The 72089-nt window shown below is 41.4% G+C and overlaps 2 protein-coding genes across 2 annotated transcripts in view; both read left to right on the top strand.

Annotated features, from left to right (window-relative positions):
• Positions 1-6500: 6500 nt before the first annotated feature.
• LOC124596636 (locustin) lies at positions 6501-17128 on the top strand. The gene is made up of 3 exons (XM_047135864.1): positions 6501-6568; positions 14747-14902; positions 16998-17128. The coding sequence occupies exons 1-3, from the start codon at positions 6535-6537 to the stop codon at positions 17033-17035; spliced, it is 228 nt and encodes a 75-aa protein (XP_046991820.1). The 5' UTR covers positions 6501-6534; the 3' UTR covers positions 17036-17128.
• A 54427-nt stretch (positions 17129-71555) lies between these two features.
• The window catches only part of LOC124594569, a 5699-nt gene continuing 5165 nt past the window's right edge, over positions 71556-72089 (top strand). Inside the window, exon 1 of the mRNA XM_047132940.1 lies at positions 71556-71742. Within this exon, the coding sequence (XP_046988896.1) occupies positions 71556-71742 (187 nt within the window). The remainder of the gene's footprint in view (positions 71743-72089) is intronic.

The raw sequence follows: 72089 nt of genomic DNA on the forward strand, positions 1-72089 counted from the left end.
CCGATGAAAACAGCTGCCGTTTCCTCGGTATTTTCATATACGGGAGATCGACTACGTCATCCGAGGTATGTCCTGTAGTTGTGACGTTCTCTCAGCAACTGCAAGGCGGTCGTGTTCTGGTTCCGCGCACGTCTTGACGCTCATAGTGAATAGTGTGCAGAATGCGACACTACATCCTCGAACGCCGTACTAATTCCCGAATCTTTCTGGGCTTGCTAAACGTACTACGTGTCTTGGACGAAGAAGCCCTGCGGAAAACTCCGGACTCTGGTAGGAATAGAGTTCGGTAGTTTCGTCTCTACTGACTTACCTCTTCCGAAGTTTCCCTAATAAGACACGTTCATAGTATTTGTTCACCTAGAAAATACATTACAGAGTCAGTTAAAAAGTAATACCTCCAATGTTTTCTCCTCACATAAAGTTTTTAGAGGAAAGTTGGTATTTTTCGCTATTACAAAAAGCTTATTCTCCAATCCACTGTAGTAGTAACTTCCTGGGTCAAAATGCTAGTAGTGTAGTAGCTTGCAAAATGGTCGTCATCGATGTCCGTCTTAGGCAACGCTCTGTGAAGGAATTCTTGAATGCAGAAGGTAAGTGGCTCATTCGCTTTCATAAAAGACTGAACATTGTTGACGATGTTGGAACGGAGAATATCAGCAGTTAGACGACGGGTTCGTCGCTGTAGCGAAGCTGAAAGGCAAAACCGTTGACTGACAAAACGCGGATCGGTAGGCCGGCGCAGAGGATGTGACTATATTAGATTTTTTTGTGTACGAATGCACAATAAATTCTGTCTAATACGTGATAACCCACAAACAGCTTAAAGCACCTCTTCAACGACTTCACCCAACAAAAGGCATGGTGGATGGTCTTCTTTTGCATGACACTGCAAGACCACACGCCAGTCTTCACACCACTGAAGAGACTGTGAAAACTGTATGGGAAGTTTTGCTTCATCCCCTATACAGCCCTGATCTGGCACTATCAGACTTCCATCTGTTCGGACCGCTAAAAGAAGCTCATCGTAGGATTCAATTTGAAGCTGTTGGGACCGTGAAATCTTCCGCGCGTCAGTGGCTTCAGAAGCAGAACCGTGTGTTTTACCACACTGAAACACATGTCCTTCTTAAAATACGGACCAAAACCGTGTAAATGGATGGAGGGTATATTGGAAACTCATAAATTAATCACCAATGTTGTAGTTTCCAGTCCATGTTGTCCATTTGAAGGTTGTAACAAATAAAAAAAAGGAGGAATTATTTTTTAGCGGACCCCCGTAAAATGGTGCAAGATGTTTTAAATTGTCGGGAAAACAAGTGTAAGCTGTTGGGAAAGACAAGTAATATACAATACGTAGAAGACCCAAGAGACAGCAATAAGAACAGAAGACCAGGACCGAAGAACTCGGATTAAAAGGGATGGGTTGCAGGTTCAGGAGTGGAATTAAAATTCGGGATGTCAGTGACAGGATCCGCTGATGACATTGGTATCCTCATAAGAAAGTAATTACAAGTATCCGAGATGAGATTAGCGATAAACTTAACATCAGAGTTGGCCGGCCGGTGTGGCCAAGCGGTTCTGGGCGCTTCAGTCTGGAACCGCGCGACCGCTGCGGTCGCAGGTTCGAATCCTGCCTCGGGCGTGGATGTGTGTGATGTCCTTAGGTTGGTTAGGTTTAAGTAGCTCTAAGTTCTAGGGGACTGATGACCATAGATGTTAAGTCCCATAGTGCTCAGAGCCATTTTTTTGTACTTCGGTCCAAGGAATACGCCACTGCACCTCAGACACACAGAGCAAAATGCTAACTACTAGGAAATTAAAGGATTCTAGCTCATGCAAAGGTGTATAGGTAATGTTCTAAACTGGCATCTTCGCGAGTTGCTTAAAACGCTGAAAGATCAATATGCATCCTTCGCACACATTTACGTTGACTTCTGGAGCATGTACGAGCAATGATGGTGCAGTCAAGAGAAGCTGTGTATGCGAACAGGTTTCGCTAGTTACAGCTAATAAAGATTAAATACCAGTCGCAGAAGAGTCGCAACACGCTGACACGCTGACAAACTGGTCTCTCTAGCGACCCAGACGTCTGGCGGACTACCGCTACCGTGAGAGCTGTTGACGCACAGCAAATAGAAGACGGCTTCCTGACTGATAGAGCGTTGGGGCAGCATTTTGAAACCAGTGCATCCAAGTGTCAGCATTTCGTAGATCCAATCACAGAACTGCGTAAATCTCTTCAGATCGATATGTTTGAATTGTCGGCGTAGGTGGAAACAGGATATGGTAACATTGAGCTTGAGATTCGAGCACTCTTTCAGAAAACAATCGATACGCAACTTGGGAGCAAACACATTTCTTAAAATTGTATCTGTCTCACAGGTTAATATAAAAACAGTTACGGAATATCCGGTAGGCACTGTTATCGTCCCAGGAAATAATCTGAAGCTTTGATTGAAAAAACCCGGATAAGTGATAGTACGACTTGCGCACAAAGAATCTCGCGAAACGACCACGCCAAGAAAACTCGAGAAATTAGCGCTGATACAGAAGTTAACTAAAGATCATTCTTTCTACGCGCCATTCGCGAATGGAACGGGTATGAAGAGATCAGCTAGCTGTACTAGATGTAACCGCTGCCACACACCAACAGGTAGTTTCCGCGGTATGGATGTAAGTGTAGATGTAGGTGGAGATGGAGCTGAACATTAAAAAGAAATTGAGGACAAACTTTTTTTAACGGATCAATCACTAGTTTTAAAGGCAGTGATAATACAAATTGTCACCCTTGAACTTAATGTTTCCATAAGCTCGTATAACAAAGAATTTTCGATCTTAAATTAAGCATGCCCCCCCCCCTCCCTCAACCCCGTTCTTGCCCCACTGGCTACACCCAAACTAAAGGAGAGAGTCTTTATGAAGCGTCAGTTTAGTAAGTCATGGCTGCAAAATACTGACTCGTATTATCTATAGAAAAATGCTACGAGTAATGGAAGCAAAACTCTGTAAATGTCACAGAGCTACGAATAAGTCGGATTAAATAATCGGAAAAGTTCGCTATTCGTATCTCAATTGAGCAATGAGTAATGATGCTGAGGTGGAGAATTAATTCTTCCTGATATGGCGGTAATCTTTATCTGTATACACCATGTTGTTGCAGTTGCTGTAGTTGAAGATGATTGTTGTGGTCATAGCCCAGACTGTGCTATGTCTTACACGTGAGATAACGGGAGCGGATAGCATGTGATCATTGAGTTGTTTGAGGAGGGGGATGACTCTTGTAGTGATGTGTGGATTAGTACTTTGCCGGTGGATTTCACAGACGTTATTGCTGTGATATGTGTGATGGAAGTGCGATAAAGTAATAGGGCCCGAATCTATCGATGTAGGGAAATACATTTTCTAAGGGGATATTTGTTATTGTGCAAGCTTCGCACAGTTAGTTGTGGACTTGTGGTTTGAACTGGCAGCTGTCGTCGATTGAATTTAAGGTGGGATTGTTTTCTGGGATTAAAATGAAAGTTATTTCGATTGCTGAGACAACGGATAATCTAATTAAATAATACGAGTACGGACATAATGAAATGAACGGATATTTGGCTGCACTGTAGTCACAAACCGAACATCTTGTGCAGCGGGAGCAGGTCATAGCAAGCTCTTGGGGACCAGACGCGTACCAGTGACATTGACGGATATAGTTCGTTGTCGTTTGTAAAGGGATCATTTTGCCTTAGAATATGCGGAAAAGTTGTAACAAATAATGACATGTATTGAAACGAATGTTCGATGGGGATAAAATGAGTGAAGATGAAATGACGTGAATTTTTTAGTACAAACTGTCCGGGTGTGCTGAATCTGTGTTGTAAACTACGTACAGTGGGAACTGAAGATCGTGTCACAACAGGAGTCTAACCTAGATTTCATATGCCCCTATAGCAGGAAATCCGGTTTCGAATCGCAGTATGGCACAATTTTGAACTGTCACTAAAAATTTTCTAGAATTTTTTGACCAGTATTAAATCTATGTCGCTAGGGCCTCATGAATGGGTCATTACTTGCTCAATTATTTGGATTTTTAAAAGGTCTGAAGAAGGGAAATTTTTCGTAACCTTCATTTAAATGATTAAAAGAATTTCAACGAAGTATGCATTCTTTGGAATATGATTATTATTCCTTATCGGTGTCACTGTTGTGTTCTGTGAAAGTGAACTAGAATTACAGTATCTGTGGAATGTTATGAACAGTCTAATGAGTACAAAATATGGATTGAAAGTAAATCGAAGAAAGATGAAAGTAATGAGAAGTAGCACACATGAGAACAGCGAGAAACTTAACACCTGATTTGGAGATAACGAAGGAATTTGGCTACCTAGGCAGCAAAATAACCAATGCTGGCCGGAGCAAGGAGGTCATAAAAATCAGACTAGCATTTGCAAAAAGGGCTTTCCTGGCCAAGAGAAGTCCATTAGTATCGAACATAGACCTTACTTTGAGGAAGGAACGTCTGAGAATGTGCATCTGGAACACAGTATTGTTTGGTAGTGAAACATGGACTGTGGGAAAACCGAAACAGAAGAGAGTCAAAGCATTTGAGATGTGGTGCTACAGACAAATGTTGAAAATTAGATGGAGTGATAAGGTAAAGTACGGATTATATGGGGGTAACACTGACAAGAAGAAAGGAGTGGATTACAGCACACGTCTTAAGACATCAGCGGCTAACTTTCCACGTAGTAGAGGGATCAATAGAGAGAAAAAACTGTAGACGAAGACAGAGATTGGAACACATTCAGCAAATAGCTGAAGATGTAGGGTGTAAGTGCTACTCTGAGACGAAGAGGTTGGTACAGGGGAGGAATTCGTTAATGCTTCACATAAAACCAATCAGAAGACTGAGGACTCAAAATAAATTGATTCATTGATACATAAAAATAAAAAAAAATAGAAAAATCGATCTCTCACAAAAGGAGGTACATGTGTGTTCACGAAGTTCTTTTGTAAGGTGGGCATATCATTTTAATTTTACTAAGTTATCGATGTGCACGTCAGGGAGAGAGCAAGTTATGTTACTATTAAACAATCTTTGGTCTTTTTGTGGCACAATCTTTGCTTCTGCGCAGTCTGATACGATCTTAGTTGAAATATGGTAGGTGACGAACGTATTCATTAGTGCTGTGCTGAATCGCGATTGTATCTGTAAGATAAAGAAAAATTTATTGTAGACAGCAAGGATGAATACGATGTATATACTGAAAGGCGAAAAATATACAAACTTTGAGTAATGTTATAATTTTTGATGAGAAGAAATTTAAGGTAAGACTGCAGCACAGCGCAGCTAATTTGTTAGAGTAAGTATCGTCAGCTACATAACTTGCTCAGAGCTGAGAGAAAGACCGTTCGACTTCCCTGCATTAAGATATCAACTGATTAAGCTGTTTGATGTTTATAGAAGTTCTCTGTTAACATTGTACCCTTTTCATATCATTGTTCACTTTGTTGAACATAGTATTATTCAGATCAATGTTACGTTGTGAAGATCACGCGAAATTTTACTCTGTCTTTTTGAATACATGTCATTCTAAAATCGTTGTCTTGGAGTATCATTTCACAGGAATAGTTGCTCTCGCCATCCTATTGTTTAAAGAACGTTTATCATTACGCTTTACCACATTGCACCATACAGTATGCAACAGTTTGGATATTGCTTGGAAATTTTATTTGAAAACAGAAATCTAACTTAGCCGCTGCCTGCTTGCTATGTGCTTTCGCGAAATCTGCAACAATGTTGTCAAGATGCGACGTAAGTGTAAAATTTTATTAGGACCAGATAATTGTTTTACTTCAGTTACGTGTTTGGTATAAAGGCAAGTTTTACTCACACCAGTTACAGTTCAGACATTAGGTCCCGTTTAGTCAAAGGTTAGCATACGAGTTTAAGTTGAATAACAGTTTGTGGGTACAAAGTTTTGGTAATACGTTGACTTTTTATGGAATGGGAGCTAATTCTATTCTCTGCTAAATTTCATACAGAAACATATAGTGGGGAGGTTGCAGCTGTAGTTGCAGAAAACGTTTGTACATTGTCGAAAGTGGTTGCTATTACGCAGTAAAACGGTGTAATGGAAGATGTAAACAATCGCGACGCCTTGAAAAACAAATAACTTACTGGGAGAAAGATATCTTGCTCATACCGGAAAGACAACAACACATCAATTCTTGGAACACGCTGCAATAAAGCCTTGGAGCCTTTTTCAGCAGACATCAAACCGTTATGCTGACGTTCCTCGACTAGCATCTGTACACTACTTCCTCCCCCTTGACTCCGCCTCGAATTAACGAGCGTGGCAACACAAACATGGCGTTCCCAGAAGCTGGTGCACCGCGAACGAGGTCAACGGCACAGCGGTGCTTCCCTGCCTCCCGCTTGCAGCGTGTGACGTCACGCATCTGCGTCCTATAAAAGCACCAGTCAGGCGGTTCCACGGCACCAGAAGCTCCTCTCAGACGGTCCGAAAAGTTGCAATCCACATCAAGATGAAGGCCTGCCTACTGGTTATCCTGCTTATCGGTGAGTCTCCCATACTGTTTACGATGGTCGAAACTGTTTCCTGTTGTGAGGTCATTCTTCATAGCTGCGCTCCCAGGAATATTGATTTTGCGGGTGGTAACTGTAGAAGAGGCAACAAAGTTACAGAAATGTGAGATGTTTCTCTTCATGGACACTTGTTTGCAGGATGGGTCTGTAGGGTTTCGCTTACTTAAATTTGGGAAACTTTCCTTTAATATCACTTTTTGTGCGCCTTTATTGTGAATAGTATTAAAATTGTATTTTACATAATTAAATTTTCGATTATTGCGGCGAGTCCTTACGGAGTTTACCGCAGTGGTTTTTTTATTTTTATTTTTGTACAACTATCATTTATTCTTCAGTCTCAGTTGTACATTTTTAACTTCATGACATGTTTCGATCTCTCTGGGTCGTCTTCAGACCTAACTGGTTGCGTCACCAATTCGCTTATGTCAATGATCTTTCCTTCGTGGGCGACCAGTCATGTTGAAGTTTTTGGAAGAAATTTCCTCCTTTCGTCTGTTAACTGTTCATTTATTCTACACTGTGAAAAATAAATGAGCAGTTAACAGCCAAATGGCGGAAATTTCTTTCCAAACATTGCCTGGGTCAAAATGTCATATCAGAGTCCTCTGACATGAGGTTCTGACACAGAAAAGACGGGTTCCTGAAACAACTATTTTCTTAGATCTGAAGATCATCCAAAGACCTCGAAACATGTAATATAATTAAAACTGTGCAACTGGGAATTGTTTGAAATTCCAGTCGCTGAGTCGGTCGGGACGAATATGTCGTCTAAAGCGTACTGCTTTTGTTATTGATGACGGCAGAGAAAGAACTGAAAGTCTGATGAGCCTCCAATTTACAAATAAAGAAAAACTATTTCCATTCTCATTCGCTAACTACTCCAGCTATGACCGTCCGCCCCGATAGCTGAGTGGTCAGCGTGACGGATTGCCGTCCTACGGGCCCGGGTTCGATTCCCTGATGGGTCAGGGATTTTATCCGCTCAGGGACTGGGTGTTGTGTTGTCGTCATCATCATTTCATCCCCATCCGGCGCGCAGGTCGCCCAATGTGGCGTCGAATGTAATAAGACATGCAGCAAGGCGGCCGGACCTGCCCCGCAAGGGGCCTCCCGGCCAATGACGACAAACGCTGATTTCCATTTCACAGCTAAGGCCAGTTTTGCAGAACCACTACTGTTGCGGGCTCAGAACTTGACCGACTGTGTGTACGATTTGCGTAGATGACGCCCCTAGACGGATGAAGAGCCATAATATGACTAACTTGATGACGCCTTGAACATCAGAAATGGCAATGTGTTTAGAATTTTGCGACTGTAACTGAAAACGATGTTACAATAACCGATAAATGTCGATGCTAAGACACCACATAGTTAATTTAAACGCATAAGACAAAGCAGAGGTTTGAGATGAAACCCTGGACATTGAAGCGTAATTTACCAGGTTAGAAGTATAAAACCGGAATTTCCCTATAGATGGTGCTAGCTGACAGTGTCGGACCCGTGAGACAGCGTCTGCAGCGCCATCTGCATCTGCTTCCTGTAACGGTTGACGACGAATGTCAACACACAGTAACTCAAGTTCCATACTTCGTTGTGTGTTTCAGACTCGTAAACATTTCGAGTTTTGTGACTTCGACTTTCGATATGCAGAAAGCATCGATTTTCTGTTACCATTTGAAGAAAACTGCTGCAGAATCGCATCGAATGCTTGTCGAAGCTTTCGGCGAACATGCTCTTGGGAAAACACAGTGTTTTGAGTGGTTCAGAAAATTCAAAAGTGGTGATTTTGACGTGAGAAACGACGAGCGTGGGAAAGCACCGAAAAAGTTCGAAGACTACGAGTTGCAGGCGTTATTAGATGAAGATGATACTCAAACACAACAGGAACTCGCGGAACAAATGAATGTGGCGCAGAAAGCTGTTTCTCTTCTGTTTGAAAGCTAAGGGAAAGGTGCAGAAAGTGGAAAAATTGTTTCCGCATGAACTGAATAAAAGATAGAAAGGAAATCGAAAGATCACCTGTGAAATGTTGCTCGCCAGATACAAAAAGAAGTCGTTTCTCCATCGAATAGTGACAGGTGATGAAAAATAGATGTATTTTGAGAATCCTAAGCGTCGTAAATCATGGGTCAGTCCAGGCAAACCATCGACATCCATTGAAAGACCAAATCGCTTTGGAAAGAAGACAATGTTCTATGTTTGGTAGGATCAAAATGGTGTTATCTATTATGGGCTTATAAAACCTGGCGAAAGTACCAACAGAAAATGATCGATTTAAATAAAGCACTACCTGAAAAATGACCGAAATATAGAGAAAGGCAACACAAAGTCACATTGCTTCATAATAACGCCTCATCACACAAAGCAAAACGGGTCAGGGAAACGATCGAGGCGTTCAGTTGGAAAATACCGGGGCATGCGGCTTATTCTCCAGACTTGGCTCCGTCCGATTATCACCTATTTGCATCACTGGGAAACATTCTCACTGAACAACGCTTCAGTTCGTATGAAAATATGCGAAAATGGCTCGCTGACCGGTTCGCTTCAAAAGAAGAATGTTTTTTTGGCGTAGCATTTTAGCATACCGGAGAGGTGGGAGAAAAATATAAATAGCAATGGAGATTATTTTGAATAAAATATTGTTTATCAGTTTCAAACTACTGACGTGTAATTATTGCAACCAAATGCCGGTTTCGTACTTCTACACTGGTTACCACTGTATTAATGTCAGTTAACTGCCTTCGCTACTGAGTAGCAACCAGCGCGAGGAAGATGCGTGGAAGAAGTATTATTTCAGTAACAATATCATTCGTTTTCAAGTCTTAATGAGTTTTAACTCGTTATTCGCTAACAAAAGACAACAAGCGTTTGCCACTAATGGTAACAGTTGTTGGTAGGAGGACGTCTTTACCGGTTCATCTGTATCAACTATTCCCGCGACTTGGAGTGTGCATAAAGCAAGCTGTGCTTCGAATGAGTTTTTCCCTGGTGACCGGTTTTCTTTCATACGACTGCCGTTCCAGGCCCTGCCGCTTGCGTGGCGAGTACATCACGGTTTTTCCTAATTGTATTCGCAGGCTGTATTTCACTCAAGTGTTATAAAATGCGAAACAATGAAAGTTTAACTCACTTATTGCATGGTGTCATTTGGCAACAAGGAATTACTTTGCATATAAATTTAAGGAAAACACTCGTACACGCCTGATGTTACCGTCTGGCGACACACGTAATTTGGCTGCATCGAGCTAGACTGTATTTAGCATCACTTGGAAGAAACAATTGAAAATCTATAATCTTCGCTGAAGCCCAGATCACGTAAGAAACGTGATCTGGGGCTGAAGGTCGAATGTACGTAATCACACGCGAAAGCGGCTTAAAGAATGAATTATTTCTGCCGTTTAGATTAATTTCAGTTAGATTTTAAGGTGGGTAAATGATGCCTAATGACAGCATAGATTTTTTTCCATGTCTCTGTAACTAAACGCCAACAAACAGAAAATATTGATTAAATCAAAATAAAATCAAAATTTCTATGTTCAACATCTGATAGTGCCGCAAGCCTATCTGGCAAATCATTTGTGTGTATTGAGATATTGCAGGTTTCCTTGAAGCGCACCTATTTTTGCTTTCATCACTATAGAACATCTTCTATCAAGTATAACGTTACGGGTTCCATTATTCAATAACTCACCGAACGTGCAGCATTTCTATGAACATACTCTACCAGAGAGGTCAACGACCAGCAGTCGCACGATCTTTGACAGAATCGAACTCCCATGTCTAGCACAGCTATAAACTCGGAAGGACTTAGAAGCGTTAAAAGTTAGAAATTATTGAACGGTGTCTGTGCGTGCTGGATCTGGTTGAGGATCGGTGTCCATAAAAATGAGGCACGTATTAACGTGGAAAGTGGGAAGACAGTATCTGGGTATACATGAAAGAAAAACCTTTGATGTTTAAACGGACTAAGTTGCCGGATCTGCACATTTATGATCGTTGAATAAATATTAAATAAATAACTTCGCCATATTCATCTTTTGCATAACAGATACTAGTATGACGTAAAAATTAAAGTTTGCAAGGGCAATACGTAAGCATGTGCTCTGGTAAAGATATCACATTTATGCAAGACACAGCCTAGCAAACTAATAAACTAAACAGCTACTAAGCGGCTGATGATTGCTGTTCTTCGTAACACTCACGTCTGAAAAACTACATTTGCAACTGCGCCTTGGAGGCGCCAGCTCAATTTATCATTAATTATGGAAAGATCAGAGGAATCTTTCAATAGCAACATTCACGCACTTATACACATATCACAGAGATTCAGGACAACTATAAGAACTATGCTATAGTATAGGACAACTATAAAAACTCCACCAGTATGCACCTGATTAGCAAACGGTCCATCCCTTCGCTTGAGTGCCCGAAGCAAGTGAACAAGAATTCATCGATAAGTAAACTGTTAATAATTGCACCATAGACGAAATTCTGAAATTAATTTGGAAGTTTTATCCTGAGAACCAGTAAATGTGACATGTAACGACTATCACAATCCGCGAACATGTGATCGTCACAAACAAAAGTTCTGCATAAAATGAGTGTTAAAATTGAGAATAACTAAGCAAATTGGACAGGATACATTACTATGAACATGATCTGCGAGGTTAAGGCTCTCAGGTCTGTACTTAACACGTGCTGGGGCAACAAAGACACGAGGAAACTAGATCATGAATTAAAATTAGCGAAATTTCAGAAATCTATTGAATTATACTATACTCGTGAGATCACCAACGAACTAAATCAGACCGAACTGAGAAGATACATCACACGTCCACGTGTGTGAACAAAGGTAGAGCAGAACAATAGTTTGCAAGCGTGGCTAAGTTCAACTTCTCATATTGTTCCGAAATTAGCAAGAAAAATTCCGTATACCACTCAACGAGCAATGAGTGACGTAATTTTGACTGGAGCTGAAATCTACCAAAATAAGGTATTAAATTAACTATGAATAGGCACATTCACACTTAGTCGATGTCACCGGTCTCGCGTCTCCTAAAACACTGCCGAGCGAACTTTTGGAACCCACGCGTCCCGTTCCGCCGGAAGTGCTCAGGGAGCTCCATATCGTGTGATTCCTGTGGTGTCACCGCCAGACACCACACTTGCTAGGTGGTAGCCTTTAAATCGGCCGCGGCCCGGTAGTATACGTCGGACCCGCGAGTCGCCACTATCAGTGATTGCAGACCGAGCGCCGCCACACGGCAGGTCTAGAGAGGCTTCCTAGAACTCGCCCCAGTTGTACAGCCGACTTTGCTAGCGATGGTTCACTGATAAATTACGCTCTCATTTGCCGAGACGATAGTTAGCATAGGCTTCAGCTACGTCATTTGCTACGACCTAGCAAGGCGCCATGTTCAGTTGCTATTGAAATTGTAAATAATGTACAGACAAGAGCTACGTTCAACATTAATGGATTAAAGTTAAGTATTCTACCAATTACCTCCTTTTTTCTAAGTTCTAATTACCTTGTCCTGTTCCAGACCTCACGCCAGCCTGCGTGAGCTTAAACGTGTGCCTTTCGGCTTCCTCTCAATTTAGTGGGTTGGTCTCCTGCCAATCCACAACAGTTCCAACTTACACAAGAGCTTCGTCCAAGGCGCATAGAAACATCTTTCTTGCCCAGTACGTCCTTAATAGGAGTGGCATTCTACCACAGTTCCAGACTACTTTTGCCGGTCGGGGTGGCCGAGCGGTTCTAGGCGCTACAGTCTGGAACCACGCGACCACTACGGTCGCAGGTTCGAATCCTGCCTCGGGCATGGGTGTGCGTGATGTTAGGTAGGTTAGGTAGGTTTAAGTAGTTCTAAGTTCTAGGGGACTGATGACCTTAGAAGTTAAGTCCCATAGTGCTCAGAGCCATTTGAACCAGACTACTTTTATTCCGACAGATCTACGTGCCGAATTTTTTGAACTCTTTTTTGCACTCTTCACGCTTTTCTTTCATAAGGTGATAGGAGGAAAGGATGTACATACTGACATATGTCACATAAATGTATTTATTATGCGTGTGGGGTTCCGATAATTACCAAAAATCTTAGTGAAATAAAGATGATATACATTTTGTCCACTGTAGGAACACTCAGTTGCTCTGTCTTTTTTTATGTAATTGACAGTTTGAGCCTGGAATTGAGGTGTCAGAGGTAGGAAACTTTAACTTAAATCTTAAGCAAAATCATGAAGAGGCTCATGTAGAGGCCCTTCATTGTTGGAAGTCGCTAAGTGCTCTCATTCTCAAATACTGGATGAATATAATCTGGGTTATTTGCGCGCCGTGAGTTACCGCCGCCCAAGACATATACGCAGTTTCTAACTTTAATCCTTGACTTTTAGTATTCAGATGTTAACATAAGAGCGTACCTTTTAATGAGTTTATTGTGACAGAATTTCACAGTTTTCAATTCCACGACACGGAAGAAGCTTTAAGATTCTAATCCCGGTCGTGGTAAAAATTAAGAAAATTACAAGCAACTGAAGTGGATTTTCATTCTGTAAATAAAACACTGAAAATCAAATTTTTGTTGGCTCTGCAAGTCGCTAGGTAGGCAGCCTGCAGCTGGGACTGGACGAACGTTTTAGCCGTTCAGTAATGTGGTGCACAGTATACGAGGGTGACTCCAAAAGAAATGCACACTATTTTTTTAAAATCCATCTTTTATTCTACATATTTGAAAGTTTTACAGCGTGTAGATACATCCTTTAGGAACAATATTTTCATTTCTCCACATAATTTCCATCCTTCTCAACCGCCTTACGCCATCTTGGAACCAGCGCCTGTGTACCTGCACCGTAAAATTCTGGACCAACCTGTTGGAGCCACTGTTTGGCAGCGTGCAAAAGGGAGTCATCATCTTCAAACCTTGTTCCACGAAGAGAGTCTTTTAGTTTCCCAAAGAGATGATAGTAACATGGAGCCAGGTCAGGACTGTAAGGCGGGTGTTTCAGTGTTGTCCATTCGAGTTTTGTGATCGCTTCCATGGTTTTTTTGACTGACATGTGGCCGTGCATTGTCGTGCAACAGCTAAACATCCTGCTTTTGCCGATGTGGTAGAACACGACTCAGTCGAGCTTGAAGTTCCTTCAGTGTCGTCACATATGTATCAGAATTTATGGTGGTTCCACTTGGCATGATGTCCACAAGCAAGAGTCCTTCGGAATCGAAAAACACCGTAGCCATAACTTTTCCAGCAGAAGGTGTGGATTTGAATTTTTTTTTTTGGTGAATTTGCATGATGCCACTCCATTGATTTCCTCTTCGTCTCTGGTGAAAAATGATGGAGCCATGTTTCATCACCTGTCACAATTCTTCCAAGAAAATCATCTCCACCATCCTCGTACTGTTCCAAAAGTTCGCTGCATACCGTTTATCTTGTTTCTTTGTGAGCCACTGTCAACATCCTGAGAACCCACCTGGCACAAACCTTTTTTAACGCCAACACTTTCAGTATTCTGCAAACACTTCCTTTTCCTATCCCAACGTAGCGTGACAATTCGTTCACTGTGATGCGTCTGTCGGCAGTCACCAATTCGTTAACTCTCTGCACATTGTCTGGAGTGTGCGCAGTACGAGGCCTGCCGCTGCGAGGACAATCCTCAATATTGCCGCGCCCGCTTTCATCACGTAACCTGCTCGTTCACCGACTAACTGTACTGCGATCGACAGCAGCATCTCCATACACCATTTTCAACCTCTTGTGGAACTTTCCCACTGTCTGGTTTTCACAGCACAGGAATTCTATGACAGCACGTTGCTTCTGACGAACGTCAAGTGTAGCAGCCATCTTGAAGACTTGCTGTGACGGCGCCACTCATGGGAACAGGTTGACCTAAGTTTGAAAACAAGTGGGAAGGATGTCTCTACACACTGTAAAACTTTCACACATGCAGAATGAAAACAGTATTTTTACAAAAGTAGTGTGCATGTCTCTTGGAGTAACCCTCGAAATAACTTTCGGAAACCTAGGAAGGTGGTTCTACACGTTACAGTGCATCAACTACTCGCACAGCATCGAGTGTGAGTAAAGCAAGCTGTGTTTCGCATGGGTAGTTTCTCTCTAGTGGTGTGCCTCATACGGCTTGTTCCTTTTACAGGCGCTGTCGCTTGCATGGCGGACGCAGCGACCACGAGCTGCTCGTGCCCGCAGTGCATCATCTTCGACCCCATCTGCGCCAGCAGCTACAAGAACGGACGTCGCGGCTTCAGCAGCGGCTGCCACATGCGTTGCTACAACAAATGTCACGGCACAGGTGAGTCAAGTCGCGGTGTGGTGACTCGCCTATCTGAACGTTGCGCTGCCTTTTCGCTCGAAAGCTCTCTATTCATTACGCCTGTAACAGTGATAAACGAGCGGCTTTCAATAAGTAATGCAACACATTTTTTTCTCTGGCAGTTTTGGTTTAAAAAATTCGGAAATTGTTGTGGGACATCGTGGAATATTCCCGCTTCAGCCGCTATAGATTTGTGAAGTTCCGATTGGTTGTGACACTATACGCAGCCTTTAAAATGGCGGCTGTAACGGTAGTGCGTTCCAAGGAGCAGGCAACTTCATTGTGTACTAAGATAAACAGGTACTGCAAAGATATAGCAACTACCAAAGAAAATCAATTGCTCCTAACCTTTCCTATCCTACCGGATACTGAATCCAAAGACTAAAAAAGGTCACCTGCTTGTAACAGGGCTTTCTTTGACCAAGGCAATTTGACACTTAGCCAACTGTCATTCAGTCAAGATGGTGTACTAATAATGAAACAAAGCAGTAGGCTCTGCCAGAAATATCGACTCTTAGACAATGTGTCTAATATTGTGTTTTAATACGACAGTATGCCATCTTAGGCAATTTATAACACTTGTAAGTAAGCGTTACAAATATGGATTCTTATATGGTTATATCACTTGTTATGTATTTCACTGTTATTGTCTAACCTGCTTTCAGAAAACACTTGATAATGGCACTTTGAAGCCGAAATCATGATTGTGTAAGTGTAAATGTAAAACTATAAATAAACAACAGTCTAATGGCGGTACTGACTTTAAAGAAATAAATATAATGACTTTAATTTTACACTTATGATTAGCAAAGCTATTCATTAACGCAAACAGAAACTTTCTGTGAACTGACTTTATTCACGCATCATTCTAGTTGGATGGTGGTCTGGTGAAAGAGTACTTAACTCCGGTTCTGGAGGTCCGTGTAAGGGCGGGGAGATTTCCTCATTCCATTCCACCCAGTTCGGCTCCAGGAACATTCAGCCTGCATTCTGAGTACGGGCCTTCCCCTCGTAGCGCCTCGGCGGACAGAGGTGCTGCGCTCTACCGGCAGTCAGACCGATAGTCCACTGATTGACTTGTAATATAGACTTTTAGCCTATCATCTTATAGTTGAGTCAGCGTAGGTTGATTCCTGACAGTTGCGGTGGGCATGGCGCGACGGTCGCGCGTGCCTGCCTCAACCATTAACGTAACGCGATTTTGTAAACGTGTCTATGGCAACGCCTCATTATTGTCACAGCTGTATAGACGGCTACTGTTACTGCCTGCATCCGTTAGCGCCTCGCGTTTGAAAACTGGTAACAGCGCTGCAGCAGACTACTTTATTGTGTTCATTTTGTTTCAATTATGATTGGTAGGCTGTAAATTATTACGAGAAGCCACTCTAGACTTTTAGGGATCTGCTAGTTAAGCATTTCTTGACAACAAACTCGTGTCTTCAGAGATCAAACTCAGTAAGGAGAAATATTGTAGTAGGAGTGGACAGATTTCTTAGAGCTTGGCTTAGATGCATATTTATTAGCACATTTCGTGTTCGTTGTAAACTATATTGTACTAACTATTTTGTAATAAGAGTCGATAACATATTCTGTAAGTCAATAGCACAGCTCCTATCAGAAAGTCACTGCGGAATGCCCATTTTCAGGTAATGCATAAGCTTTGATAGCATAGTTTACTGCTAGGCGGCAATATTCATTCAGCCTATTACATCACATGCCAGACTTACTTCATTTCCGCGTACACATTTGGTTGGAACCGTAAGCATTAGAGATGAGCTACCAACCTCAGACCTACGTGTATCAATCTGTGCTGAACAAATCTTCAGTTCTGCGATGGTAACGCCTCTTTTACACCAAAGACGTCCGACTGAACTTACATATATCATAATGAATACAATTAGTTTTAGGGCTCTAATACAAAATTTACAGAAAGATTAATTAACTTTTCTCTCAAAATTTTGAGTTTTCAATCTATTCCTTTAGAATAGAAAGTTTAAGAGCGACTTCGGTTAAATTACTTTACATTATAACAATTTTCTGGAAAGCTACATAATCATTTTTCCTTCTGTTTCAGATTACTTCCAGATCAGTAAGGGAAGCAAATGTATATGAAGCGGCAGTATACTGTAAACCAGCAATTCAACCAAAATACGTTATTTATTATTTGTCTTACGTTTTTAAATTTTAATAAACTTTCTTAAAAAATAATTAAATTTATTTAACCTTTACTGTACACATCAAGATGTCACTGTTATTAATGAAAAGACAAAAGACGCAATAAGAAACAGCAGACTGTGATCAGGGATATACTTTATACACACAACAAACGGTACATGACGTCACAAAATCTGAGTTTATAAAAAAATGAAGGTACACTCAGTTTCTCACAAATTTTTAGCAACAGAAGGTCACAACACATGATACTCATGTGATAAAGTTAACAACAAACAGGCAGCATATCTTGGGAGCGTAAGACAGAACATAACTGTAATTTCTAGTAGAGGCGATAAGGACAGCAGATAATTTAAAATGACTCCTTTACTTTCACCAATACTCATACTGATCTTGCCACTTCGAAGTGTAGGAAATCTTCTAAGTGACATCATGCAGGTGGTGAACGTTAGTCTGGAATCACAGATGTGGTCGGCTGCAAGGGATGAGGACCTTATCTTTTGCTTTCCCATTGAAACATCGCTGAGTTTTCTGTGGGAGATGTGGTTCTTGCAGTTATAAAAGCAACCATACGTTGTGAAAGAAAAAAAGGAAGTTTAGAGCTCTCGAAAGTGCTATGTTTTCCTATTGGCATTTATTCACATACCTTTCCTTAGAAACATTGCCTGCTCTGAAACGACTTATAATGCTGCTCAAACTGACAAAGCAGTTTAAAAGACGAACAGCGCTGTACATGTCGGCAAGATGCATAAAACGTTCTGCTTGCGCCTGCAAAGAGGGTTCGTTATAACATATTCTTATTAGTACTTCATCTGTTCCAGATGCCTTTCCATTATTAAATGATTGTAGTTGCTCGTCCGTTATGCGATCACTTAGCTTAGTATCTTCCATTTTACCATGATTACAATGTCTGAATGAAGGGACCATATGATGACCTTTTGTGTTGTTGTTGTGGTCTTCAGTCCTGAGACTGGTTTGATGCAGCTCTCCATGCTACTCTATCCTGTGCAAGCTTTTTCATCTCCCAGTACCTACTGCAACCTACATCCTTCTGAATCTGCTTAGTGTATTCATCTCTTGGTCTCCCTCTACGATTTTTACCCTCCACGCTGCCCTCCAATACTAAATTGGTGATCCCTTGATGCCTCAGAACATGTCCTACCAACCGATCCCTTCTTCAGGACAAGTTGTGCCACAAACTTCTCTTCTCCCCAATCCTATTCAATACTTCCTCATTAGTTATGTGATCTACCCATCTAATCTTCAGCATTCTTCTGTAGCACCACATTTCGAAAGCTTCTATTCTCTTCTTGTCCAAACTATTTATCGTCCATGTTTCACTTCCATACATGGCTACACTCCATACGAATACTTTCAGAAATGACTTCCTGACACTTAAATCAATACTGGATGTTAACAAATTTCTCTTCTTCAGAAACACTTTCCTTGCCATTGCCAGCCTACATTTTATATCCTCTCTACTTCGACCATCATCAGTTATTTTGCTCCCCAAATAGCAAAACTCCTTTACTACTTTAAGTGCCTCATTTCCTAATCTAATTCCCTCAGCATCACCCGACTTAATTCGACTACATTCCATTATCCTTGTTTTGCTTTTGTTGATGTTCATCTTATATCCTCCTTTCAAGACACTGTCCATTCCATTCAACTGCTCTTCCAAGTCCTTTGCTGTCTCAGACAGAATTACAATGTCATCGGCGAACCTCAAAGTTTTTATTTCTTCTCCCTGAATTTTAATACCCACTCCGAATTTTTCTTTTGTTTCCTTTACTGCTTGCTCAATATACAGATTGAACAACATCTGGGAGAGGCTACAACCCTGTCTTACTCCCTTCCCAACCACTGCTTCCCTTTCATGTCCCTCGACTCTTATAACTGCCATCTGGTTTCTGTACAAATTGTAAATAGCCTTTCGCTCCCTGTATTTTACCCCTGCCACCTTTAGAATTTGAAAGAGAGTATTCCAGTCAACATTGTCAAAAGCTTTCTCTAAGTCTACAAATGCTAGAAACGTAGGTTTGCCTTTCCTTAATCTTTCTTCTAAGATAAGTCGTAAGGTCAGTATTGCCTCACGTGTTCCAGTGTTTCTACGGAATCCAAACTGATCTTCCCCGAGGTTGGCTTCTACTAGTTTTTCCATTCGTCTGTAAAGAATTCGTGTTAGTATTTTGCAGCTGTGACTTACTAAGCTGATAGTTCGGTAATTATCACATCTGTCAACACCTGCTTTCTTTGGGATTGGAATTATTATATTCTTCTTGAAGTCTGAGGGTATTTCGCCTGTTTCATACATCTTGCTCACCAGATGGTAGAGTTTTGTCAGGACTGGCTCTCCCACGGCCGTCAGTAGTTCCAATGGAATATTGTCTACTCCGGGGGCCTTGTTTAGACTCAGGTCTTTCAGTGCTCTGTCAAACTCTTCACGCAGTATCATATCTCCCATTTCATCTTCATCTACATCCTCTTCCACTTCCATAATATTGTCCTCAAGTACATCGCCTTTTTTTTTTTTTTTTTTTTTTGTTTGTGGTTTTAGGGCACAAAACGTCTATGGTCATTAGCGCCCAGCCCGTGACGTAGGAAACAGGAAAAAAACGAAATTTAAAACCAGCAGCAATGGGAACAAAGTCATAAAATTTGAGAAACTAAAGGCAGAAGGAATGCTTAAAAATCCACTATAGAAAGGTGTTGGTTGTCCCCAAAAAAGCTTCAAATGACTGACGTCATTTCACTGTCACTAATAAACTGGAGAACGCGGTCGGCTGAGCGCGTGTCATCTGCTAAAATCGACGATAGATCAGGCGATAGCTGAAGATGGGAGCGTAACGGATTAAAATAGGGGCATTCAATTAAAAGGTGTCTGACCGTCCACAGCTGAGAGCAGTGGGGACAGAGTGGGGGAGGATCACCGCTTAAAAGATGTCGATGGCTAAAAAGACAGTGCCCTATCCGGAGTCTACCTAAAATTACCTCCTCCCGACGACGCGTTCGGGAGGAAGATGTCCAAGTGCAAGGAAGGGCTTTCACTTCCCGCAATTTATTATGGGGAAGTGTTGACCAATGCGCAATCCATAAATGAGCAACTTGGCGACATAAACCGCTCCGTACATCGCCCTTGTATAGACCCTCTATATACTCCTTCCACCTTTCTGCTTTCCCTTCTTTGCTTAGAACTGGGTTTCCATCTGAGCTCTTGATATTCATACAAGTCGTTCTCTTATCTCCAAAGGTCTCTTTAATTTTCCTGTAGGCGGTATCTATCTTACCCCTAGTGAGATAGGCCTCTACATCCTTACATTTGTCCTCTAGCCATACCTGGTTAGCCATTTTGCACTTCCTGTCGATCTCATTTTTGAGACGTTTGTATTCCTTTTTGCCTGTTTCACTTATTGCATTTTTATATTTTCTCCTTTCATCAATTAAATTCAATATTTCTTCTGTTACCCAAGGATTTCTACTAGCCCTCGTCTTTTTACCTACTTGATCCTCTGCTGCCTTCACTACTTCATCCCTCAAAGCTACCCATTCTTCTTCTACTGTATTTATTTCCCCCTTTCCTGTCAATTGCTCCCTTATGCTCTCCCTGTATCTCTGTACAATCTCTGGTTCTTTCAGTTTATCCAGGTCCCATCTCCTTAAATTCCCACCTTTTTGCAGTTTCTTCAGTTTTAATCTACAGGTCATAACCAATAGATTGTGGTCAGAGTCCACATCTGCCCCTGGAAATGTCTTACAATTTAAAACCTGGTTCCTAAATCTCTGTCTTACCATTATATAATCTATCTGATACCTTTTAGTATCTCCAGGGTTCTTCCATGTATACAACCTTCTTTCATGATTCTTAAACCAAGTGTTAGTTATGATTATGTTGTGCTCTGTGCAAAATTCTACCAGGCGGCTTCCTCTTTCATTTCTGTCCCCCAATCCATATTCACCTACTATGTTTCCTTCTCTCCCTTTTCCTACACTCGAATTCCAGTCACCCATGACTATTAAATTTTCGTCTCGCTTCACAATCTGAATAATTTCTTTTATTTCATCATACATTTCTTCAATTTCTTCGTCATCTGCACAGCTAGTTGGCATATAAACTTGTACTACTGTAGTAGGTGTGGGCTTCGTATCTATCTTGGCCACAATAATGCGTTCACTATGCTGTTTGTAGTAGCTTACCCGCATTCCTATTTTCCTATTCATTATTAAACCTACTCCTGCATTACCCCTATTTGATTTTGTGTTTATAACCCTGTAGTCACCTGACCAGAAGTCTTGTTCCTCCTGCCACCGAACTTCACTAATTCCCACTATATCTAACTTCAACCTACCCATTTCCCTTTTTAAATTTTCTAACCTACCTGCCCGATTAAGGGATCTGACATTCCACGCTCCGATCCGTAGAACGCCAGTTTTCTTTCTCCTGATAACGACATCCTCTTGAGTAGTCCCCGCCCGGAGATCCGAATGGGGGACTATTTTACCTCCGGAATATTTTACCCAAGAGGACGCCATCATCATGTAATCATACAGTAAAGCTGCATGCCATAGGGAAAAATTACGGCTGTAGTTTCCCCTTGCTTTCAGCCGTTCGCAGTACCAGCACAGCAAGGCCGTTTTGGTTATTGTTACAAGGCCAGATCAGTGAATCATCCAGACTGTTGCCCTTGCAACTACTGAAAAGGCTGCTGCCCCTCTTCAGGAACCACACGTTTGTCTGGCCTCTCAACAGATACCCCTCCGTTGTGGTTGCACCTACGGTACGGCCATCTGTATCGCTGAGGCACGCAAGCCTCCCCACCAACGGCAAGGTCCATGGCTCAATGATGGTCTTAGACTCATTTTCGCTTCGTCCAACTTTTGTTTGTCAGCTAGGATTCGATTTCGCTGAAATCTGTGACGCTCACTTTGTTTACGTAGCAACTTGCTAACATGATAATTAGATCACGGTGGGTCTTTCCCATCTCTTAAAACCTCTCTCGGAACATACTTGTCCAAAACTTATTCAACGATATTTTTGAATTTCATTTATTTGTACGTCACATCTCGTCCTCAGAAAGGATATTTGATGTTGACTAATTAAATGGCTCTGAGCACTATGGGACTTAACACCTGAGGTCCCCTAGAACTTAGAACTACTTAAACCTAACTAACTTAAGGACATCACACACATCCATGCCCGAGGCAGAATTCGAACCTGCGACTAATCAAATACTCGGCTGTTTGTTTACTGACACTGACACTTTAGCTTATTAAGCAAAAATATTTTCCTCGGGAATTATTAGTATTTTATAACTGTGATGATATGATGAGTCGTTTTTACCTATGGAAACAAATACATAAGATGCAGACATTTAATTTCACCTTTCTCTTTAGTTAGATGTGGAGTAGGTAAGCTCTGTAATTAAATATAAAGGAACAGGAAAGTGATTAAACTGCAACAGTAAAAATTAAGAAATTATTTAACTGAAAGATATTTGTTTTCGTAATTACTGGACGCCCCCCCCCCCCCCCCTTCCCATGAACCATGGACCTTGCCGTTGGTGAGGAGACTTGCGTGCCTTAGCGACACAGATAACCGTGTCATAGGTGCAACCACAACGGAGGGGTATCTCTCGGGAGGCCAGACAAACGTGTTGTTCCTGAAGAGGGGCAGCAGCCTTTTCAGTAGTTGCAGGGGCAACAGTCTGGATAATTGATATGGCAAAACGGCCTTGCTGTGCTGGTACTGCGAATGGCTGAAAGCAAGGGGAAACTACAGCTGTAATTATCCCGAGGGCACGCAGCTTTACTGTATGGTTAATTGATGATGGCATCCTGTTGGGTAAAATATGTCGGAGGTAAAATAGTCCCCCCATTCCGATCTACGGGCGGGGACTACTCAGGAGGACGTCGTTATCAGGAGAAAGAAAACTGGCGTTCTACGGATCGGAGCGTGGAATGTCAGATCCCTTAATCAAGCAGGTAGGTTACAAAATTTAAATAGGGAAATGGATAGGTTAAAGTTAGATATAGTGGGAATTAGTGAAGTTGGTGGCAGGAGGAACAAGACTTCAGGTCATGTGAATACAAGGTTATAATCACAAAATCAAATAGGGGTAATGCAGACGTAGGTTTAATAATCAATAAAAAAATAGGAGTGCGGGTTAGCTGCTACAAACAGCATAGTGAACGCATTATTGTGGCCAAGATAGACAGGAAACCCACGCCAACTACAGTAGTACAAGTTTATATGCCAACTAGCTCTGCAGATTACGAAGAGATCTATGAAATGTATGATGAGGTAAAATAAATTATTCAGATACTGAAGGGAGACGAAAATTTAATAGTCATGGGTGACTGGAATTCGATAGTAGGAAAGGAGGGGAAGGAAATGTAGTAAGTGAATATGGAATGGGGGTAAGAAATGAAAGAGGAAGCCGCCTGGTAGAATTTTGCACAGAGCATAACTTAATCATAACTAACACTTTATTCAAGAATCATGAAAGAAAGTTGTATACATGGAAGAGGCCTGGAGGTACTGCAAGGTTTAAGATAGATTACATAATGGTAAGACAGAGATTTAGGAACTCGGTTTTAAATTGTAAGACATTCCCAGGGGAAGATGTGAACCCTGACCACAATCTATTGGTTATGAACTGTAGATTAAAACTGAAGAAACTCCAAAAAGGTGGGATTTAAGGAGATGGGACCTGGATAAACTGACATAACCAGGGGTTGCATGTCCGCCCCGGTAGCTGAGTGGTCAGCGTGACAGACTGTCAATCCTAAGGGCCCGGGTTCGATTCCCGGCCGGGTCGGAGATTTTCTCCGCTCAGGGACTGGGTGTTGTGTTGTCCTAATCATCATTATTTCATCCCCATCGACGCGCAGGTCGCCGAAGTGACGTCAAATCGAAAAACCTGCACCAGGCGAACGGTCTACCCGACGGGACGCCCTAGCCACACAATCAGGGGTTGCATAGAGTTTCAGGGAGAGCATTACGGAACGATTGACAGGAATGGGGGAAAGAAATACAGTAGAAGAAGAATGGGTATCTTTGAGTAATGAAATAGTGACGACAGCAGAAGATCAAGTAGGTAAAAAGACGGGGGCCAGTAGAAATTCTTGGGTAACAGAAGATGTATTTAATTTAATTGATGAAAGGAGGAAACATAAAAATGCAGTAAATGACGCAGGCAAAAAGGAATACAAACGTCTCAAAAAGGGGATCGACAGGGAGTTCAAAATGTCTAATGCGGGATGGCTAGAGGACAAATGTAAGGATGTAGAGGCTTATCTCACTAGGGGTAAGATAGATACTGCCTACAGGAAAATTAAAAGAAACTTTTGGATAAAAGAGAACCACTGCATGAATAGCTCAGATGGAAACCCAGTTCTAAGCAAAGATGGGAAAGCAGAATGGTGGAAGGAGCATATAGAGGGTCTACACAAGGGCGATGTGCTTGAGGACAATATTATGGAAATAGAAGAGGACGTAGATGAAGGTGAAATGGGAGATATGATACTGCGTGAAGAGTTTGACAGAGCACAGGAAGACCTGAGTCGAAATAAGTCCCCGGGAATAGACAACATTCCAATAGAACTACTGACAGCCTTGGGAGAGCCAGTCCTGACAAAACTCTAGCATCTGGTGAGCAAGATGCGTGAGACAGGCGAAATTCCCTCAGACTTCAAGAAGAGTATAATAATTCCAATCCTATAGAAAGCAGGTGTTGACAGATGTGAATCTTACCGAACTATCAGTTTAATAAGTCACGGCTGCAAAATAATAACGCGATATCTTTAGAGACGAATTGAAAAACTGGTAGAATCCGTCCTCGGGGAAGATCTGTTTGGATTCCGTAGAAATGTTGGAACACATGAGGCAATACTGACCCTACGACTTATCTTAGAAGATAGATAAAGGAAAGGCAAACCTACGTTTCTAGCATTTGTAGACTTAGAGAAAGCTTTTGACAATGTTGACTGGAATACTCTCTTTCGAATTCTGAAGGTCTCAGGGGTAAAATACTGGGAGCGAAAGGCTATTTTCAATTTGTACAGAAACCAGATGGCAGTTATAAGAGTCGAGGGGCATGAAAGGGAAGCAGTGGTTGGGAAGGGAGTGAGACAGGGTTGTAGCCTCTTCCCGATGTTGTTCAATCTGTATATTGAGCAAGCGGTAAATGAGACAAAAGAAAAATTCGGAGTAAGTATTAAAATCCATGGAGAAGAAATAAAAACTTTGAGTTTCACCGATGACATTGTAATTATGTCAGAGACAGCAAAGGACTTGGAAGAGCACTTGAACGGAATGGACAGTGTCTTGAAAGGAGGATATAAAATCAATATCAACAAAGCAAAACTAGGACAATGGAATGTAGTCGAATTAAGTCGGGTGATGCTAAGGGAATTAGATTAGGAAATGAGACACTTGAAGCAGTAAAGGAGTTTTGCTATTTGGGGAGCAAAATAACTGATGATGGTCGAAGTAGAGATGATATAAAATGTAGACTGGCAATGGGAATGAAAGCGCTTCTGAAGAAGAGAAATTTGTTTACATCGAGTATAGATTTAAGTGCCAGTAAGTCGTTTCTGAAAGTATTTGTATGGAGTGTAGCCATGTATGGAAGTGAAATATCGACGATAGTTTTCATTAGAAGAGAATAGAAGCTTTCGAAATGTGGTGCTACAGAGGAATGCTGAAGATTAGTTGGTTAGATCACATAACTACTGAGGAGATATTGAATAGAATTGTCGAGAAGAGAAATCTGTGGCACAAGTAGAAGAAGGGATCGGTTGGTAGGACATTTTCTGAGGCATCAAGGGTTCACCAATTTAGTACTGGAAGGCAGCGTGGAGGGTAAAAATCGTAGAGGGAGACCAAGAGATGGATACACTAATCAGATTCAGAAGGATGTATGTTTCAGTAGGTACTGGGAGATGAAGAATCTTGCACAGGATAGAGTAGCATGGAGAGCTGCATCAAACCAGTCTCTGGACTGAAGACCACAAGAACGCAACAACGATTTCCGAAATTGATTGTCTTATGCGTCTGACTACCATTCCGCGTTCAGTGTCTGTTCATTCCCGTCGTGCGGCCATAATCACGTCGGATATATTTTTACACGGATCACAACAAAAGGTCTGGACATGGGTTATTTAATGAAACCGTTACTACAATTTTTTTTACCAGTACCTGTTGAGATGGGGCCAATCTGTCCTCTCATTTCCGTTTCCTATTATATAGAAGTAGATAGAAAAGGCAATGTTGTTTCTAACATGTTTGTTAAACTTTAATTTTCAGGAATGCACTGGAAAGTGTGTGAATATCCACTACTTGACAATTGCTAATGAACATATCACAATTGGTACACAACACCCGATCGGTGATGGTAGAAGGAAATGTAGAGAGCGGGACGTGTTAACTGCAGTGAAGCCTGTGCATATTTCATGCAGTATGGTCTTCGACGAAGATTGTTGTGGAACGGATGAGTTAAGACTTCTGTACGGCAACATGTCTGCAAGACATAATTTGAGTGCTTATGATCACGGACGAGCAGTTGGATAGCTCGAAGCCGATCGAAGTATCACTGTTGTGGTCACAGTAACAGATGTGTCCAAAAGTGTCATATCGCGGTTATAAATGGCCACTGGAGGTAGAAATGCTATCAGAAAGCTTGCCAGTAATCGTAGACAGAGCACTACACCTTAACAGTTCGATACGTAGCCTTAGTTGCGAAAAGAAATAGACATCTCATTCCTAGGCAGATCGATGCAGGTCTTGTAAACCAGGCTGGTTTGTTTGCTCGGAAGGCTATTAAATGCATCCCACTTCAACGACGCCATCGCCAATAAAGAGTTCGTTCGTGTAGGGAGAATGTTCGTTGGGGTCAGCCAACAACGGTCCACAGTGATGTACTACGACGAATCCCAGTTCACTGTGGCAAGTGATTCTCGCCACCAGTTAGTGTGGAGAGAGAGGCGGACACGATATGCGCCAGAGAATGTTTATGAAGGTCATTGATATGGACTACGGGTTATGGTGTGGGCAGGAATTATGGGCAACGGCCGAACGCCGAACATCGCTGCATATTTTTGCACGAGGAACCGATACAGCATAGCGGTATTGCATCACATCTATCTGTTTAAGGATGCGGTAGTTCCCGACTTTCTGTTTGTGGACGACAATGCCCACCCGAAGAAGTGAAGAGATTGAACGTATGGAATGGGCTGCTTACACCGAGGGCCTAGACCCTGTAGAGAATGCCCGGTATGCTCTAGACAAAAGTGTTTCTCAACGAGCATATCTTCCCCAAAACGTGCAAGACCGCCTTAAGAATAGGGTGGGAAAATAAATCCCCCCCCCCCCCCTAAGAATCAACAGTTTTGTTGGCTGCAAGAATAACAATGCAAAATGTGCATTAGTGTTCGAGGTGGGCATGTTCTTACCTGAGACTCCGATAGCGACCGTTATGTTGGGAGTCTGACCTGTGTCAAACATGAACGTAAGGTATATGTGTCATCCTACTTTCACATGTGGTGAAAACTGTAACATTTTTCGTTAAAAATATACCACTCCTCCTCTGTTATATATGTACTGTGTTTCATGTCGTCCATGATTGCCTGTCATTATTTCTGTCCAACAGTGTCTGTGTTCGTTAGCAGTTGTCAAACGTTGTATCATTGTTAAGTAGGAAGAAATAATATTGGTTACTGACTGTTTAACAAACTAAATTTCTAGGCCCATGTGCAGAATTTCGTAATGTTGATGGAAATCAACTGTTGTCTCCCTACAAAACGGATCGACAAATACTGAAGCACTAAGGTTTTCTGCAGTGAGAAATACATTCGTGGATACAGCTTCTTGCTAGGGGCACTGATTTATTTTGATGTTACAGTGGCGGTATAAGGCACTGTTTCAATTACGGGAAAGAGGGTGCTTGTAGGACGTTTACTGCCAAACGGAACAGCTGAGTGTTGTCCTGAAATCTGAATACTGTGAAGGTTTGTGGAGAGACAGAAAAAAAAATAATGTTTCTCTGTAAGTCACCACACCGATGCCTTTGCAGACCTAACTTTCAGACAGTAAACACTTAATTTTGTTTCTCCATTTGAGTATTTCATTGCTCCAAGCAGTGTTATTTTTCTTCGGTTTGAATTCCTTCGACAAAGACACGTCATTAATTTCGGATACTGGTTTATTGGCATCTGTATCCTGGGAACCGTATCAGTTATTTATATTTATTTTCGTTATACTGAGCAATACTTCGTTCGCTTCACGGACGAAATCCGATCGTATGCGGACAGTCTTCAGAAGTTACGAAATGCGTACCACACCACCGGCCAACTGCTGGAGATGATGCTCTGCGGATTACGTGAGAGGCAGTGATCACCAGTGCAGCTGCTCAAGGTCAGCAAGTGAGTCAACCTCGGCTGGCTTTACACTAAGGACAAGTCTGCGTTCATACACAGGCAGCGCCGTTGTACCGCGATGCTGTGTGTACTGACGAAAGCTCTGGCCGCTGTCGAATCTTCAACACTTTAGATAAATCTATTCAAATGGTTCAAATGGCTCCAAGCACTATGGGACTTAACATCTGAGGTCATCAGTCCCCTAGACTTAGAACTACTTAAACCTAACTAACCTAACTACATCACACACATCCATGCCGGAGGCAGGATTCGAACTTGCGACCGTAACAGCAGCGCGGTTCCGGACTGAAGCGCGTAGAACCGCTCGGCCATAGCGACCGGCGATAAATCTGTTGTTGCTGCCACTTCTGATGTGTGATGCTCTTCGTAACAGTGGTTAAGTAGCAACTGCAGTGTTCATATTACATGTTTCCGCTAAAATCAATATTCTCATACGTGTACAACTTACTTTTTTGCCTCTGTCAAAGCCCATTCTGTCCAACCAGACTGTGTGGCTAAAATTAGTATTTTATTTAGCAGTACTGTGTTGTTAGGTCCACATCACTCCAAAATAGAACTGAAGTCAAATAGTTGAATTCTATACGACTAAAGTGGGTAAGAAAGAGTGCCAAACTACTTTTGAAAAAGGAATAGCGAATGTGACGCACCTTTGAATGATGTTCGAAATAATGTGCAGCAAATGTGGCACGTCAAACGTTTTTCTAATGCATTCTGTTTCTTACTTTTGAACAAATCATTTCACCAAACATTTATTTTATTTTCAAGTTTTGTTCAGAAACCATGAAATACAAATATAATTAAATATCAGTCGGTATTGTACTATTATTAAGAGCATTTAGATGAAGAGTAAGCGCAGAAGTTTCACCTCATGCTGTAATTTGATATTTATTTCATTTTTTCAACATCGAAGAACGAATTCCAAAATTCGTACACGACTGTATTTTTGTGCAGGCCTTGAAGGGATGAACTTTTCGACACGTCATTTACATAGTTGCCAGCGAATGTTCGTGAAATATTTCGATTATCCCTCAATTCACTAATTACGCGTTTCTTAATTACCGTGATCTCTTTCAAGCACTTAAATCTGTTTTGGGAACACTGGCCTTCACACTGATTAGTTTGCTGTACTGTTTGTCAATTTCCCCTGAAAAATAATCACCAAAGTAATGAAGATAAACCTTGGACTGAGTAACCAGCAAGCATGGAAACACACGTGTTTATTTTGCACGCACAGGTACTAAAAAAGTGTACGCGGGAGTTCACAACACTGTCCTGAAAAAAGGTGTTCATTCAGAAGACCTTACGATAGGAACGGTCCTGAAAAAAGGTGTTCATTCAGAAGACCTTACGATAGGAACGATAGACAACTCCAAAACACGTTGTTCGTCCTGCACTACAGCTACATATAGTGTAAGAGAGCATATCACGATAATATTTATTATAACAGTGGTAAAACGTATGGAATCCAGGCCAAGTGACTAAACAGTGTTACCTATTGACACCAGTACAAAAGATTACATAAGTTAAAGGATAATAAGAAATGAGTATATAAAATATGAACAAATAACCATCATGTGCATTTACAACTTCTAGGAGCATAATGAATAGTCCATTAAATTTCGGGTATGCAGCCGCGCAAATAAAATTTGCGCGGCTGCATGCCCGAAACTTAATGGACTAAATAGCCATCAGTACAACAGTAGCCAATGCAAATAGCAGAAACAGATTGGAAAACGTAGGGGACAATAACTTAAGATGTGTGTCGTCTAAGATTGACTGTAGACCGCATTAATGTCTCTTTTTTCATTTCATCTCCAAAAGCTGCTCTTATTTAAGTTTATTTTCTTTTTTGGAAAATGCCTGTGTTCTAAAAACAGAGAATGTGCCTAGATCATACTTACACGTATTACTAAACATCAATGTGAACATGTTTATGAGTTCTGATAGTACACCAGCTGATGAAAAATATCCGAACACCTATTAGTGGACACTGATGTGGCGTGTGTCCACCCTCCACCTTTACATGGATTGAACTCTGCTGGGACACTTTCGATGAGATGTCGAATGTCTGTGGAGGGATGGCAGCCAATTCTTCCTCTAGAGCCGTAACCAGAGACGGTAACGATGTTGGAGGTTGGCGTCTGGAGAGAAGTCGCCATTCTAACTCATCCCCAAGGTGTTCCACCGGTTTCAGACCGGTATTCTCGACGGACCAGTTCTTTTCAGGATTGTTACTGTCTACAAACCGTTACCTCACTGATGCTGGTTTATGACAGGTTGAATTGTCACGCTGGTACAAACACTCGTCGACTCCGAAATGTTCCTCTACTGTGTACCCAGCGCACAATGTTGTAAATCGTGTTCATATCCTTCGACATTTAGAGTTTTCGTAAGTGCAATAAGGGGACCACTCCATAACCACAAAAAACACCGAGCAACGTGGCGCAGTGCTTAGCACACTGGACTCGCGTTGGGAGGACGACGGTTCAAACCCGCGTCCGACCATCCTGATTTAGGTTTTCCGTGATTTCCCTAAATCGCTTCAGGCAATGCCGGGATGGTTCCTTTGAAAGGGTACAGCCGACTTTCTTCCCAATCCTTCCCTAATCCGGTGGGACCGATGACCTCGCTGTTTGGTCCCCTCCCCAAATCAACCAACCACGAAAAACACCCCCATACAATAACACCAGCGCATCTGTACTTCATTGTCGGTACTACATAGGATGTTAGGTAACTTCCTCCGGGATTCGCCAAAGCCAAATCATCGTTCCATCGGATTGCCACAGAGTATAGCGTGATTCATCACTTGAAATCATTCGCTTCCATTCATCCACAGTCCAGTGACGTTGCTCTTTTCACAACCTCAAGCGTCGCCTAGAGGTTCGAGAACACTTTTGCACACAAGCGACTTTTCCTTCCCCCCCCCCCCCCTCCCCTCCCCACCGTCGTCACCCCCTTCCCACGTAAAGTTTCATTTGCGTGAGTTTACGCTATTAATTATGATACGCACTGGATAAAAATCTTGCACTCGGGCGCCTCTGTCGCCCCAAACCTCTACTAATTCTAATACGTCAAGTATAGAAATCTTTAGATGTGCCTCTGACGCCCTTCTCAGCTTGGCGATCCAAGTGGCGGCTAGGCCCTGCATTCGCTACAGAACTGGGTGTATTACGAGAGCTGCTCGACCATTGTCCCCATTCTTTCCAACTCCCTACGGACCTTGAAATAGCTGGACCGCTGTTACTACTTTGGGACTCACTGGTGGCTCTTTCCTCTGATTTTTTTTACAACCATCCTCCGCAATTTTAGACGGGCCCTGTCCACCAGTATGTGAGGTCTCCCTGGTATTGGTTTAGCTGTATTTATTCCTTCGCGTTTCCACTTCACCAGCTCCGTTTAAGGCGATTCTGTCTGTTTTAATTACTCGGTAGTTGACCGTCTGGTTTTAAACTTTCTTTGGTTTTTGCGTTTAATTTGAGTGGGAAACCGTTGAGATTGAACTTAACATATACATGGATGGACATGAGAAATGAAAGGTTGCAATAAATTTTTCATCTGTGATTATTACTTTACGTATGAAATATTCTGTTGCAGATTAATAAAAATGAATTTCTTTGAATATTCCAAAATAGTTATTCAAGTTTTACTTTTATTCAAGTACTAAAGTTGTATGTGCAAGAATGAAAATATTATTGTCCATCGAACCTAGCAAACATTTTCACGTTGCAGAGGAATTTTGTTTAACTGGATATACCCCGACTAGCTTTGAAGCATAAGACTATCTTTACCACATGAAAATGTTTTCTTTTTTGCATTGCTAAGCTCTCATGAAAACTATCCATTTTTAAATACACTTTACGATATGTTCAGAATTTATCACTTTTTTGAATGAAAATTTACAAGAGCTGCAGCTTGTATCCACCTGTGAATGCACAAGATAAAATATACTATCTCTTTTTATTCTGCGTCTGGAATGCTACGAAAAGAAACACTTTATTATTTTCATTCACTTCTACCTGTACCCTGTTTAGGATGTGGTCGTTATTGCGGCCGGCCACGTTGGCCGCGCGGTTCTAGGCGCTTCAATCCGGAGCCGCTCGACTGCTACGGTCGTAGGTTCGAATCCTGCCTCGGGCATGGATGTGTGTGATGTCCTTAGGTTAGTTAGGTTTAAGTAGTTCTAAGTTCTAGGGGACTGATGACCTCAGATGTCAAGTCCCATAGTGTTCAGAGCAATTTGCACCATTTTAGTTACTGCGATCGTATATTTAAATCGGCCGCTGCTGCAGACTTCCCGCTCGCGGCGCAGCTCCGCACCGCCAGCGATATCGAATAAAATGCTGAAATTTCTCAAGTAAATGGGTAATGTCCGGTGCGAACTTTGCAGTAATTGTGACAAACAGATTTTACTAGATAAATATATTTTAACAGAAACAATTAAAATCTTTACACACCTTTTACAATGCCAGCTACAAATGGCGTCGATCATCGACTTATGACAAATGAAGACTACGTAAGAGCCTAATGCAACGTCACGGGTTCCTCTCCCATTCAGTTCGTGCAGAAGACAAGCGATTCTATTACAATATATTGCCCATTTATACCTTAACTAATTCTTGTACAGCCTTTGTCGTTCTTGATTACATATCGTTTCTTCTGTGGCGGTTTTCACAGATACTTCCGCCACAGATAGTATTTCATACTCTTTGAATAATCATTTATAATAGCAAAATTCATAATTATATTTTTCCTCACAAAATTAAGTGTCCCGCTTGATATTCAATCAACAGAAATACATATAAATTATTTGTTACAGTGAGCATTATAGATCGAAATGTTCTTTTAAATTTCACTTTGGATGCGTGCTGCCAGAGAACGTTACATTCGGAAGGACTGAAGTGTCCCTGTCGGATTTGATACACAGGTGACATCCGATGACCACGTAGGAAGCCACTGAGCTTTCGTGACCGAACACTCTGTTGTTACTGCTTTACTACTGCTGACGATACTCCGCACCTCAGTTTATACTGCCGGTTCTAGTTCTCGTGAAATCAATCGCTTATTACACTGCGATGTTGGGAAAGTTCTGATTAGTGCATGTCGAGCTTACACTGTTCTGTAATCTGTAAGCGTTTTGATTTGAAGAACACTATGTGTCGCTGCTGTTGTAGCCAGGTTATTAGACAGATCATCATTACGTATTCATTAAACGGAGCAGCAGACATGGCCTTTACAATACAGGGTCTATCCGGTACTCGTTGACAAACTTTTAAGATTGATAGATCTCGCAAGGCAGTCCTGACAAGTGCAAATATGACCGAATAACTTTACTATATTGTAGGTTTGAAATACTACCACAAATTATGTACAGTAACATCCACGATTTCCTGCTAGAAGGTCAATTTCGGATTCTGGAGAAATGTAGGAACACGAGGGGAATGCTTGACCCTATGACTGCCTCTTATAAGGTAGACTGAATAAAGGCAGAACGCACATTTATAGCAGTTGTAGATATAGAAAAATTGTTTTTAAAATGTTTGTTATAACACATTCTTTGAAATTCTGAAGTTGTGAAGAATAAAATACAGACACGATATGTTGTCCACAGCTTACGGAGAACAAGTCAGCAAGAAACAAAGGACATTAAACGCAGTCGGTAGATGATAAGGGTCTGAGTAGCATCGTTGTCTGTCCCCCTTGTTAGTCAATCTGTACATGGATTAAGTACTATAGAAAACTAAGGACAAATATAGAAAATGAATTAAAGATCTGTAAGACAGAATATAAACTTTAAGATTTACTGATGACATACTATTTCCGCCAGATGGAGAGAGACTTCGATGATGGGTGTTGTAAGATGGCCGTGCTTGAATAGATTAGTAGATGAAGCTCTGAAAGTGGTAAACAAAAGATTTGTGACTTTGATAGCAAAATAACTTAAAAGGGCAGAAGTAAAGAAGATGTACGATGTAGATTGAAATCTTAAGAAAATCTTTTACGAAAAAGACTATATATTCGCATAAAATATAAACCTAAGTATTAGGAGACCCTTTACGAAAGTATTTGTGAGCTGTGTAGCAATATATGGAGGTGAAACGTGATGCACAAATAGTTTAGTCTAGAAGACAGCACGTACTTTCGAAATGTATTGTTACAGAAGAGGGCTGAAGTTCATATGAGTAGATCAGATGACTAAGGAAGATGTAGTAAACCTGTTTCCAGAATGAGAAACATCCCTCAGGCTGTGGCTAAGACATGTCTCCGTAATATCCTTTCTTTCAGGAGTGTTAGTTCTGCAAGGTTCGCAGGAGAGCTTCCGTAAAGTTTGGAAGGTAGGAGACGAGGTACTGGCAGAAGTGAGGCTGTGAAGACGGGGCGTGAGTCGTGCTTGAGTAGCTCAGTTGGTTTGCCACCATCAGAATCCGGCACGGTAGCTCAGAGTGTTCGGTCAGAGGGTTAGCTGCCCTCTGTAATAAAAAACTGAGTTAATGGATCAACGACGAACTGAAACGGGTGTCTTGCGACGTCCGCCCCGAGCAGATACAACGAACCAAAGCGTACAAAAAATGAGATTAAAAAAAGAAAAGGTTGGTAGAACACTTGCCCGCGAAAGGCAAAGGTCCCGAGTCCGAGTCTCGGTTCGGCACACTTTTTTAATCTGCCAGGAAGTTTCATATCAGCGCACACTCCGCTGTAGAGTGAAAATCTCATTCTGGAACAAAATTATCAATAATTTAATTTGGAAATGTGGTTTTCATTCATATGTGACAAATATATCAGACACAACCTGATGGCAGTTGCCTTGTGGGCGATATGAACAAAATGAATTATGTCATACCACTGTTTTATCCTGTGACATAGCATTTAAATTTGGCTGATGAGCTGGGTTGCTCTTGCAAGCCGGCATAAGTGGCCGTGCGGTTCTAGGCGCTGCAGTCTGGAACCGCGAGACCGGTACGGTCGCAGGTTCGAATCCTGCCTCGGGCATGGATGTGTGTCATGTGCTTATGGTAGTTGGGTTTAACTAGTTCTGAGTTCTACTGGACTAATGACCTCAGAAGTTGAGTCCCATAGTGCTCAGAGCAATTTGAATCAAGTATGTTATGGTATATTTGACTTTTTATATGTTATAACAGCATCGTTGTATGTAAAAGCAAATATATTAATTAATTATTTCATATTTATCTACAGATCTGAGAGTAATTCATTTGGAACCGATACTGGTTATTTAAAAGAGTAAAATAATGTAGACGGACAATAACAATATCTGATGCATGCATTTGTTGGAAGAGAACGATCCTGTTCTTTCTCTGGCATTACCACTGCACACACTTGTTATGCGACACTGGGGGCCAAAAACATAGTTCTACATCGTCCGCCCAAAAAGTGCAGAACTGATTACATTCCTGGCGTATAAGCGATGTCACCGCAGCAACCGCGTTGGCAGCTTGAACTAGCAGCTGTATGTGCATTCGATCATTCAGTTGTGAGCAGGCAGTATTACGTAGTAGACGTGCGACCATAGTAGGTCTACGTTGTCTAGCCACAAATAGCAATGGAGCATCACCCCTATATCAAGTGTTCAAGATATTTCCAGGACATCTTGAAGAAGAGGAATGTGTTGTGCAAAGTATGTCCCACATTCCTTGAATCTCGATCAAAAACGATGACGCCAGGACATCTGCCACGAACAGATCGAAAAGCAACGCGCGGACGGTCTTTTTATGGAAAAGCTCATGAGCCATTAGACTTGGTTTTATCAATATAAACTCAGCACAGAACGAAAGAGTGAAGAAATTCTTCGACATAACCGACACTGAAGACAATGTGACACGTGAGTTGAACAACATCCGAGAGGACGACTTTTCTGACAATTTCACATGGTTGCACGAACTGTGGAAACATCCGGTCGCTGGACACCCTTTGGCAAGTGAACAAGTGTAAATGGTAATCGTCGGATGTTGTGTTGTGGGTAAAATGACAGAAAAAGTGGAACAACGTTATTGCATCAAATTTTGTCTCAAACTTGGCTATTCTAAAGTTTAAAGAATCCACAAGATTCGATAAGTGTTTGAGGACGAATGGGTACCACACAGATAAAGAAGTGGAACAACTGATTCATAGATGGGCGCTCATCAATGAAGAGTGAACCACGTTCAGGTAAGCCCTCGGCATCCGCAAATGATTTCATAACTGTTCAGTTAACGATCTTGGTGATGCAGAATAGAGGAATCAAGATCACAGAACTTGCACTAGAGTTTAAAATTCGTACTAGATCCATTCATTCCATTTTAACGGGACATATGGATCTCAGGAGGATCTCAGCAAAACTTGGGCCAAGGTTGCTAACAACTGAGCAGAAGCAACTTAGTTCAGAGATCGCACAGGACATGCTGGATACTGTGATCAGTGGCCCCAACTTTCTTAACATAATGACTACTGCTGATGAATACTGAGATTATCGGTAGCACCCAGAAAAAATTGAAGCATCCATCATCCACGAGACCCAAAATTGAATTACAACTTTATGTTTTGTAAGTCAACATAAAAAAGCTATTAACTACAGAGCGATTCATGAACGTATTATTAGAAAGCTTACTCAGTGTCATGTCAATAGAGTTGTTGGGCAACGCATTGAGTAAGTTATAGTCTTCCGACAATGAGTCAGAGTTCTCATCCTGTGTGCTGCATCCTCCATTACATTAAAATCATGAGACAGCTTTATGTGCAGATTCAGTGGACTGTTCAAATGATTATAGCTTCGAAGGCCTAACGTCCGGGTTCGTTTCACACTTAAGGCAACTATTTTTAACCAACAAAACAAACACTCTTTGCATCTGGTAGCGTCAATTCGACAACGTCGTGTTGCACAGTGGTCCTAAATCTAGATAAAAAATAATGTCCTTTCGCGACCCACTGAAGGAGAGTCGATATAGCTTCGGGCATGGCAGGGGCGGCAATTACGGAAATTAGAAACTCTGTCACCAGTAATCTTTCTTACTTCGGAAATTTTATTTTATTAATGAACCAATCATCACGTATGGTCAGACATCACTTATTTCTTATCGCATTTGAACTGAGTTAATGAAAGTATTGGCGCTGGACTAGGATTCTCACTTAGATGTTTCATTCGTGAGATATGAACCACTTCGGGATGATACAGTTCCATCATTTCGTTGTATCCTCAACGTTCCAAACTACTCAAGGTCACCACGGAAGGTATGTGTCTCAATTTGAGTCCTGGTCCAGCACATTCATCATCTCGTTTCAAGCTGTAGCATGGACACAGCAAACTACTGATGAAAAATAATTGTAATAATAAATGAAAAGCACCAGTTTGCTTTTGTTCTACAATATTATTTTTATTGCTAACCGGTTTTCGGCTTACAAGGCCATCTTCAGACATTTACTAAGTATTATCACTAAAGAAGTTAAATGTTAGCAGACAACATTGGAAGAGAAGTAACACATCTAGAGTGAAGTAGAAACATACAGTAACATCTTTGGAATGAAATAGTAAAAACTGAACAGCACATAAATAACAATGGAGTTGACAGGAAAACCTTTAGCACAAAATAGGAATAGCATGCCTACATAACAGTTTCTATTAATAAACAAAACTAATACAATAAAATAAAATTAGTACTAGACAAGGCTGCATCAAGAGGTATGAAACATGGAGAGTGATACACAACCAATTAAAAAAGAAGAGACAGTTGTCAATGTAAATACAGAATACACGAGGAACTTAAGCAATATCAATAAGATAAACAGAAATTAGTAAATGCAGGAAAATTGAGGTGTTTGAGGGAACCTACAGTTTGAGAGTGTGGTGGTACTGCATTTTAACATTAACATTATAATCAAAGCAGTGGCTGTATAACAGTTTACATTAAAGAAATGAGCAAAATAAAATATGAACAGTATTTGATGAGACAACTACAAGTGGAGTTAAACATGGACAGTAATACAAGTTAAAAGCAAACCCTTAACTATTGAAACTACAGCATATGTGGAATACAAAGAGAACTGCAACAAATAAAACAACTTAATGACTACAGGAAAATGGGAATATGTAGGAAGAGAGAGTGTGGGAAGTAATGAACAACAAAGATGATTATATGAAGTTTAGGAGAGGGGAAGTGATGAGTTGTGTCTGGTCATTTAGGATGAGATCTGGACTGTGAGCAAATGTTTGTTAATTTCCAGGAATTTCCTGGACACAACTCAACACTTCCCCTCTCCTAAACTTCATATAATCATCTTTGTTGTTCATTACTTCCCACACTCTCTCTTCCTACATATTCCCATTTTCCTGTAGTCATTAAGTTGTTTTATTTGTTGCAGTTCTCTTTGTATTCCACATATGCTGTAGTTTCAATGGTTAAGGGTTTGCTTTTAACTTGTACTTGTACTACTGTTCATGTTTAACTCCCCTTGTAGTTGTCTCGTCAAATACTGTTCATATTTTACTTTGCTCATTTCTTTAATGTAAACTGGTTAACAGCCACTGCTTTGATTATAATGTTAATGTTAAATTCCGTACCACCACACTCTCAAACTGTAGGTTCCCTCAAACACCTCAGTTTTCCTGCATTTACTAATTTCTGTTTATCTTATTGATATTGCTTAAGTTCCTCGTGTATTCTGTATTTACATTGACAACTGTCTCTTCTTTTTTAATTGATTGTGTATCACTCTCCATGTTTCATACCTCTTGATGCAGCCTTGTCTAGTACTAATTTTATTTTATTTTATTAGTTTTGTTTATTAATAGAAACTGTTATGTAGGCGTGCTATTCCTATTTTGTGCTAAAGGTTTTCCTGTCAACTCCATTGTTATTTATGTACTGTTCAGTTTTTAATATTTCATTCCAAAGATGTTACTCACTGTATGTTTCTACTTCACTCTAGATGTGTTACTTCTCTTCCAATGTTGTCTGCTAACATATAACTTCTTTGGTGATAATACTTAGTAAATGTCTGAAGATGGCCTTGTAAGCCGAAAACCGGTTAGCAATAAAAACAATATTGTAGAACAAAAGCAAACTGTTGCTTTTCATTTATTATTATAATGTTGTTCTACCAAGAGCCGACGGAAGATTCTGTTAAAAATAATTGTGGTTTTTAACGTCTCTATATGCATTGTCAACAACGATTGATGCCACTTTCGATTTCTAGTGAGATGCACGCTTTTCATCACAGCGTTTAAGGTTCAAATCCGCCATTCCTAGCAACTGCTTAAAGGAACTTGGTAGTTGATGTCTCTTCTTGTTCAAATGGTTCAAATGGCTCTAAGCACTATGGGACTTAACATCTGTGGTCATCAGTCCCCTAGAACTTAGAACTACCTAAATCTAACTAACCTAAGGACATCACACAACACCCAGTCATCACGAGGCAGAGAAAATCCCTGACCCCGCCGGGATCTCTTCTTGTGCAGTCAACAACGATGACATGTGGAGTTTTGACTTCGAGTCAGCAGAGACTTTCTCGTTACGTAGTAAGTTCCGACCTACCCACGTCTTGCTACTGGTTAAGTAAACCGAAATTTAACGCGTGTTCGTGCTTAGAGAATAACGGCCATAGTGCCTGATTAAAATTCTGCTGAGCCGAAACTTTTTATTCTCGTTATTTCACTATCAGTCATCTAGATAATGGTGAAAAATTACCATCTCAGACATTTGATTGTGCTCTCCAATTCGCAACCTGTACAAATGTTTACGTCACTTCATTTCAAGTTTAAACGTGCACGCGCTTTGTTACTTGTGAATGAAACCATATTTAAGGTTTTTCGTGGTTAGTTAACAGGGGCAATAGTAGCTGGATGAGAGTTACAGATTTCATTTCTGTACAAAAGCTATCCTCAAGTGATTTTACTTTGAAACTTGCTTTCTGAAACATAATTTATTGTGTTAAAATTTTATTTTACCGGCTTTAGTGAGGGTGTTATCTCTAATAACTTGTTTACTTATATTTGCGTTATCGCAGTATTAATCTGCATTGGGGCTGTATATTTCTAGACAAACCGACACGTTGTAGTTACTTAAAAATTTAGTTAATGATTCAAGTTTCGGTGTTGTGCTGGTAGGTCTTAGAGAGGTCTCTTAAAGTGATTTCTTCCCATGCGAAATATTTTTTATAATATGAAATTTCCGAGTTTTATACTTGTCACTCAATTATTCAGGCATCTGCCAGTAAGTCCTGACACATCTAGCTTCTTCCGGCTGACCACTACAATACTTTCAACAAACTTTGAAAGAGGAATGTTTTAATTATGTTACACAACAGGGCGGTGAGAGAATTTAATGGCAAAGGTTACATTCAGTACCAGTTTGTTCATTGTTTTAAGTAGCGTATTCCCGTGTGTTAATGCTTTGATAATTTTATATTATTAATTTTCTGATGATTCTTGATTATGGTAAATCGGATATGTACTGCATGTGATCTAAATATAGCTAAGGTACAGTCAAAGCGACTGTCGCATTTTATAATAGCCCCCGGAAGATGCGTTCAACAAATGAACAACGCACGTTGCGTCACGGGTAGTTGCCTGGCACCATTGCGATACTTATACGCGACGGCTGAACTCGTTCTGAGTGCCTACTTGTGCTGTATTAAGTTGTGCGTGCTATTTAACGAACGTCTTGGAGATATAGTTGCTTTCGAAGAGTGTCTGAACTTTCTTGAGAAGTAAGAAGAATACAGAGGGCCATATCAAACGGGATTCTGAGGAGGAAGTGAGCAGTCACCAACTTTTTTCGCTGTTTGCATATCCATACAATGATGTTTTGATGTGGGCGGTGCTCTATTACTGTTCAACGCTGTAATTTCAGCTGGTCAATAGAAAGTATAAAGTTGCTTTTTTTCTTAGGAATTCAGTCCTTTCAGTTTCATTCTACCGATTAAACGCATTCCATTTAGTGATCTCAGTTAAAATACAAACTACGAGGGTTGTTTTACAGAACCATCTGACTTCGCCATTCATTAATGGTTATGGTATGTACTGCATAATCATTTTAATATTAGCATGTAAGACTTTTTTGAGCGTTGTGTACATTTAGATGGCTTTTTTAAAATAAGTATATTTACAATGAAATGAACACCCTTAGCTGCTTACAGGCGTTGACATACGTCAACGGGGACAGATGAAAATGTGTGCCCCGACCGGGACACGAACCCGGGATCTCCTGCTTACATGGCAGACGCTCCATCCATCTGAGCTCAGATGGAGCGTCTGCCATGTAAGCAGGTGATCCCGGGTTCAGATCCCGGTCGAGGCACACATTTTCATCTGTATAAGTACTAGGAATGAGCCAATGGCCTTGCCGCAGTGGTAACAGTGGTTCTCGTCGTATGACCAAAGTTAAGCGCAGTCGGACTGGGCTAAGACTTCGATGGGTGACCGTCCGATCGGCCGAGCACTGTTGGCAAGCGGGATGCACTCAGCCCCTGTGAGGCAAACTGAAGAGCTACTTGATTGACAAGTAGCAGTTCCGGTCTTCTAAACTGACCTACGGCTGAGAGAGTGGTGTGCTGAACACGTGCCCCTCCATATCCACATCCAGTGACGCATGTGGTCTACGGAAGACATGGCGGCCGATCCATACCGTTTGGCTTTCATGGCCTGTTTGGGTGGATTTTTTAAATTTTTTTTTGCTAGAAATGAGAACGCAATGAACATTAACCGCTATACAGTGTGCCGTGGCTTAACAGCGATAAGGAATATTACTCAACGTAACTAGCAGTCCATTCTATGTTACTTATCGAAATGTGATTATTAGATCAAGATAATGTTGTCGAGGCATATGTACTCTCACATTATCGCTTGCCTAGTAAACGAATATACATTACTGGCCATTAAAATTGCTACACCAAGAAGAAATGCAGATGATAAACGGGTATTCATTGCACAAATGTATTATACTAGAACTGACATGTGATTACATTTTCACGCAATTTGGGTGCATAGATCCTGAGAAATCAGTCCCCAGAACAACCACCTCTGGCAGTAATGACGGCCTTGATACGCCTGGGCATTGAGTCAAACAGAGCTTGGATGGCGTGTACAGGTACAGCTGCACATGCAGCTTCAACACGATACCACAGTTCATCAAGAGTAGTGACTGGCGTATTGTGACGAGCCAGTTGCTCTGCCATCATTGACCAGACGTTTTCAATCGGTGAGAGATCTGGACAATATGCTGGCCAGGACAGCTGTCGAACATTTTCTGTATCCAAAAAGGCCCGTTACAGGGCCTGCAACATGCGGTCGTGCATTATCCTGCCGAAATGTAGGGTTTCGCAGGGATCGAATGAAAGGTAGAGCCACGGGTCGTAACACATCTGAAATGTAACGTCCACTGTTCAAAGTGCCGTCAATGCGAACATGAGGTGACCGAGACGTGTAACCAATGGCACCCCATACCATCACGCCGAGTGATACGCCAGTATGGCGATGACGAATACACGCTTCCAATGTGCGTTCACCGCGATGTCGCCAAACACGGATACGACCATCACGATGCTGTGAACAGAACCTGGATTCATCCGAAAAAATGACGTTTTGCCATTCGTGCACCCAGGTTCGTTGTCGAGTACACCATCGCAGGCGCTCCTGTCTGTGATGCAGCGTCAAGGGTAACCGCAGCCATGGTCTCCGAGCTGATAGTCCATGCTGCTGCAAACGTCGTCTAACTGTTCGTGCAGACGATTGTTGTCTTGCAAACGTCCCCATCTGTTGACTCAGGGATCAAGACGTTTCTGCATGATCCGTTACAGCCATGCGAATAAGATGCCTGTCATCTCGACTGCTAGTGATACGATGCCGTTGGGATCCAGCACGGCGTTCCGTATTACCCTCATAAACCCACCGATTCTGCTAACAGTCATTGGATCTCGACCAACACGAGCAGCAACGTCGCGATACGATTAACTGCAATCGCTATAGGCTACAATCCGACGTTTATCAAAGTCGGAAACGTGATGGTACGCATTTCTCCTCCTTACACGAGGCATCACGACAACGTTTCACCAGGCAACGCCGGTCAACTGCTGTTTGTGTATGAGAAATCGGTTGGAAACTTTCCTCATGTTAGTACGTTGTAGGTGTCGCCACCGGCGCCAGCCTTTTGTGAATGCTCTGAATAGCTAATCATTTGCAAATCACTGCATCTTCTTCCCGTCGGTTAAATTTCGCGTCTGTAGCACGTCATCTTCGTGGCGTAGCAATTTTAATGGCCAGTAGGGTATTTAGGCATTTTTGGTACGATAAAGAGTTCACTTTAGGGAGAGAACGGAAACCAACAATAATCGGATGGAGACGTTTGCTGAACGTAGATCACTTAATCTATATTGCATTACTACTATTTACGTTCCAAATTAAATATTCAGTGCAATCTGGAAATTTCTCCACATCAGCCTAGGGCTGCTATCCTCGTCCAGTCTCAATTATACTACTGACAAAGTTTCGAAGACATTCTCACACCTTCACATGAGAACTCTAGATGGGGTACCCAAATTCTGTTCTGGGGATGGAACGGGAAAGGGGAGGTGAGAGGGGTAGGCGAGGGAATGCCTGACGACAGGCAGGGCATTCAGCCACTAGCGTTGCCATGTTCGTATTAACATGTCGACCTCGTGAAGACATGAGATAACGCTAAGAAACAGAAGAACAACAACGTACAGTCTGGAAACTTTAGGAAGGAAGGAAATAACCCTGACTACGAGTTCAAAAAATGGCCACTTATATTAAGAACTTTATCGGTACTTTAGCTAAATCTTCAAAGCACTTGAGAACTAATGCAAACTGGGTTGAACATTGCGCCCATGTTTGGACCGGACAGTCAATCAGCCATATCTTATTTGAACAGAGCACCTACTTAATAAAAAGGACGTGTCCCAACCACTTTGACAAGCCACTCGGTGATATTTCTGCTGCGTAACACAAGAAATTCGCGACAACGTCGTCTTAATCCAATAAAAAGACGGGCCTGAATACCAAGAAATCAGCTAAATTCGCTACACAAGTCTCGGTTTTCTTAAGGGGTCGTTTACAGGTAAATTTTCAGTGGTGCATTTATATGTCGAAGTTGCTTACTCTGCCAAGTCGAACTGTAATTAATGTTTTCATTTTCGCAATGAACAACGACGTATGGTGTTCGTGGTCTTTGGTATCATTTAGCGTGAATAATACCTACTTTGTGAAAAAGAGACAGAGACAGCTATCTACACTACACTGTCTTCCACGTTTCCTGTATTGTGCAGCCGTTATAAGTGTGCAAGAACCAACTCTGCCAGAAGTACCGATAATCATCTTAAACTGTCTTAGTCAAACAAGCATAATTTGGCTAATAAACGTTATTGCTTTTTTCGAAGCTCAGAACATGGTATTTTAGCGCTAGGACTAAGTTGGCGAAAATCCTACGTCAACGGATATTTTGTATTCCAGTGCTTTCGGTAGTATGTTGGTAAGACGAGTAAGTTCTCGCGAAACACTTACCTACTGCAAAGCAGTCGACATATCAACCGCTGCTATTCTGATAGATTAACGTATGAGTTGAGGATAACACTTGATATTACTTCTTTATGTTTGGAGATGTTCCGCAGAGCCCTCGCCTTTTTCTGTCTTCCTCGTGGGCAGGAGGCAGATAGCGAAGATCTTCGTGTCGTAGCGGTCTGTGATGACGCTGACCCTGTGATATTGAGCCCACAGGTGAGCAACACAGAGCAGTATGGAGAATGTAACATTTAGGCTTAGAGGCAGACAGATTTACGTACTACCACTTCGCATTGCAGATTAGTTTGAGAAGTTCTGCATCTTCCAAAGTTGTCATCGTTGTTGGTACCTGTAAGCAAGCCATCAGTGACTGACACCTCCAGGATCACATCCCTACCATTCTAGAACTAATGTTTGTTGGTTCACGGTCTTACCACTGCGACGGCTCAGAGGGGTGTCAGAGGCGATGGAGGCGCCTCTCGCAGCAGAAAAATCCATGGACAGCGTCGTCGTCTTCTCTGGTCTGCGGACAGGTCCGACCCGAACACTTGTTTCCCTCAAACAATAATTTCTCATCTCTGACACCAATACTGCGCCGATTTTATCATTCCCACTTACTGTCACGCTTCATTCAGATTTGTTTGTGATGTAATGCTATGAACGTGGGAATGGAGACCTTGCCATTTAGGCCCTTAGTCGCTAACTGACCAACCAACTTTTACCTCATGCTGCCTGTTTGCCGTCTGTGATACTTTCTGAAGTGTTGGCAGAAGAACCAATACCGTGTTGCTAGAGGAGGCAGCCAAAAGGCACGCGTTAAGCTCACGCAGACTGGCGTGAGGTCTGGAACAGGTCAGAGAAATAAGACTAGCAAAACAGGAGGTACTGGTAGAATACTTAACTTTAATCCACAATCGGTGTACATCTCTCTTGACTGTACATAATTTCCATTTCAATATACACTGGTAATGGCGCCTTGCTAGGTCGTAGCAAATGACGTAGCTGAAGGCTATGCTAACTATCGTCTCGGCAAATGAGAGCGTATTTGTCAGCGTAGCATCGCTAGCAAAGTCGGCTGTACAACTGGGACGAGTGCTAGTAAGTCTCTCTAGACCTGCCGTGTGGTGGCGCTCGGTCTGCAATCACTGACAGTGGCGACGTATACTAACGGACCGCGGCCGATTTAAAGGCTACCACCTAGCAAGTGTGGTGTCTGGCGGTGACACCACACTTTCCTCTCAAGTCTCTTGCATTTGGGATAGTAGTTATATCGGCACTTCCTGAAACTCGGTCAGAATTTGTTGGCTGATGCCGGCCGCTGTGACCGAGCTTCAGTCCGGAACCGCGTTGCTCTTACGGTCGCAGGTTCGAATCCTGCCTCGGGCATGGATGTGTGTGATGTCCTTAGTTAGGTTCAAGTAATTCTACGTATAGGTTACTGATGACCTCAGATGTTAAGTCCCATAGTGCTTAGAGCCATTTGAACCATTTTTTTGTGAGCTGATAAAGGAAAAAATCGTCCAGGCACACCGGTGACAACCTCGGCCGCCTCAACATTGTCCTGCTCGAGCGGGAGCCTCGCAGGCCTTGGACTAGCTGACCAATACTACAGTTTTTGCAACCATTTTTCTTTGTGGACAGAATACGTATCAGGTATGGCTGCACCGTCCTATGCGTTACTGGTGGTTCAGGGCAGCAGCAAATCCTGTCGCACGACCCCCCACGATGCCATTGACGTGCCTGTCCGAGCTACACTGAAAATCTTCAAACCGATGATCGTGTTTCTGTTTTCCCGCTAAGCAACGACGCATTAATGGACATGGCACCAGTATTGAGTCCAAAGTTAATATTGGCATTTCAGTGTCCTGGCAGTTTACACGTTCATGTTGGCTAGGGTTGCCTTTAGCTACTTCACTGATTCAGTGAGCGGATGCTCTTGCCATAATCGCCAAATAAAGCTGTCAATACGAGTTATTAACGTGATATTTAGTTACACAAGAGTTCGCTTGAAACATTTCTCTCATCACAACAATTTTAATACTAACTTAGCATCAGACACATCCTGCCTGTACTTTACTTACTAATAATCATGAAAATTGTCCACCGTAGTCCTGATAAAAACTAGGGCTTTCATGGAACAGGATGTGATAATAATATGACTCGGCCTGGGCTAGATCTTGGATGGGTGACCATCCGGTCTGCCGAGCACTGTTGGCAAAACGGGTGCACTCAGCCCTACGTGAGACAAACTGATGAGAAGTAGCGGCTCAGGTCTTGTAACTGACGTACGGCTGGGAGAGCGTTGTGCTGGTCACATGCCCCTCCATATCTGGATCCAGTGACGCCTGTGGTCTGAGGATGGTACGGCGGCCGGTCGGTACCGTTGGGGCTTCGTGGCCTGTTCGAGAGAGGGATTAAGTTACATTATGAAAAATTCAGAGAATATTTTACTGCAAAACTTGAATGTCTTCAATTATAATTAAATTAGAGACGGAAATAAAATAAAAACAGTAAATTACGATGAAAGCAAAACTCCCACAGGAGTACAACGTGGTGCAACTGCAGTTTTGTTTGGGGCCTGAGGAAGAGGTAGGTATTCCTCCGAGGACACATGAACCGCAAGACACTGACATCAGCCGGTGCTGCCGACGTCAATCTTGAGAAGCGTCCTGGGATACAGGACTCGCAGGGGGAGGAGGGCATCAAGGGAAAGGTAAGACAATATTACGATCACAGGGCAGGGCAATAAGGATGAAGAACTACTTGACTGGTTAGAGCAATCAAATTCAGATTCTAAGATTGTGAACATTTTGCAATCAGCCGTTCTTCTGTCTCATATTTGCTGTAAGTGCCTTCCCCTTGGGTCACAACTACTTTATTGAAAATGAATGACGGTAGCTGCAGTTAACATAAGAAGTATAAAACAGGATCAAGGAATTACATTTAATGTCACTGCCTCGGTAGTTTTGTTGACCCACATTTTTTATGTAACAAAGTGACCAGAAAATTAGGAAAGTTAGATTTTTCTTAGGGCTGTATTCAAACATAAAAAAGTTATTTGCCCCAGTTCTTTATTTGTGGAGTGTATAGTCTTGTACTGAAGTTGGGCAGGTGCTAAAGGAACAGACTTTCTCTATCTAAAAGATATTAACTTAATGTGAAACAAATCTGAAGCAGAAACAAAACAAAAGATTTGTTTCAAAGTGAACGGTACATCATTGAAATCAAATTGAGCTGCTAGGTAATAACATTGTGTGGCTCCACCCTGCATACTGTGACTTGCTAGACACTCCCTAGGTATGCTGTATAGAAGAGGCTAGCGTCGACGAGAGATCATACAGCGTCAGCAGCACATGTTCGTTAATGGTTCTGTCCTCCACTGCGAAATAACCTCTCTGCATGGTTGGAGGAGGAGGAGGAGATTAGTGTTTAACGTCCCGTCGACATCGAGGTCATTAGAGACGGAGCGCAAGCTCGGGTGAGGGATGGATGGGGAAGGAAATAGACCGTGTCCTTTCAAAGGAACCATCCCGGCATTTGCCCGAAGCGATTTAGGGAAATCACGGAAAACCTAAATCAGGATGGCCGGAGACGGGATTGAACCGTCGTCCTCCCGAATGCGAGTCCAGTGTTGCATGGTTGGTTCAAATGGCTCTGAGCACTATTCGACTTAACTTCTGAGGTCATCAGTCGCCTAGAACTTAGAACCAATTAAACCTAAGTAATCTAAGGACATTACACACATCCATGGCCGAGGCAGGATTCGAACCTGCGACCGTAGCGGTAGCTCGGCTCCAGACTGTAGCGCCTAGAACCGCACGGCCACTCCGGCCGGCTGCATGCTTGGACTAAAATGGAGAAAGACTGCTTCGTATGGGGATCTAAATGGCAGCTCTTTTTGAGGGAGACTAAATGCATAATAAAGAACACAACTTACGGAAACTACGTAGGTAATAGTTGTAAATATGTGGAGGCTATAATACTCAACTGAGAGTAAAAATGCTGTATCTCATATTGCATGCTAAATTTGATCTTTGCGTTCTTAAAGCAATTTTCACTGCTCATATGAAATAGAACTTCACGGTATCCTTATGTATAGTCAGTGTTAATCAAACCCTCCTTTTTCTAGATCACTTTCTAAGTTGCACCTGCATAACATTTCATGTCCAGGAACAGTGAAGCAGTAAGCATCTCAGGGTGGGCTTTAGTCTTCTGTACAGATGACAGATGCGAGTGTTACCTCGACGGCCGCCCCAGACGATGGCGCTTCCAGTGCAGAGGAGTCGCCGCAGACGCGGCTGCCGCCGTTGCTTGGCGGAACGGCTGGGCGACAAAGTCGTGGTGCGGCCTCATGGTCGCCAGGGCTACCGACTCAGTAAGAAGTAGGATTTTCTCGTGAGGAAGAGGAAATAAAATTCTACAGAAGTAAAAAGTTTGTGGGAACAGTAATAAATCACTCCGGTATATGTGGCAAGAATGTAGGTCCAAATCACCAATGGAGAGGAGAGCTACTCAAGTTTCCCATGCGATAATATGCACTACCAGTATTATGAAGGCGAATGGAGGTATCGTGCTGCCTGAGAGAAACTTCGGAGATTGTTTCAGTGGCTAATGGAGCTGTGATACCGTGAGCCGCCCAGAAAAAAAAGAGGAGAGAGGATAGAGCTAACACTGGGAAAACTCCGTATAGAAATTAGAGGGCGACAGACATCTGAGACCGGATGAGTGGGCACGGAAGCAGTCTACGGAGGTCGCAAATGGCTAAACTCCTATTGTGATTAGCCGAAGAAGAAGAGAGGAATATTTCGGTTGCTCAGTTTCTACTTACTTTGTTTTTTAACTGTGCAGCTGGAGAAACGAGAACTGTCATAACAAAGTGTAATTTTCTAAATTATTTCTCGCCCATGTTTCTAACCAGTTCATGGAATTAATGTTTGTCCTTCATGACGTTATTCGGAACCAGTAATTGACGACATTGGATCAGAACAAAGATGTAAGAAGGTCAACTGCCGTTTGCGTTAGTACGTATCTGTGTTTGCGAAAGTCCAGGAAGCAGTTTAATGATGTTAATTTATGCTGTGGAGCATACTGTGTTATTGAAGGAAATACACGTTTTTATGCCAGTTTTGGGGGAGTCATGTAAATCGTTGTTACTAAAATCAGTGTTTTGCATATTAATAAATCTCTTGTTCACTACTCAAAATTTCCTATATAAAAACTGATTCTTGTTATTTGTTATTATATTTATAGAGTTTTAAGCCATTGATCATTTATGAAAATCTGTTGCTGTTGAATATCTTATGATCCAGCAATGGATGAGGTATTATTATTCGAGAGAACCCAATAGATCATTGCTAATTTGAAGGGTGCACAAACCACTTAGAAATCGAGACATAAGGTATTACAAGACTTTTGTGGAGTGATGGAAGGCATATTTACTTCGTGTCAAGAGAAAAGTGAAAAATCACTATGAGGAAATGATAACAATTTAATTAATTTTGCAAAATAATCGCAGCTGCACGATACTATTAGAGTGTGGCACCGTTTACACATCACTATAATTGGTATCTATCCTAGTTGATGATCAGATTCGATAATAGACAATAAGTACGTATAGAATAAATTGTGGAATAGCAATGCAGTTCACACAAAATAAATACTAACACTAAATGTGGTTCTCAATATTGCCTAGTGCCTCTTGATATTTCATAGAAAGTACTACGATTCAAAACTGAAGTAAAACGCTTAGTTTTTCCAGTGGAATCGCCTAACATCATCTCCAGACTCCTCACACTTTCCAGTCCTCAACAAGCAGCATACACAAACACACACTCTTCATAGCAACTGCTGCAGCTGTAAACATATTAATTGTAAGTGTTGTCGCAAAATCCCCACCGCACACCCTTTTTACTTTATATGCAGTTTATATGACATAACATTTTAATTAATTTCATATTGCTTATTGTTGCGAGAACGACAGATAAAATACGATTCTCGCTATTAGTTTCTGCAGTTGAAAATATTTTAACTTTATGCACTTTGACCTATCATGTGGGGATACGCACAACACTGAAAGATTTCCTGCTGTGGACGTACGATCTTTAATGCAAACTATTTTTATATAACACTGATCTGGCTTGTTAGATATGGAACATGGTATCATTACTGTAACTAATTATGAAAAAATGCCCTTCGCTACTTTAATCTCTTGATTTCACAGAAAATTACTCTTATTGCCTGTACGGAAGTTACAGTGTGTTATGTCCACTAAACGTAAACGCTGCAGTGTTTTTTCTTTTTTTAGTATATGAAGACTATTAACTGCCACGACTAACATGAGAGCATGAAACTAAAAAGAAAACGAAATTTGATTATTATGTTACCAGCCAGAACAGGTATTGCACAACAGTCTTCGATCACACACAAGTAAAATTTTATCACTTATGAACTATTTACGTAAGTGATAACATAATAGCAGCTGCCAATGTCCAACTGAAAATGACATAATAAAATTCAAAATTTCCCTCTGAAGTCTCCAGGAAACCGAAAGAGATAATTTTAATGTACCGTTACCTGCCCGCTACATTGCGGGAAAACTGCTTTTTATTTGAATTTGCTGCGGCAGCGGCTCCCGCGATCGCTGCACTGCTCTGCGTCATGAAAAATTCCTAATATACTGAAAACGGCTGAGAATGTGTAATGAAATCTTGGGCAAACTAGCAATAAATTATTACAGGTAATAACTTTAACAATTTCTATATTAAAAAAATCAACATAAATTGAACGTACACACCTTTTACAAATATCAACCTCCAATGGCATCTTTCTCGATCAAAGGACACACGAAGGCTACCTGCGCATTCAAGCGAGCGTCACAGGCTCTTACAACTTTAACGGCTATAAGAACACAGATAGAGTAATGTTTTAACCTCCACTATTTATAGGCAATTTAATAAGCATCTTTGTAATTATGTTTCATTATCTGCTTTGATACATACATTCGCTGACCACAGACGTTATTTGTGAAATATAGATACATAAATATTGCACAAACATAAAAAATGAAAAATTATTTCCTTTTATGCATAATCTACAACCATTTATACAGTAATGAAATAGTAATAATAATAATAATACAGATAAATGTTTATTTTTATTATTTTTTTATATTCTACCGATTTTGTAAATGTCTTGCCAGGCGACGTCACAGTGTGTGGATTAACAGAGATAACTTGATAATTTTGAACCTTTAATTTCCTGGAAAAAAATATTCATGTATACTGGATAATAAAGAGATTACGATATTTGTATCAAATTAGTCTGAGACGTTATATTACGCGAAATCAGGATTGCTGTCGCCTAGAGGCATAGAAATAAATCGCTGGCGCTGGTTGTAAATTACTGCCGGACCACGACTGGAAGCCGGATGCTGCCCTCCTCTACCACGGTTGCCTTAGCGGCATCGGCCATCCGGACACGCTTCCTGACCAAGACAAGTTCTCAATCTGTCACCCATCCAACAGCCTACAAATTCTCAACCTGCCACACTTACGCAGCGCCCCTTTCCTATAGCCCCACTGCTCGCAGCATTCGCTGTTAAGTCCATCAGAGGTTCGGATATGTCCGAAAGAAGAGTTATAACTTATCTATATAGTCCAAGAGGGGTCAGTACATTTACGATGTAGGTGAACCAAATTTTCGAGGTCTTAGTATTGAGAATGAAGAGAACATTAAGCTGAGTATTTTGAGACGAAAAACTTAAGGTCGAAAACTAAGATTACAACGTTTTACTGGTGTGACCTGATTTTTCATGTCTTGTTTAAATAACATAGAGACGTGATGAAGGTCAGAGTGACTTATTTTGTAGAACTCACTGAGTCACAAATCATTAATTGGTGCCATTAAATTCCAACTACATAAGGTACCAAAATAAACAACAACCATTTTCTATTGCATATCAGACAAAACACGAATCACAGCGGTAAAGCAACCACTTTGGAAAAAACGACACAAAATACACGTCTAAAAAAACTAAAAAATCAAAATCTGAATGTGCTCTTGCAGAGTGCCTGACGCTTTTATGGCTCGAAGAAATGTAAGTCTTGTGATTTTCGATCGGTGGTTCATTCCCTTCCGTGAGTCTCCCAAGACAATATTTTCGTAAACCACAATATTTTTGTTACTGTGCTCGTAAAGCTCGATTTTAGATTATTTTATATTAGATTCTATATTTATATATAGATTAATTATACTGAAAATGTAAAACACCACAGATACATAGCGCGATATGCCTATTAGATTCTATATTTACGTTTAGATTAATTATACTACAAATGTAAAACACCACAGATACTTAGCGAGATATGCCTAACTCGAGAAACATTACCTATACAGAAAATAAGACACGTACCAGTAGTCTTCCTTGGTAGAATCTCCTACAGGATTAACGCACTTTTTAAAGCCACAAATGTTCAACTAGCCTTTCGAACTAATAACAACCTTTCTTTCGATAAAATTACGTTCCTCCACCACTAGAACATCGAAAAATCACATGTGGTCGCTAGAATAGCTTTTATGTTGGCCAAACGGGAAGAAACTTTAACGTGAGATATGAAGAAGACATTAGATAGATCGAAAATAATCAATCGAGCTTCTTGCTTCTCTTGATAAATCAAAATCTCACTGCTGATACGATCGAAAATACACTCCAGATTCTGCACAGAATACCAAAAAGTTTTGCAATTACCATTCTGGAAGAATTAGAAATACACACGAGGAAATACCCACAAGCAATATTAAACGAGTATACAGAATTTCGACACAGGTACTAACTCAAAAACATTATTTAACTTTTAGAACACGAAAATGGATAAATCGGAAGTAACAACCAAAAACAATTGTAACAAATTTTAGTTAATGAAATAATATTGCTGATGATCTGCACAATCTTGTGAACATATAGGATCTTTAAGAGTGGAACTGTCAGACTACTGTCGCAAAGTAATTAACATTTTGTTTTCAACATATTTGCATCATTTACCATCTTATTAAAACAGTGACAGTTATAAGACAGTTTACTAACGACGTAATATGGAAGTCACATCAATTTAGATGCGAGTACAAAATTATCACTTTCATATAATCGCAGGTACTTGACAATGGCGATAAATGCTGATACAGTCTGTCATGAATAAAGATTAATTATTATAAGAAGCTATTTAATGCATCTATTCTAATAATCATGTCGGTATAAGACATGTGTTATGCTGCTGGCACTAAAGAAGAAGAAAAACAACGGAGTAAGTTGAGCATTATTTATCCAGGCTCAACATTTCTCTAGGAAAAACTTAACGTTCTTGTAAGCAGCTTACAATTTTGCAGTTGAGTCTTTGACTTTACTTTTTTGTAGCCCTTGTACATTTAAACTAATAATTGATTCATCTCAAAGCTCATCTTCGATAGATAATATCATACAAGCGTGTTAGTCACCGCCTATCACTTTCGACGCTACCAAGAAATTAATCGCTCTCTCAATTCATATGGGTTATTCCAGTGGACGTAGTCAATATATGTTGGCTGTTCATTACAGTCTTCCAAACATGAAAATTATTTTTTCTCATACTACTCACCATATTATTCCTCATCATCATCAGCAACCCGCACTCGTACATCCATTACGTATATTCCCGTACAGGGGAAACATTTAAATTGAAAGTCACTTGCCGGTGTCGGCGAATAAATACGATATTGCAGTACCTGTGTTGTTCAGAAGTACGACGCACTGTTCCTTCGGACATGTATTGTAGGTACTGCAATATCGTATTTATCCGCCGACTCCGAGCGAGCGACTTTGAATTAACATGTTTCCCCAGTACCGGAATATACATAATGGATGTACGAGTGCAGGTTGTAGACGCATGGTTGATGACATATGGAAGTTTGGATCTGTCCGTGAAGTGTGCTCGGATAGCCTAACGAAAAAGTGACCGCTCGCGCTAAGCGGGAAATCCGAGTTCAAGTCCCGGTCCGGCACAAATTTTCGCCTTCATTCCATTACACAGCTGACGGCTGTCCGTATTCGTACAGTGAATGCTCTTCATGCCACGCATTTATGTTTCCATGATTATGTGAGGACACACCCTTTCATTTTGATATGTCAACCCAACAGTTCCTGTACTCTAGTACATCTCTTGTTTGCAGGTAGTGGCACCTGAAGATCAAGCTTTAGGCTTCGACTCGGTCGTGCGATAAATAGAAATCACTGGGAAATGAAGAGGTTGTTTTATTCGATTACTTATTTACAAAAGGGAAAGAAAGAAAGCTGAAATTTAACGTCATATTGCCAGGAATGTCATTAGCTATAGACAAGACAAGAAAACACATCACATTTTACTTCAAGTGACTTAGGAATGTGCAGGAAAACACAAATCAGAACAGCCAAACGAGCTGAACATCTCTCCTCCTAAACACTACTGTTAGCGTAATCACCAAGTCGCCTATCGCAGCGTGACTTTTTTATAGACTGACAGGCTAACGATACTAACCTCCTATGAAGCTATGAAAAGATAACCACTTTCTTAACGCCACGTTAGATTCTATGATACCGTAGCTGAAGTGCTTCATTGTATTACAATCCGCTTGGTAAAAAATGTTATGTTTAGATGGACTGTTCTGTCAAAACTATTAAAGTTTTAAGACACGAATCCTATGCTTGAACTATATAAAAGTTTCAAAATACCTACAGAAAGCTCGTAGAACAGGAACACAATTTTAGCAGTCCCAGCCAGTTTTCAAAAACCCGTATTCTATGTATTGTTACTTCTCTTTTGCTTCTCCGGAACATTTTCCGAAAAAGGTACTCACATCCTGATGTACCCAACGGATGTTTATGATATGAGAGAAGCTGTGATAGATGACAATGACATGGTGTGATAAAGATTCATCAAGCCAACAGTAATCGATATAATTACATGCAATTGTATAAAGTTACAGTTTGGTATCGCAATTTCACTTTCCCATACCTCTTTCTCTCCTCCACCTCCCTCTCTTCTTTCTTCTCTTCTCTCTCTCTCTCTCTCTCTCTCTCTCTCTCTCTCTCTCTCTCTCTCTCTCACTCACACACACACACACACACACACACACACAAACGAAGGTAGCAAATAACAATTGTTGTTGAAATTGTTACGGATGGTGTAGATAGAAATGATTAACTCACGCGGATTTTGCAGTATTTTTTCTCTCTTTCATTCTTTCATTTGATAATGTCATATTTATTTGGCTGAATGACAAAAATTACATAATGTAAAAAAGTTATTAAGCAAAAATCCTTTATTGTTCTCTCTAAACAATGAAGATATTGTGTATTTTATTTACATTGGCAAGTTACGCACTTCAATTCGTTGCTGAATAGGGCTACTTTCAAAGGTAAATGTTTCTATTTTATGGACATAGTCATCCATTTTATGCCTTCTACTTTGAACATGGGAATTCAGTACGTATGGTGTAGCTTCGCTAGTAGCAGTGGAAATTGAAGTTCCAGTGGAATTGTTCCGATTAATGACGCCCTCTTTACAAGTCAATAAAATCCAAAGGAAATGAGTTTATTAGTGCATAACGAAACGGACTGATTCAGAAAGATTTAGGCTGCAGTAGGTACTGGGAGATGAAGAGGCTTGCACAGGATACAGTAGCATGGAGAGATGCATCAAACCAGTCTCAGGACTGATGACCACAACAACAACAACAACAGCAACAACAACGAAACGGAAAGCTATGGAAATTCTCTTGGCGTCTGAAACGATCTTCTATTGATTATTCCTACTAGTAATTTAATGTTTTCACGGAACATAATAATGAGACGACGAAATAGCTGCTGACCTGAAGCTCTCGGGGCAAAACTACCTTCCGCAATCTGTAATAGTTACTAAGGTGAAGGAATTCTCTGCTGAGCTCTACGATTCATAGTACAGAAAAAAGGATTGTCATCTAGCTAATAAGTGAAGTGAAGAAATAAGATCGTATGCCTAATTATTCTAATGACTGGCACTACCACAAACCCTGGTGTTTGCTTTATAATACCTTTTTGAAACATAATACCTCATTTAATTAAGTTGATGAGAAGAAGGAAATAGAACTGAAAATATACGACTATTTCATAATGTGGCAGTTGTTATTGGATTCTAGGAATAAAATGATTTTACATCGAGCAAACAGATTCTACATCTACGTCCACACGGATACTCTGCAAGTCAGAGGTTTCATCTAACTGCCTTCAAAATAATTTTCTATTATTCCAATCTCGAACAGCGCGCGGACACCTATATCTTTCCGTTGTAGCCCTAATTTCCCTTGTTTTATTATGACGATCCTTTCTACCTATTTAGGTCGGCGTCAACAATATATTTTCGCATTCGGTGGATAAAGTTGGTGACTGACATTTCGTGAGAAGATTCCGCCACAACGAAAAACACCATTTTTTGAATGATGTCCACCCCAAATCCTGTATCATGTCAGTGATACTCTCTCCCCTGTTTAGCGATAATGCGAAACGTGCTGCTCTTCTTGGAACTTTCTCGACGTACCCCGTTAATCCTATCTGTTAAGGATCCCAGGTCGAGCAACAGTACTCCAGAAGAGGACGTACAAGCGTAATGTAGGCAGTCTCTTTAGTAGATCTGTTGCATCGTCTAAGCGTTCTGCCAATAGAACGCAGTCTTTGGTTCGCCTTCCCCACAACATTTTCTATGTGTTCTTTCCAGTTTAAGTTGTTCGTAACTGCAATTCCTAGGTATTTAGTTCAATTTATGGCACTTACATTTGACTGAAGTTTAACGTATTCGTTTTGGCGCTCATGTGGATGACCTCACACTTTTCATGATTTAGGGTCGATTGCCAATTTTCGCACCATACAGATATCTTTTCTAAATCGTTGTGCAGTTTGTTTTGATCATCTGATGACTTTACCAGACGATAAATGACAGAATCATCTGCAAGCAACCTAAGACGGCTGCCGAGGTTGTCTCCTAACTCGTTTATATAGATAAGGAACAGCAGGGGGCTATAATACTATCTTGGGGATTGCCAGCAATCACTTCTGTGTTAAGGATGACTTTCGGTCAATAACTACGAACTATGAACTCTCTGACAGGAAATCACGAATCCAGTTACTTAACGATGTTCCATAATACGCAATTTCACTGCATGCCGCTTGTGTGGTACAGTGTCAAAAGTTTTCTGGAAGTCTAAAAATACGGAATCAATTTGAAATCACTTGTCAAGGAATGGCGTTTTCTAAATGTTAGATGATTCACATGGTGCCCGCAACACAGTCGTACTCCTTAAAATGAGTTTGAAAACATATAAGATGCAAAACCTTTTGGTAAAATGAAATACCGGTTTGCTAAACCCGATTACAAATACGACGCACACGTAAACAACACCAAATTTTCCCCGCACCGATCGTAACCACGAGTGTCTCTCTACTACTCGTTCGACAACAGTGCCTAAACAACCTCACTGTGCCATCACACCTCGTTTAATCTGAAAAACGTGGAAAAATATTACCCTGGTGCGTAGAAGAGCTGTATATACTTGTTTTATCACTACGTTAAACTGTTGCTTTAATGCTTCTCTTTCTCTCTCTCTCTCAGTATATGTTAATGTAGCCAAGTACACCGCACGGAAGATACAACTTCACTTTAGCACCGCCTCGAACAGAATAACTATGAAGCAGAACGCGTTGATTTCCTTCAGAATCTAGCATCGTACACGAGGTCGACAGCGGTCCTCTGGTTACAAGCAGAGTGGAAGGTCTAAACCGGAGGCTCAACCGAGCGAGGTGGCGCAGTGGTTAGCACACTGGACTCGCATTCGGGAGGACGACGGTTCAATCCCGTCTCCAGCCATCCTGATTTAGGTTTTCCGTGATTTCCCTAAATCGTTTCAGGCAAATGCCGGGATGGTTCCTTTGAAAGGGCACGGCCGATATCCTTCCCACTCCTTCCCTAACCCGGGCTTGCGCTCCGTCTCTAATGACCTCGTTGTCGACGGGACGTTAAACACTAACCACCACCACCGGAGGCTCAGTCGATTCTGCGACGGTATCGGATGCAAATTTCTCGACCACCGCTACCGGGTGCAGGATTGTAGGGTTTGTGGTGTCACCGCCAGACACCACACTTGCTAGGTGGTAGCTTTAAATCGGCCGCGGTCCACTAGTACATGTCGGACCCGCGTGTCGCCACTGTCAGGGATCGCAGACCGAGCGCCACCACAAGGCAGGTCTCGAGATACGGACTAGCACTCGCCCGAGTTGTACGGACGACGTAGCTAGCGATGCACACTGACGAAGCCTCACTCATTTGCAGAGCAGATAGAATAGCCTTCAGCTAAGTCAATGGCTACGACCTAGCAAGGCGCCATTAGTAACATTGCATGTATCTAAAGAGTCTCACTTGTATCGCCACAATCTCCAGATGTACCAAAAGGATGGATTAAAGTTAAGTATTCCAGAAGCTACGTACTTTTCTTTATAGCATTCATTACGTATCCTGTTTCAGACCTCACGCTATCCTGCTTTAACTTAGCGCGTGCCTTTCGGCTTCCTCTCATTGTGTCTAGGCTGTCTTGTCTAGACACAACAGGGTTACCCTTAACAGGTCATGCGTGCACAACACAAAGGAAGCGGCTACTGGGAAAGCGAAGTACGTGCTGCATGCACATGTTTTTCGTTTTATTTTAGGTTGCGATGAAAGACGAATTGCCGCCGAAATTGAAGACCCATCAGCCACATTATTCTCTAGGAATGCTCGTCCCCTCAGATCGGAAACAGAAAAGGTTAATACGATAACATAAAACTGCAGTAGCGTCCATGGTAAGATCCCATAATTTGTACCGTTTATTGAAGGCAGTATTGGGAACAGAAAGTTGTTTGAAACCGAAAGTGAATAGCAGCCAAATACTTAAATTCAGAGGTATAGTTATCGTAAGGATGGGTTAGTCGCAGGTGGCGGCGGCGTATTTACTACAGTAAGAATTTCAATAATATCTAGCGAAGTTATCACGGATCCCGAATATAACTAATCTGGGCGAAGTTTAGTGTCAAAGGTCAAAAATGGTAATCGGATACTTTTAGAGACCACCTGCATCAGAAGCTGGAGTAATAGAGCGTGTCAGAAAGAAAACAGAATGTCATCGAATAAGTTTCCTGGTCACGTTGTTGTAATAGATGGTGACTTCAAATTGCCATATATAGATTGGGAGAGTCATTCTATCAAAATTGGTTCCAGACATAGGTACTCGCGTGACAGTATTCTCAATGTTTTGTCTAAAAATTACTTCGAGCACATCGTTGGAGAACCAACTCGTGAAGGCAACGTCTTAGATCTCGCAGCAACAAAAGGACCTGAACCTCTCGAATCAGATAACGTGGAGGAGGGTACCAATGATCACAAGGCTGTAATAACACTTCTGGCTGCGGGTATTATAAACAATATCAAGAAAGGTAGGATAACATTTTTGTTTAGCAAGAGTGACAGGATACTAACTGAAGAATATCTGAGTAGTTAGCATCAAATATTCAGTGCATCAGAACCAAATGAGATACCTTTAAGATTCTACGGAGATTATGCGAAAGAACTTGCTGCCCTTTTTGCAGCATTTTATCGTAGGTCGCCAGAGCACCAAAGGGAACCTAACGACTTGAAAAAAACGGCAGGTCAGCCTCGTTTTCAAGAAGGGTCGTAGGACAGATGCACATAGTTATATCTTTGGCATCAATCTGTTGTAGAATTATGGAACATGTTTTACGCTCATGTATTATGACGATGAGAACTAAAGTCTCCTCTACAAAAATCAACATGTATTCCGAAAACAGAGATCTTGCGAAACTCAGGTAGCTCTGTTCTTTTATGAGATCCACAGAGCTATAGCCATCAATGCTCAGGTTGACGTCGTGTCCCTCGACTTAAGGAAGGAATTTGACACAGTCCCGTACTGCCAATTGTTGAAAAAAATATGTACGAAATTACCGAGTATCGGACCAGATTTGCGACTGGATTTAAGACTTCCCTCCGGTCGAACACAAAATGCCGCTCTTAACGAAACAAAGCGACATATGTAAAGGTAATTGCGCGGGTACGGTACCCCAAGAAAGTGTGAAGGGCAGTCACTGTTCACAATGTATATAAATGATGTAGTAGAATGCGTCTAATGCTACTTGAAACTGTTCTCAGATGAAGCAATTGTCTGCAAGAAAATAGCAATGCCAGAAAGCAGTAATGATTTGCAGAAGGACCTACAGAGGGTTAATGAATGATGCAGGCACAAGCGGTTGACCCAGAACGCAAATAAATATAACATTTTACGTATGCTTAGGAAAAGATGTCCATTACTGTACAACTACACTATTCATAACAAATTGCTGGAAATAGCTATCACCGCAAAATCTCTTGGAGTATATACTCTAAGCGACCTTACGTGGACTGACTATACAGAACCTTTAGTAGAAAGAGCAGACGCGAGGCAGATTCATAGGATGAATCTTAAGGAAATGTAATTCATCCACTAAAGATGCGTCTTACAAGGCGATTGTTCGTCCGATTTTTGAGTATTGTTCGATCACCCTGGGAACTTCACAGGGTAGGACTGATAGAAGAGACAAAGAAGATCCGACGGAGAGGAGCGCGTTTCGTCACGGGACTGTTTGGTCGGCGCGAGAGCGTTTCAAAGATGCTCAACTAACTCCAGTGGCAGAGGCTGCAAAAGAGATACTGTACGTCACGGAGAAGCTTAATATTGAAATTTCGAGAGAGTACATGCCAAGAAGAGTGGGACAACATATTATGCCCTCCTAAATAAATCTCGCAAATTGACCACAACGAGAAAACTCGGGAAATTAGAGCTCTACAGAGGCTTACTGACAACATTCTTCCCACGCGCCATGCGGAATATTGATGTGTACAAGATGTAAAAGTAAATCCGGAAAACCATGTGTGCATGTATGCCGACCGCTCCCTCACTACTCATTGGCCGAAGCCACTCTCAGTTCTAATATCTCAGGCAAAGACATTAGTCTAGTCGACGCAGTGGTGAATATGCGGTAGTCGATCGATGGATACAGATATAGCAGAAAAGTATTGCTCATGAGAAACAGGCAAGTAATAAACAGAATATAATGGAAGATGGCAAACTATATCAGACGTCTTTATAAAAATTTTTGCTGTTGTTTCCAACAGACTTAGCTGTTCTCAATATGTAGACACCGCCAAGAAGTGAATATTGGCGTAGAGGTCTTCTACAGGTGTATATGTGTTTGTACTGGTTATTGCTGTTATCGCTGTTTTCTTATCGAGAACACTGTCCTACCAACATGGAAAGAGATGCATTATACTACTAAACCAGACGTAGCACAATGTGAATAGTCTTTGGTGTTGTGCTGTGCTGTGTATTGAACGTAGCATACATCCAATAGTGCGTGTTTCCCGTTTTGGGTTAATTTGCATCCACATATCTAAATATCTGGCTGTACACTGTATTCATTACAGAACTATGTTTTCGCGTAACTCTTCTTATTCTAAGCTACTGAAGTTCAGGAAGGTGGTTCTGGGTATCTTCAAGCGATATTAATCTACTGCCTCATTAAATTTTCGGTATTGCTGTAGGATGTCTGTCAGTTTTGCAGAGCGAAACAGCTGTTATTTTTGGTCTTTTGTTCTGAATGAAAGAAAAAAAGGTAAGAGTTAATTGGATAAACGTATATCATATACACCACACAAAAAATATTTTATATGCTCCAAATCTGTACTTAATAAAAAAAATGACTTTCTGTAAATTTAGAATGTAGACGAGACAAATTAAGAAATATCGTGAGACCTAGAAAAGGTATACAAAAGATGTCGAAATATGTTTTGTGATCGAAATATTTAATCCACACTACCGACTAATTTCCACTGGTCATTCACTTTCAAGTAAACATGTACTAACGTACATAAGTATAACATAAACAGGTCGCAGAAAAAGAAGCAAAAACAAACAATATCCCATATCCCATGGAGTTTGAGAAGGCCTCAACTTGTGGGGACCTACAAATTTCACACTGTTTCCCATCTTTACTAAGCAAATGGTAAAACACTGCTACTATTAAGTTGTGCAGTAAGAGGAGAGATATGTCTTATGAGATTTAGGGATGCATTTGTGGCACTGTAAAGCAGCAATATTTTATGCTACGAAGTGCCGACAGAGCCTGTGCACCGATGTGTTGGAACGGCATCTTCCTGTAGATCAGTAAGCGCCCTTCGTAGAAACGATAGAGAAAAGATTGTAGACTCCACTTCGACAACGTTCTCCCAAGGCTTATGTCCAACTTGACCGTAGGACAGTACCGATTCCAAATTCATTTGAAGGAAACGGTATAATTTTTCGCCAACACCACGACAAGCAAACAAACCCATGTTATACAACAATTACCAAAGCCACAACATTTCCCGTCGTGCTCAGCAATGTTCAGTAGAATCAGAGACAATCATTTCCAGAAATGCCCGATAATACTGTAATAAATAAAAAGTATGCGCAAATGCCCCCTCTTGCCCTCCCCCTTGCCGACAGCTAACCATTCTGCACGGCTTTATTCATAAAATTGTCACTATGATCAGGGCCGGCCTTAGCCATCCAGGTGCCCCGGGCGAGTCGTCCAGTTGGCGCCCTTTATTGTATAAATAGCGAAACTGGCAGTGCTTTGCAACACGGTATTTGACTGTTTTCTAGAAATCGTCTTAAGTGGTTAATGGCGTCATCTTATGATCATAACATGGTTTTTTCCATCGTAAATTAGAGTATTTTATTTTCTTAAATGGAAATGAAATCCAAATAATCTGAAAGCCCGCTAAGACGCTCCATGTGAGTTGTGTAGCCTGTGACGTCAGCCCAGCATGCTGCTGTCACTGCCTTAACAGTCAGTATAGCAGTGATATATTGTTTGGGTATTCACGTTTTGGGAAATTGTCTAAAAATATTGCGTAGTACTGCACTGTACATCTACAACAACTCCAGAAAATTGTTTTTGCGTGTTCCAAACAAAGAAAAGATGCGTAAAATGTGGTTGAAACAGGCTCGTATATCCCAAATATTTCTTTTCTTTTCTGAAGCATCCCTGTACTAAAGCGAACAAAACAAAACAAAAATTATTCAAATTGGTCAAGCCATTTCTTTGTTTTGGTGAGACTAACACACAACAATTGATTTTTATATATAGGAGGTAATATGTATAACGAAAAAACACTAATTTTGAATTGGGTACCATATTTTTATTGAATTTAATATAACTGTAAGCCATAAACCTATATTTTCTGTCAGTCATCTGAACACAAAACATATTACGCCTAATGAAAAACAATTATAAACGACTAATATTTTACTTTTCTCGCTTTTCTGTCGGGAAAGTCTCTGATCAGATTAGCAAAGTCCAGGTTTTCTGCAACTTCATTTTCAATGGACAGTGAGGCCAAACTGGTTAGTCTTGTTTGAGACATTGTAGACCGCAAGTACGTTTTTATCAACTTCAGTTTGGAAAAACTGCGTTCGCCGCTTGCGACAGTCACTGGTATTGTTAGCAAAATACGTAACGTTATCCAGATGTTGGGATATAACTCTTGTAGATTATGCTTTTTTATGAAGTTTAAGGCTTCAATAGGCGTTGCATGACTGTCTTCGAGATAGTGTTGCAGGCCTAAAATTTCGTCGCACAGCAAATTTCCATCAATATCTGACTTCATGTTGACAGTTAACTTTTCTCGTAATTTAGAACAGCATTGTATTAGTTCTTTATTTTGATTTTTTAATGTCAAACAAGAAACTCCACGTCGCAGAAAATTCTTGCATCTGTTCAAATCTTTCTTTCATGGATATGTGCACGGTGTCCAACAGTGCATTGAAAAACTCTACTTTAAACTTCTTTTTTGGGTCAGTTATTTGATCATCAACAGCCTCTTCACCCGGCCTGCGTTTAATACGTCATAATCGCATTTGTGGTTTAAATAATGGCTGCGTATCAAGATCCGAAGCCAGTTCAGTTGCTGTTACAATAGCTTGTTCGAAACCTGTTTGTCTATATGTTTCCAAATAAGAGCAACATTTGTCAAGGATTCCCATAAACTCGACAAAGTTGACTGTGGGTGACTGACTTGCTTTACTCGCAACGTTAATTTGAAACAGAACATCATACCATGTCACGAGAGAAACAATGAAGCTGAAGTCTTTTAATTGTCCTGCTAGTGTTGTCGCTTCGTGTGACACCGCAGCATCGCTTTGTTCAGTAGCATCGGCCAAGGAAAGCAAAGCGTCATGCATTTCGCATAATTGATAACGAACCGCTTTGACGCTATCAATTCGAGCTTCCCAGCGTGTGTCACTTACATTTTTCAGGGTGTATATCTTCAAATGGTCGGTCAAAATTTTCCATCTATTTACCGATCCAGCAAATAGATTAAATATTTTTTGTAACATTCCGAACAGTGTCACGGATTTTACTGATGATTTTGCCGCATCACACAATACCAGATTATAACTATCGCATCCACATGGCACAAAAAAAGCTAGTGGATTTAACTTCTTAATTCTGTTCTGGACGCCTTTATTTTTCCCCTTCATGTTCGCGCCGTTATCGTAGCCCTGTCCTCTGCAGTCATTAATGTTAAGGTCAAGATCACTCAATGTTTTTAAAATGCTTTCTGTGAGGCCTTCACCGGTTGTATCATCTATTTGCAGAAATGAGATGAAATGTTCTTTTACACTTACGCCATCCTCTGTTATGTCGGCGCATCTTAAAGTTATCGAAAGTTGTTCTTTGTGGCTTATATCTGGAGTACAGTCAGCTATGATTGCATAATACACTCCTGGAAATTGAAATAAGAACACCGTGAATTCATTGTCCCAGGAAGGGGAAACTTTATTGACACATTCCTGGGGTCAGATACATCACATGATCGCACTGACAGAACCACAGGCACATAGACACAGGCAACAGAGCATGCACAATGTCGGCACTAGCACAGTGTATATCCACCTTTCGCAGCAATGCAGGCTGCTATTCTCCCATGGAGACGATCGTAGAGATGCTGGATGTAGTCCTGTGGAACGGCTTGCCATGCCATTTCCACCTGGCGCCTCAGTTGGACCAGCGTTCGTGCTGGACGTGCAGACCGCGTGAGACGACGCTTCATCCAGTCCCAAACATGCTCAATGGGGGACAGATCCGGAGATCTTGCTGGCCAGGGTAGTTGACTTACACCTTCTAGAGCACGTTGGGTGGCACGGGATACATGCGGACGTGCATTGTCCTGTTGGAACAGCAAGGTCCCTTGCCGGTCTAGGAATGGTAGAACGATGGGTTCGATGACGGTTTGGATGTACCGTGCACTATTCAGTGTCCCCTCGACGATCACCAGTGGTGTACGGCCAGTGTAGGAGATCGCTCCCCACACCATGATGCCGGGTGTTGGCCCTGTGTGCCTCGGTCGTATGCAGTCCTGATTGTGGCGCTCACCTGCACGGCGCCAAACACGCATACGACCATCATTGGCACCAAGGCAGAAGCGACTCTCATCGCTGAAGACGACACGTCTCCATTCGTCCCTCCATTCACGCCTGTCGCGACACCACTGGAGGCGGGCTGCACGATGTTGGGGCGTGAGCGGAAGACGGCGTAACGGTGTGCGGGACCGTAGCCCAGCTTCATGGAGACGGTTGCGAATGGTCCTCGCTGATACCCCAGGAGCAACAGTGTCCCTAATTTGCTGGGAAGTGGCGGTGCGGTCCCCTACGGCACTGCGTAGGATCCTACGGTCTTGGCGTGCATCCGTGCGTCGCTGTGGTCCGGTCCCAGGTCGACGGGCACGTGCACCTTCCGCCGACCACTGGCTACAACATCGATGTACTGTGGAGACCTCACGCCCCACGTGTTGAGCAATTCGGCGGTACGTCCACCCGGCCTCCCGCATGCCCACTATACGCCCTCGCTCAAAGTCCGTCAACTGCACATACGGTTCACGTCCACGCTGTCGCGGCATGCTACCAGTGTTAAAGGCTGCGATGGAGCTCCGTGTGCCACGGCAAACTGGCTGACACTGACGGCGGCGGTGCACAAATGCTGCGCAGCTAGCGCCATTCGACCGCCAACACCGCGGTTCCTGGTGTGTCCGCTGTGCCGTGCGTGTGATCATTGCTTGTACAGCCCTCTCGCAGTGTCCGGAGCAAGTATGGTGGGTCTGACACACCGGTGTCAATGTGTTCTTTTTTCCATTTCCAGGAGTGTACTTTGAACCCTTTATGCGGGATACGATTGTAGACATAACGTGTGATCCCATGAGTTCTATTAATTCATTTTGTATATTTTTGCCGCAATAATGGTCAGCCAAATCACCGTTCAATGCCAGTCTGACGTGCTCTTCCATGATTGGATCAAACTTTGCCAATAACTGTACAAGACCTAAGAATTTTCCATTATTTGGGGTAAATAATTTATCTGATGACCCTCTGAATGCCATATTATTTTCAGCCAAATACAAAGTAATGTGCATCAATCTTTGAAGCACATTGCTCGATCGTAAACTTTCTTTAGAAATTAGCTTTTGTTCTTCCTTGTCAATAGTTAATCCAGCTTTAAACCTGATTTCAGCTTCAGTCCATTGAATAAATGCTTTTTTGTGGTTAGGACTATTTTCATGCAGTTTCAGAGCTTCACTTAAATGTTTCCAATTTCTTAAACCCACAGTGGTAGTCAAATTAGTAGTTGACTTTAAATCAAACAGTCGACAACAAAAGCAAAAGACACTGTCGTTTGATACAGAATAAACTAGCCACCGTCGTCTGATAGTTTCTTCGTTTGATAGTTTTCTTGTGTAATGAGTTGAAGAGAAATGACGCCCATTTTCATCTTTTGGAAAGTTATTTAGACATACTTGTGAGGGTCCACATATTATAATGCGATCTATATCTCTAGCATTAAGTACTTTTGGCCACGTACCTACATCAGAAACATTGTATTCTTTTATTGCAAGAACGTTGATACTTTCATCGACCACAGATGTCATGTGTTGATTTTGACTTGGAGAAATATCAGAGGATTCATGCAAAGATGTACTGCGCTGGTCAATTTGATTACCTTCAATAGGTGAGTGTATATTTTTTGTGTATAATTGTTCACAGTTTGAAGAAATATTTGCTGATACATAGACTTTTGATTCAATATCTGAAGTATTTGCCTTAGAATTTCCTTTAAGGTACTTATAAATATTCATGTGCTTTTTAGTTTCTTCAAGAACTTTTTCTTTTTCAGCTTTTCTTTTCCGATTTTCTGAACCAGAAAGCTTTTTTTTAATCATTTCCTTCTCTTCTGGCATGATTTAATAATTTGACAAATTATTGCTTCGACACTGCTCTATTTCGCGACCACAATATTCGATCTATAACAAATAAAGAAATTCACCTATCAGTAGACGTAACTAGAAAAAAACCTGAACTGAAAGATGAAAATGTTTTTCGCACCTACCAGAAAATTAAAATGTTGACACAGTCACGACACTCGTTTCACTCACAATTATTCAGCCACGAAAACATGACCGCTGCCTCCGACTCTTGCTGACAATTACTGACATGCGGGTGCAAATCGTAGCGCTGCCAACATATGCAGTCTAACAAACATTGTGTGGCGCTGTATTATTTCAGTAAGTTAGGGGAGAATTCTCTATGAATGCAGTGCACGCATTGCATGATCTATTAATTAATGTACATGAGTCATTAAGTCACAAATATTCGATATAAATACATTCGTATTAATTAAATCATAATGTAATGTATATTTCACAGTCTGTATTTTCTCTTATTTGGAGCGACCGGTAGTTTCTGTTGTAAACGAGAGATGGTGCGGCTGCATGGGCTCTTCCTTGTTGCAGTTCTTGAAACAAATAAGAGAGGCGCTTTGGTAGAGCCCGTGCCAGCCCGCGTCAAACATGGATGGTTGCAGACAATACGAAGATTGCATTCAGCATGATTTCTCTTCTGCTACCCCGAATTCATCGCGCATTCGTGAGATTAGCGACGTATGTTGAATGAGACTGAATAATATTTTAGTATCGCGAAATGGGTGATTGTAAATTGTAATTTTTTTTACATGCGTTTAGTACGTGGCGCCCCTTGGGCCCCGGCGCCCTGGGCGACCGCCCGAGTCGCCCCACCCTAAAGCCGGCGCTGACTATGATCGCAGAGTCATTCAGTAAATTTCTTTCCTTAATTAATAGAGAGTGAACAAAAGTGACCTGGTAGCGAAGAAGAATTAGATACATCGACCTCTGTTTTTAACAATGAGAATCAAGGGCACGTATTCTCTCTTTTCCTATATTTTCATTTGTTCTCTCTCTTTTCATTGTTTGAAAAACGTGACAACTTTGCATACAAACCATTTAAAATACAGATGGATTAAACGGATGAAATTTTAAGTACTCGGTACTGAGCGCTATTCTTAAAAGAATATTCAGCAAACATCACTGGCAATTTCCGGAAATGGAGGTACTGGTGGAAGTAAAGCTTTGACAAGTCGTGAATCGTACTAGGATAACTGAGCTGGCAGACAACTTGCTTGCGAATGGCGAAGATCCCGGGTTCGAGTGCCGGTCCGATACACAGTTTTAAGCTGTCAGAGAGTTTACGTCAAAGGAAGCTTCGTCCTTGAGGCCATTCCCAAACTGTACGCAATAACCACATCACATCCCGGGCTCACTTATCAAGATCTTCGCGCTGAGGTACTCTCATGGGCAAAATCATCAACACTGTCACCTTTCAGAGAATTTCTTCGCTTTGTCTCCGCTATTGTATTCAGAAGGAATGATCGTCAAATACCTATCCAACTGATGTGGGGTTGTAGTTTAGGTACTGAACTAATATTCAGAGAGAATAGGGCACTGTTTTGGATATCCAATATCGCTTTTCTCTGTTTGTCCTAAATCACTTTGGGCGGAGATTGCAAGAGCTTCCTTAAATGGGACAAGACTGATTGCCTTCGCTATGCTTGTACAATAAGCAGGTGCCACATCTCTAATGATCACGTCATCGACAAGAATTTTCATCCTCAAATTGCGACCAACGGGCTTGATGAAGATTTTTCTTCGTTGTGCTAAAATACGTAAGGCAAATTCCAATGAGATCCTTTAAAATATCCACCCATCTTTCGCGTGGCTGATGCTTTTAAAGACGCGACATTTGTAAGTAGGCTGTTTAGGTTTTTGTGTTGGTAACGCCACGTAGCGCTCTGTATGAGAATATGCAGTCTGTATGCAGTCTGTGGCTGGTTTACATTGTTGGAATTTTTGCTATTGTAGTGTTGGGCGGTTGGATGTGAACAGAGCGTAGCGTTGCGCGGTTGGAGGTGAGCCGCCAGCAGTGGTCGATGTGGGGAGAGAGATGGCAGAATTTTGAGAGCGGACGATCTGGACGTGTGTCCATCAGAAAGAGTAAATTTGTAATACTGTATATCATGAACTGATATATATATATATGACGACTTTAGAATATTATTAAGGTAAATATAGTGTTTGTTCTCTATCAAAATCTTTCATTTGCGAACTATGCCTATCAGTAGTTAGTGCCTTCAGTAGTTATAATCTTTTATTTAGCTGGCAGTATTGGCACTCGCTGTATTGCAGTAGTTCGAGTAGCGAAGATTTTTGTGAGATAAGTGATTCATGAAAGGTATAGGTTATTGTTATTCAGGGCTATTCTCTTGTAGGGATTATTGAAAGTCAGATTGCGTTGCGCTAAAAATATTGTGTGTCAGTTTAGTGTTGATCAGAATAAGTAAAGAGAGAAATGTCTGAGTACGTTCAGTTCTGCTCAACTGTTTGAAAATCAAATAACGTAAGAGGTTTATCAGTACAGTAGTTCATTAATATTTCTAAGGGGATGTTACACATTGAGCATCAAAAAGAAAATGAGGACTAACAAAAAGATTATACTGGCTTGCTTTCACTGAAAATTTGTTGTAGTTCGTGGAGTATTGAAGCACCGAGTTCAGGGGCAATAACGAAATAGTTTGCTTCTATTAAACTTAATGTTTCATCGCTCCACAAACCACAACGAAACCCCAGTCTCCAATTAAACAAAAATAATTATAACACCACCGAGAGTAGGTAGTGACAGGCGATAGTGCTACCGAACCATTAGTTTAGTCACTCATAGATGCAAGGACGGAGGTACATTAGCTGTAGTAATGGTCGAAAAGAGTAGCTGCTACGCAGAAAGTGGTCCACTGCGCGAGGTAAACAAGTGAAAGACCACAGATAACAAGTTACGTACAGGAAGGAAGAGATCTCGGCGAAAACGGGAAGATAACACTGCATTTCTCAGAACGCTGTTGTAATACTGTTGTGGGACTGTTTTCGAGAGATATCAAACAATTGCGCTGACATTCTCCTAATAGCACTACTTCCTCCACCTTAACTAGCACGTGTAAACAGATAAGGCGCTCTCAGAAGCTGGCGCGGCATGAACGAGGTCAATGATAGAGCGGTGCTTCCCTGCTTCCCTGCTGCTGGCTGTGGCGTCACGCAGCTGCGTCCTATAAAAGCAGCAGAGGATCGCTGCCACGGTATCAGAAGCTCGTCTCAAACTGTCCGAGAATCTGCAGACTACAACAAGATGAAGGCCTACCTGCTGGTTATCCTGCTTATCGGTGAGTCTGCCACACTGCTTACAATGGTCGTAGCTATAGACCTGGACGCAGTGTTTTGGGAATGTCAGCAGTTAACATTCATTGGTTTTTGTTCTCTGTTTCTTCCGTCGGTTTTACTGCTACCTTTATTGGGTACACTTTTCTCCCACTGTTGGGCATCCGTCCTTTGCTTAACAGGGCTGTTCTATGCTAGGTAATTAAATGAATGCAGTGAGAGCTCGTAGAGTATACGATGCTCTTTTGTTGCTGATGGGATGAGAGAGAGAAAATGGAAAGGATGGAGAAAGCTTACTTTTTATTTTTATTTTTTTTAAGCCTAGCTTTGAGAGGTATCCCTTAGAGCTACC

This window comes from Schistocerca americana, chromosome 2 (assembly GCF_021461395.2).
Source record: "Schistocerca americana isolate TAMUIC-IGC-003095 chromosome 2, iqSchAmer2.1, whole genome shotgun sequence".
Taxonomy (NCBI): Eukaryota; Metazoa; Arthropoda; class Insecta; order Orthoptera; family Acrididae; genus Schistocerca; species Schistocerca americana.

Excerpts from the sequence above, each read along its gene's own strand:
- LOC124596636 (XM_047135864.1), top strand. The coding sequence starts at position 6,535 with ATGAAGGCCTGCCTACTGGTTATCCTGCTTATCG. Across the intron at positions 6,569-14,746 it reads ACTGGTTATCCTGCTTATCG|GCGCTGTCGCTTGCATGGCG; the intron begins GTGAGTCTCCCA and ends TTCCTTTTACAG. Across the intron at positions 14,903-16,997 it reads CAACAAATGTCACGGCACAG|ATTACTTCCAGATCAGTAAG; the intron begins GTGAGTCAAGTC and ends CTTCTGTTTCAG.